Source organism: Trachypithecus francoisi, unplaced genomic scaffold, assembly GCF_009764315.1.
Source record: "Trachypithecus francoisi isolate TF-2019V2 unplaced genomic scaffold, Tfra_2.0 Lachesis_group6, whole genome shotgun sequence".
NCBI classification, from domain to species: Eukaryota; Metazoa; Chordata; class Mammalia; order Primates; family Cercopithecidae; genus Trachypithecus; species Trachypithecus francoisi.
In genome coordinates, this window is record NW_022681471.1 from 77,589,288 (window position 1) to 77,661,376 (window position 72,089).

The 72,089-nt window shown below is 41.3% G+C and overlaps 1 protein-coding gene, 1 long non-coding RNA gene and 1 pseudogene across 3 annotated transcripts; 2 read left to right on the forward strand and 1 right to left on the reverse strand.

Annotated features, from left to right (window-relative positions):
* The first annotated feature begins 1,552 nt into the window (after window positions 1-1,552).
* On the forward strand, window positions 1,553-2,572 carry LOC117077753 (annotated as a pseudogene).
* Window positions 2,573-18,456: 15,884 nt separating this feature from the next.
* VSIG4 (V-set and immunoglobulin domain containing 4) lies at window positions 18,457-36,689 on the forward strand. Of its 2 annotated transcripts, XM_033202102.1 has the most exons (8): window positions 18,457-18,638; window positions 24,579-24,935; window positions 25,662-25,943; window positions 30,325-30,387; window positions 30,906-30,983; window positions 33,300-33,404; window positions 35,564-35,585; window positions 35,926-36,689. In XM_033202102.1, the coding sequence occupies exons 1-8, from the start codon at window positions 18,569-18,571 to the stop codon at window positions 36,161-36,163; spliced, it is 1,215 nt and encodes a 404-aa protein (XP_033057993.1). In that variant the 5' UTR covers window positions 18,457-18,568; the 3' UTR covers window positions 36,164-36,689. The 2 variants fall into 2 exon arrangements, with proteins under 2 accessions (XP_033057993.1, XP_033057992.1); XM_033202101.1 differs by lacking the exon at window positions 25,662-25,943 and having other exon boundaries at window positions 18,460-18,638.
* Window positions 36,690-38,353: 1,664 nt separating this feature from the next.
* LOC117078547 lies at window positions 38,354-43,402 on the reverse strand. The gene is made up of 3 exons (XR_004435014.1): window positions 43,245-43,402; window positions 41,586-41,710; window positions 38,354-39,958 (listed from the first exon to the last, which is right to left on the reverse strand). It is a non-coding gene; the product is annotated as an uncharacterized LOC117078547 (long non-coding RNA).
* Between the last annotated feature and the right edge of the window lie 28,687 nt (window positions 43,403-72,089).

Sequence of the window (72,089 nt, forward strand, 5' to 3'; positions counted from 1 at the left end):
TAACCATTTGATATTCTTTTTTCCAGTCTTCCAATACTAATTCTTTCTTTAAATATATATACATATTTGTTCCACACTGTTGTACTGACCTGCAAAAGTGAGAACTCAAACAGAATATTGCCAGATGTTTCCTATTCCAATTTATCTTAGCCTAATAAATATATTTATTGCTTATTTTATGAGATGTATAGGTCCCAACATAGTTGCCTATAACATTAAATGTATTAAAATAAGACTTTAGGTAACTTGGTTCCCATAAAAAAATAAATAAGAGAAGGAATTCATAGGGTAGGAAACTTACCAAAGAATCAAGTAATATGATATTAACCCTTTGAATACTGGATAGTATTATGTCCAAGTAATAGGGCGTGATGACGTAGGAGGGCATTTTGTATCTGTTATCTAATTTCAGGCTCTCTCCTTACCCTTTATCCCATTTAGGCACTGTTTCAAATCATAAGAATTATTCCTATGCCTGGCAAGCCCCTGACTCTAGATTTTGATCACACACTCATCAAGGACAGTATTTAAGTTTGATTTCCCAGAATAATATTTATTATGTATGCCCATACCAAAAAGTGGAAAGGAAGAAGAAATGGTAATTTCTGCAAATGTTGCTAGTTATATCTCTTGTCACAATAACTCAAATGGCATCTAGATTTACACAGTGATTACTCTAATGTGGTGGTTCTTAACCTTGGCTGCGTATTGAAATCAGACGGTGGGGGGGGCTTGATATGGTTTGGCTCTATGTCCTCACCTAAATCTCACCTCGAATTGTAATAATCTCAGAGTGTTGTGGGAGAGACCCAGTGGGAGGTAATTGAATCATGGGACAGGTCTTTTCTGTACTGTCCTCCTGATAGTGAATAAGTCTCATGAGTTCTGATGGTTTTATAAAAGGGAATTCCCCTGCATATGCCCTCTTGCCTGCTGCTGTGTAAGACGTGCCTTTGCTTCTCCTTTGCCTTCCACCATGATCGTGAGGCCTCCCCAGCCATATGGAACTATGAGTTAATTAAACCTTTTTCCTTTATAAAATATCCAGTCTCAGGTATGTCTGTATTAGCAGCATGAGAACAGACTAATACAGAGCTCTAAGAAATACTGATGTCCGGGACCTACTCCTAAAGACTTCGATTTAATTTGTCTGAGGTAATATCTGGATATTTGAACTTTTAAAAGTTTTCCAGGTGACTCTAAAGTGTAGCCAAGATTGCGCAGAGGACAGTGCCGGGGCAGGGTAGGTGAGGAGGAGGCGGCGATTCGATAAGAAGGGAACGGAAGAGGCCATGGCCGCCCGCCCGGTGAGGCGGTGAGGCAGGAAGGAGGCCCAACCCCTGGCCGGGCCTTGGGCCCCAGGGAGAGGTGAGAATGGACCAATGGACATGGGGTTCTGGAGAAGCCACCCCCAGATAATGCGTCCCTGAGAGACTTCCTGACCACCCCTCTCTTTCTCCCCACTCCCCCATTCCTCCTTCTCCACCCCCCAACCCCCGCCCACTTGCTGTGCTATGAATAGTCAGAGCCTCCTCTCCACAAGAGTTTACAAATGAAAATGGAGGAAATGCCTTTGTCTGGCCTGAATAACAGCAAGCTAGAGGCCATAGCTAGGGAAATATAAGCGGACCTGGTCTAGAATTCTTGTTCGGGATTCTGCTTTGAGGTACATCAGGCTGCCAAGTGTGGCTACTTCTTCCTGGATGACATGGACCCTGATAGCGTGAACGATTTTGGTTTTCAACCATTGGGAGAGCAAGGAGTGTGTTTGCCCCAGTTGCAACTGTAGCATTCCTGCCTCCCGTTTTGCTCTCCATCTGGATAAGTGCCTGGGAATGGGTGGGAATAGCAGCCGAATCGCCAACCACCGAATTGCCAATAGCAACAATATGGGCAAGTCTGAGAGTGACCAAGAGGATAATGATGACATCAACGACAACGACTGGTCCTATGGCTCAGAGAATAAAGTCGAGAAGAGAAAATCAGGCAAGAACCCCGATTCCCCTCGAAGATCCGAGTCTTTAAAATGCAAAAATGGGGAACTTAGTGATTTGATTTTTTTTTTTAAGTATAACAACTCAACTGGGATCAGCTATGAAACCTGGGACCAGAGGAGTTTCATATCCTGCTAAGCATGCGATGTAGGGTGATTTCTGAAGATACCAAGAAGATGTGCACAAATTCCCTGCACTGCCCACAGCACACAGATGAGCAGAGGTGAACCTTGCAGATATATTTCTTCGGGGCCTCAGCTGTCCATCCAGAGGTGGAGAGTTCCCAGGATAATGACAGCTTTGACATGACTGACAGCCAGGCCCTGATCAGCCAGCTTCGGTGGGACTGCTTCTCTGATCTCTCACCCTCTGATTCAGGCTCCCCCAAGACAAGTGAAAATCAGGGATGGGGTCTAGGTACCAACAGCTCTGAGACACAGAAAACTAAGAAAAAGGAATCCCATCTGAGCCTGGTAGGGACTTCCTCCGACCTGGGCTCCAACAAGAAGCCAAAGTTACCAATACTCCTGATGGCCAACATCTATGATGACATCAACAGACTTCGGTGCAAAGGATAGCCTTTGGCTGAGCAGAACCCTCTCTCCTGATCCCCACCCAGGTGCCATAGCCTGGCAAATGAATGGCTGCTGGGGGTTGGGGCTTGGGAATCTCAGTGTGCCAGGCAGGCAGAGGATCTGATTATGTGCCCCTGGGGGATGTCAAGGTCCTCTACAATGGAGCACAACTCCTCGGCGTGCATGACTCAGACCTGGACGTATTATGCCTTGGACGTAAGTTTGGTGGGGAGGCTGTTTTTCTATTTATTCTGTGAGTTACTGAATGTCCAGCTAGGCCAGGGGCCTGACTGGGCACTGTGTCAGGGCACTGCCTGTCCCCCACCGTCGGAATTGGACTAAGCCCTGCTGAGGAGCAATGTAGTGGTCCAGAAGGCTGTGGGTTGGAAGCTGAGCCTGAAGGGGGCCTGCCCTTGTTGCCCTCAGCAATGTAAATGGGTCCAGTACTTAGAGCTGAGGGGCAAGGATGGGCATGTCCTGTCTGTGAGGAGAATCCTATCAAATGTCCCCAGTCCCAGGGGTAGGCAGGCACAGAGTACTCTCTGCTGAGGTGGGCATCCAGAATTGCCGCCACCTTCCCTGCCCTTCACAGGGACAGCCCTTTCTCCTTAGTCCCCAGTGGCTTCCTTGGCAGCAGGAGCTGTCCTTTTGTTGTTGGATGCCAAGAAAGGACCTCCAGCCAATACAGCTTCAAGGAATGGGAAAGAGAGGGTATGAAGAGGGAGCTGTGTCAGAATTACTCCCCATGACTCTCCCCCCTGACCCAGGGCTGGTGAGGAGTGGGGTCCCAAGGTGCGAGGGAATTATGCTGCTTTATTTGAAATGTTTTCTTACCTCATTCCCTGCCCCAGGAAGGGGCCCAGCCTCAATCTCCTGGGGTGGCCCTGTGTTCTTCCTACCCACCCTGCCCCACTGCCCTACCATGGCAGCCCAAGTTCCCAACTGCTGCTTGCCACCCCCTTTCACCTTGACTGGCTTCTCTTCCTATCTCAGAGCTCCTGCCTCCAAAGCCCCCCATTTCCCTTCATTAGTGCTTTTAAGTTATTTATTCTGTACTTGTGGTTTGGGTCTCTGAGGAAAATCTTATCTTGTGCCTCTTCCCCCTTTGCTAGGAGTTCTGTGGGAAGAAAGGGTGTCCTCTGTGTTCTGCGTTGTCAGTGGAGGGGAAGGGGTATCAATTACCCTTCTGTGGGACTGTCAAATGCCAGTGTTCCCACTTGCCTTGTCTGCATCCTAAAGAGATGTACCATCCACCCTCCATGCGGGCACCACTACTCCCAGGAGCCAAGCTGGAGGACCACAACCTGGCCTGAGAGCAGAGCTGACTGACATGGGTGGAGGTGATCCTAAGCCAAGTTCTCTGGCACTTGCTGGACAAGTCCCCTGCCCTCTTCTCAAGAGGAGCCATCCTACATTTGGGTAGTTAGTACCCAGGATTGGTTGGACTGATTGGGTTAGAGACCCTAGGGGGTTAAGGGAACAACAGAGATGGGGCTACAGCACCCTGTTTGGAACCCCACTGTCCCCCTAGGGTGATTCTGACTGTCTGATGCCTGGTTACAAATTAGTTTTTGACCCACAAATTGTGATTATTTTTTAAAAACCAGATTGTAGCAGGAGTTAGAATAAATCCTGGGGCCTTGGCTCCTCTGTTCTTGGCCCCATAGCCTTCTACCTCCCAGGGGAGGCTAAAGATAGAGGAGAATCTCACCAGGCCTCCAGCCTCCTTCCAGATGCATTCTTGGGAGTAGGCGGAAGGTGAAGGGAGGAAGGCTGTGGGCCACTGTCCCTTCTGAAAGACAGCTGCAACTCAGGCCCTAATACACCCTTTTCTCTTCTCTTTTTCTCCCCTCTGGTTAGAGGAGGGAGAAGTGAGAAGTAGTTTGGGAACCGGTTTGTCCACATAAACTTCCCTATTGTTCCTTGGCCCACCCTCAGGGCAGAGCCCCCTGCCCAGACTGGATAAGAGATGGGCTTTGCAGCACCCTGAGGGAAAAACCCTTTTCCTTCTGAAAAGAGAGTTTACCTGTACCATGTAGTTGAACAGTGGCTAGGAGCTTCCCACTCCCCTCCCTCTTACAGCAGGCTGTGTAGACTTAAATTCCTATCCTTCCCATCCCAGCTAGGTGTCATCTGCCTTTTGTCTGTATCCTATCGTGCGTCTGAGTGTGTGTGTGGAGGCAGGGGTGGTTATTCTGTACTAATTTCCATGGCCAGTGGCTTTTCCTTCCATGCATCACTCCCACCCCCACCCCCCACATACTCTGGGGCCACTCGCCTGGCATTACCACATGCTCCGGTGATTGAAGGAGTGGGGTGGAGCTCACGCTGTCCTATCATCTTGAGATTTTTATTTTTGTACATGTAATTCATTCTGTACAGGTAGCTAACTCTGTAAATGCTATGTATTCCCTCTGCCCCCATGGCTGCTTTTATAAATGAACTGCATCTCCTATTGGTAAAAAATAAAATAAAATAAAACAAAACAAAATAAAATAAAATAAAAATAAAGTGCAGCCAAGACTGAGCGACACTGTTTTACACCTTTGATTAATTTGACACTATCAGAATTGATAATGGTGACTGCTTGGATCCATAAATTTGAGAACCTACCCTGAAGTAGTAGAACCAAACCAACTCTTAAAGCTCCATCAACCAGCAACAGCATGGACATGTGCCCAACATAACATGAGTAGTACACGTTTCTTCCAAGTACTAGGAAGATATAAAATGTTTATCAGGCTTTGGAAAAATGAAATGCTCTTGAAAATGCCATATATATATATATATTTACGTATCAGTGATATATAACTCTCACTTCAAGAGATTATAGCAAAGGAAGACAGCCAGATGAAAATATTATTAACTGAATTTTTCCTTGCAATAGCTTCCAAAATGGAGATGAGCAGCAGCTGCATTTGAGTTAAGTGACTCATGTATATTGAAAAGGTAGCCTCTACTGTTTATGACACTTTGCACCTCTTCACATGGCTCAGCATCAGTACAGTTCCATTAAGACAGTTTGCCCCAGGTATCTCAGCCTTTAGATCTGCCTGCCTGTTTAGATCTGCTGGCACAACCTCAGTAGTGCCAGCCAGGAACAGCCTTACAAAGAATCATACTAAATTTAATGTCACCACTCTTCATCTAGGTGACAGTGACCAAGTCAATCAAAGATGTGCAAGTGGTGGTGACCTCTGCGACTCTGGGCATTCTGGTGACTCCTGTTAAGTCTGTCTTGTTTATTTCCACATGTCTTCTCTGTCCCACAGTTACATTGCTACACTACCCTAGTTGCTCCATGGGAGTGAAGGGCTGATTTCACTATTAGGTTATTCAGGACATTTTTCCATCTAAGTCAGCACACCCTCAGTGAGTGCTCAAATTTCCCAACTCCCCAGTCATGGGGTTGACTATCACAGCTTACTAAAATAGTTAGTACTTAGGAAGAAAACCCAGTAAGTACTCTCAAAAAGTGTTCTGGGTCATGAGACCATAACCTGTAAAAGAAGGCTAACGGAACTGTGAGTATATACTACAGAGAAGAAAAGATCTGGGGAGGGAGTACTCGGGGAAAGGGATATCTTTGCAGTTTGTAATATTGGAAGCTATGCCAAACAACACCTCATTTGGCACCTGCTAAGACTTTAATGGGCTTAGTTGCCATGGATAGATTACCTACACTGGGAGTTACTTTGTTTCTGTTTTTGTTTTTTTGAAACAGAGTCTCGCTCTGTTGCCCAGGCTGGAGTGCAGTGGCAGGATCTCGGCTCACCGAAACCTCTGCCTCCCGGGTTCAGCCTCCCGAGTAACTAGGACTACAGGCACATGCCGCCATGCCCGGCTAATTTTTTTTTTTTTTTTTTTGTATTTTAGTAGAGATGAGTTTCATCATGTTGCCCAGGCTGGTCTCAAACTCCTGAGCTCAGGCAATCAGCCTGCCTCAGCCTCCCAAATTTCTAGGATTACAGGTGTGAGCCACCGCGCCTGGTGGGATTTCTTTTCTGATTCCAGAATTGAAGGTGATCTCTCTCCTTTCTACCCCTGGACTATTTAGTATATATTACAGGGCACTTACTATGTGTGGCCTAAAATTCTAGTTAGTTGTCATGCGTCTGTGTTTCCCTCTGGATTTTGGGTTTCCTGAAAGCAGTATTGTTTTGTACTCATTTTTGTATTTCCAGTGCCAGCTCAGGGTCAGGCACAGAGTAGGCATGCAGGAACTAAATGAATAACATGAACAAAAGAATACATTCCCTAGCAGTGAGCAGTTTTATAAATTGGACAGTGCTTTCAAGAAAACTTGTAGAGTCTTATTCCTTGGAATATATGACCTCTAAACTTTACATGGCAGCTTTTATTCCTATTTGAGTACTGCAAAGGAAGAAAATTAACTACAAGATCTTAGAATGTTTATACATTCACCCATTCAATAAATATTTATTGAGCTCCCAAGGTTTCAAGCCAATTTCTAGGCACTTGTGACATACCAGTAAATGAAATACACAAAATCTCTACACAAAGTTTATACTATAGCAGATAGTAAAATTTAGAAGTAAATTATATTTACGTTTCCTACTTTTATCTGATAACTGCATACGTCCAGGTTTAAATCCTAAGATAATGAAACCAGATCATGAGGAGGAGCTGGTGAAGCATTTTGAGGACTGAGAAAAGATAATAAAAATAGACTGCTTGGGACACATTTAAACATAAATTTGAGATAGGTAGACCCATGACAAGATATTTGTAGTAGTCCAGATGTGAGCTACACAGACCCTCAATGAGAAATTTGACTATGAAGGTGAAGAGGAGATTGCACAGCTAGGCACCTGAAATATGGGGCAAAAGAGAACGGAAGAGTAGCTCCAAGATTAGCTACAAGGTAACAGAAAGTATAAGCACAGGAGCAGGAGTAAATTTAGAACATTTATATTGATTGTGTCCACAGGGCATGTATATTTGTGTCCATTTCAACATCCCTGCTCCAGCTGGGCTTTGTCAGCTTTTGCCACTTCTGCTTTGCTCCCAAACCAGTGAGATACAATAATTTAGTTTGCTCAAGGGTTCTCAACCTCTGTGGTCAGTGAAAGTCCATGACCTAGCAGGACACACAGCTACTCTTGGCTCACCCCGGAAATATCCCTGAACAGAACATAGGGGGGTTCCACTTCCACTTTCCAGTCCCTAAAGCAAAGAAACAGTCTGGGTATGTGAAAGGCAATGGCTGTGCAAGAGGCTAAGGGATGCACCAGAAAAAGTTCACTTTCCACTTGAATTAATCTGGACAGTGTTGTGCAATATGAAAGAGCATGAATTTGGAGTCACACAGAACCTGGTAAGATTCAAGGTTCCACCATGTGTGACTTTGGGGAAGTTACTTAACTTCAGAGCCTCTGCTTTATCTATAGAGTAATAATAACTGACAGATTTGGGATAATGCATGTAAAAATGCTTCAGTTTCCAATAAATTTTAAGAATAGAGATCTAAGGCTTTCCCTATCTGGGGAGCTCCTTTGTAGGTTACCAGATATTCTGCTTCTCATGGGGAAGTTTTATGCAGTTTCTGTTCATCTTACTTGATACTCTGACAAAGTCACCAAACCATTATTTGAATGTGGATTGTCAATCTTCTTCTCACCTTCTCTTCTGATTTTAAAAAAATGTGTAAAAATTGTTAAAAATTATAGTAGTATAAAGCAAAATAACTGATATTTATTGCTTACATTTTAAATAACTGATATTTATTAGTTACATTAGTTATCTTCAAGGTAACTTTATGAAATACATACAATTTTTAGCTCCATTACATACGAGAAAATGGAAACTAACTTATATAAGGCCTCATGCCTTAATAAGCAGAAAATCTAGGATTAAAACTCAGTTTTCCTCCTTTGTTGAAACTGAAAGTCCCCCATAAACCTACCCCACAGATAACAATTTGTTGTCTACCCTTCACAGAATTTTTCTATGTGTATATTAACCTATATTTTTCAACAAAAATGGACTCATACATTCTTGTTTAAATTTTACTTTCTTCATCTAGAATATGTTGTAGGCATCTTTCTGTATGTGTACATATAAAACTACCCCCATTCTTTTTAATAGCTTCGTAGTATTCTTCAGTATATTGATGAACTAAAATTTATTTAAGCAATCTCTTATTGATAGGCATTTAAGTTGCTTCTAACTTTTCCATATTACCATCAATGATGCAATAAACATCTTGTATTTCATCGTACACTTGTGTAAATGTTTCTGTTGAATAACATCCTAAAACTTCAATTGCTCAGTAAATTTTTTTTATCTTAATAGGTATTGTCAAATTACTTTCTGGAGTGGTGGCACAAGTCTACACTCCAACTATCCCTGTATGAAAGTGTCTTTTTCCCTACACCTTCAACAAAAATGGGCAGCATCAATTGCTTTTATACTTTAGCTGTTATAAGTGAGGTTTGGCATATTTCTATGTATTTACTAGCCAAACATATTACTTCTTGTGCAGATTGTCTCCTGAGTGTTCATTCTTTCATTAATTGACTTAAATTATTCTTATTTATTTGTAGATGCTATGATGTATGATGGATATTTTATGGTATTTTCAAATGCATTAGTTTTGTCTGATTATTAAAACTGTACATTTTAATTATAGAAAATCAGAAAATGGAACAAAGTAAAAAGTACAAAAGAAAAATTATTTTAGGTCTACCAATTAAAATATGTATTTGATGCATATTTGAAGAAAATTATAAAAGTAAATTATTAAAGGGAATATATGATTATTAGAAAAATTAGAAAATACAAAAAAAAGAAAAAAAATTAAACATTATCTGCAAGCTTGTCATACTTTTAACCTAGTTTGGATTATAGCTTATGTACAATTTCATATTCTGCTTTATTACTTAACATTATATTGTAAGCTTTTTCCCAAGCCATTATAACTTCTTCCAAAACTGTAATGAATTTTTCAACAGCTTCATTGAGATGTAATTTACAGAGCATAAACTTTACCCATTTAAAGTGTACAAGTCATGGTTTTTAGTATATTCACAAAACTGTGCAACCTTTGCCATAATCAATTTTAGAATATTTTCACAACTCCAGAAAGAAATCTTATACCCATTAGCAGTCACTTCCCCACTTTTTCACTGGCCTTAAGCAGCAATTTCTCCTAACCCAAGCAGCAATTAATCTGCTTTATGACTCTAGATTAATTTGCCTATTTTTTGGAGAACTTTTAATGCTGGCTTATTTGTTTCCACCTACTAATATGGGCATGGACGCATTGAAATCCTCCAGATAGTATGTGCTTAGGGAAAGCAAACATAAGGTTAATACAGCAGAAATGTTATTACATTGTTTGTATTACATGCATTTGGGTATAGCATAGGTCAAATCCTGTCCTGAAGCAAAATAGCTGCCTCACATCTGGAGTCTGCAGCCTAGCAAACTAGTCAAGGCTAGAGATACTAAAACTTAAGTTATTCAACTGTACACAAGTTGTCCTGCTTCAGCCCGAACTTCAATTTGAAACAACCTCCTTATTTACTCTTAATTCTTCCTATAAAAGACCTACCCAGGTGGTGTGCACCAATAGTCCCAGGTACTCAGGAGGCTAAGGCGGAAGGATTGCTGAGCCTAGGAGTTTGAGGCTGGAGTGAGCAGTGGTCATGACACTGCACACTCCAGCCTGGGAAAAACAGGGAGGCTCTGTCAAAAAAAAAAAAAAAAGAAAGAAAAGAAAGAAAGAAAGAAGGAAAGAAAGAGAGAGAGAGAGAGAGAGAGAGACAGAGAGAGAGAGGCCGGGCACAGTGGTTCAAGCCTGTAATCCCAGCACTTTGGGAGGCCGAGACCGGTGGATCACGAGGTCAGGAGATCCAGACCATCCTGGCCTACACGGTGAAAGTCCGTCTCTACTAAAAAATACAAAAAACTAGCCAGGCGAGATGGCGGGCGCCTGTAGTCCCAGCTACTCGGGAGGCTGAGGCAGGAGAATGGCTTAAACCCGGGAGGCGGAGCTTGCAGTGAGCCCAGATCGCGCCACTGCACTCCAGCCTGGGCGACAGAGCGAGACTCAGTCTCAAAAAAAAAGAAAGAAAGAAAAGAAAAGAAAAAAAGGAAAAGAAAGACAAAGGAAAAAGACCTACCCAATCTTCAAATATACTGCAAATGCCACCACCTCCCCCTTCAAAGCCTTTCCTGACTCTGAGGGGAATTTGGGTCTTTGTTTCCTTGTAGTTTTATAGTGGTTTAACCTCCTAGGATAGTGCTTTCTACATTCAATTTGATTATACCTAACAGACAAAACCTGACACATATGAGGCTCTTGGCCTGGCCTAGAGCTACAGAGTTAACACTCATATTACAAGAGTCAGTATTGGAGAGTGGTAGCCAGAACATGGACTGTATGTACAAACTGTATAGTTCAATCCCTAGCTCCATTTCAAATTAAATTTGGAGCCCAGGCCTTGAGCCTTATAATCTTTGTAAAATGTGAATAAATTAGTACCTTTCTCATGGAGCTACTATGAAGGAATAAAGGAGAAAATTTTTTGTAAGGGCCCAGATACAAGCCTGACACACACAGTAAGTACTCAAGTCTTTTGATAAAATTAACTGTATTTAAATTGAAAGTCCATTTAAGAGGAACCAGGAAAAAGGTTTGCAGGCCTAGCCTACCAGGGGTCTTCCTAGGTTGTTCCTTGTTCAACTCTCCAAGTCAGTAGGTAGAGTGGGTGGAAGTAGGAAAATGACAACATTTTTTCAGTTTATGTATCACATCCACCCACTCACAGCCACAACTGTCTCACTTCCTCTTTTTCTGTCACCTTAAAAACCAGAGCTCAGAAAACACTGTTTCTTATTGTTCAATCAAAAATAAAGGTGGTGGCATATAGTTTATTTTTTGTTTGTTTTCCATTCTATATACATGCATATAACCAATGGATCCCAATTTGATTTTCAAGCATACTAGTGGTTGTTTTAGTTGACTAATACTATTAGCTTTACACTTCAGAGAGAGCAACTAGGGCTCAGTAAAGACAAAGCAGCTCCACTCTGTCCAGTCTGAAAATGACCTCTCCCAAATGCACTTTTGAGGTTAATTTCTTAGAACCTGCATAATAGAGGATGTAGCAGCACGAGTGGCAGTGTGATGTAAATAAATGTAGTGTGGGTTCTAGTCCCACCTCTGCCACTGATCTTCACGGTGTATCATTAAACACATTCCATTCCATCACTAAGCTTCATTTTTTTCCCCCTGTGAAGTTGAGGTGAAGGAGGAGGACTCATTGTGGTCTCAAAGGGTCCTCTAGGCTCTGACTTTCTGTTATTTTAAGTATGGATCTAGAATTGGTGATGAAGGAGAGAGTTGGGTGCCACATAGAACTCTCAGCTCTCCATCCTTAGATACCTGCTTCTTTCTGCACTTTCCTATACTGAGGGATACGACATTCTCCCATGGCTTCACTATCACATGTCTTTAAATGATTGTCAAAGTTCTCCCTCTAGGCATGATCTCCCCTGAACTCCAGTCCTACCTTCTTCACTCTATGAGGACATCTCACTGCAGGAATTCCATCACCTCTGTTTCCACATGGCTAGTCCCAAACTGTCTTCTGCTAAAAATAACCCCTCCCCTTGAACACTTTCTGAGCTCTGTTTATGGCCTTATTGTTGCCCAGGCCAACCATATTTACAGCATGAGTAGTATCCATGCTATCCACTTAGCCATGATTCACTCTGCCACATAATCAAAACCTAGCCACTCTTCTTTCCACAGTCTCTGGCATCCACCCCCTTATACTCTGATTTCACTGTCACTGTCCTGTATTTACTATTTGTTGCAAATCCAGACTGATTTCCCTGCTTGTACCCCTCCTCATCTATGGTCTACAATAGAGAAGCAAGGACAATCCTTTTAAAACACAATTAAGATTATGTCATCCTCCTGTTCAGATCCCTCCAATTGTTCCTTATCTCAGAATAAAAGTTAAAATCATTTAAATGCCCTACAAGACCCTGCATAATACACTCTCCCTCACCCTTTTCTATTCCCATCTTATCTTCTCCTGATTTTCTCCTTTACTCCCTCTGCTCCAAACACACCTCTTTGAACATTCTAGGAATGTCTTGTCTTAAGGTCTTTGCACTTGCAGTCCTCCATGCCTGGAGTTATCTTTCCCCAGATATCTGCTAAGCCTACTCTCATATTTCATTCAGATCTGTTCAAATTTACTTCCTCTGAGAATACATGCTATCTCATTACTCTCTGTATTAGTGTTACATCACTGTCATAACAAATTAGAACAACTTACTGGCTTAAAGTAACATAAATTAGTCATCATACAGTCCTGGAGGTCAGAAGTCTGCCATGAATCGTATTGAGCTACAATGAAGATGTCGGAGGACTGCATTCCCTTCTGTAGGGTCTAGTGAAGAATCCATTTGTTTGCCTTCTCAAGCTTCTAGAGGTCACCCCTTTTCCTTGGCACATGTTTCCCTTCCTCCATTTTCAAAGTTTGCAGTGTTGCACCTATTTGTGCCTTTCTCCCATAGTCACATTTCCCCCTACCTAACTGACTCCTCTTCCTCCCTTTTCCACATTTAAGGACTCTTGTGATTACAGTGGACCCACCTGGATAATCCAAAATAATCTCCCTACGTTAAGGTTGGTTGATTTGCAACCTTAACTCTATCTGCAAATTTAATTCTCCTTTGTCATGTAACCTAACTTATTCACAGGTTCTGGGGATTAGTATGCAGACATCTTTGGGGGTTCAGTACTCTGCCTATCACACTCTCACACTCTCCATCCCATAGCCCTGCTTTATTTTACTTCATGGTACTCATCTCCATTTGACATATTATATACAATATAAATATTTGATAGACATAGTCAAGAAAATCAGATCTTTCTGTGAAGCTTGTTAAAATATTTCCCTTTGCCCAAGACAATCATTTTCAACTTTGTTAGCTATTTTTTTTTTTTTTTTGGCCAAAGGTTGACTTCATAACTCTGAAAAACATGCTCATATTGCTATTGTCATTCTTAAGAATCTAACTCTAATTCACTCCCTCACCTCTATTCACCCAAATCCTGCACACACACATATGAGTATTTTCTGTCTTCATATTCCCCAATTTATTATTAATAAATGAACTATTTATAGACAATGTTGGTGGTGAGAGCAAGATTCAGTGTTTATGTTACTGGTACATCATGTCTGAGCCACATAATATATAATTATATAATTATTGATTTTCCTTTTCATATTTGTTTGGTTGTTTCTTAAACATTTTTCTTTCTACTAAAATTTAAGTTTCATGTCTGTTTCTTTACTACTATATCCCCCAGGACCTAGAACAGTGTCAGAAACATCAAAAGTGCATAATATGCATTTATTCAATACCTATTATGTGCCTGGTCTTACATCTAGGGTCTTGTAAATATCTTCATCATGGCTTCTTTCAAACTACCTACACAATGTCACTAAAAACAGAGTTAGGAATAAATTCACAAAATCAGCTCTTAGAATTTAAGTTGGCCATTTAAGTTATTAAATAATTAAGTTGGCCATTTAAGTACTTAAATGGAATTTAAGTACACCATTGGTTGAAATTCAGTCACCTCAATTTCTCTCTGTTCCCTTCCTCTTCCCTGCTACAGAACTCCTAGGGATCCCAAGAACATAAGTTGAGAATCCACTGGTGAGTATGACACCTTTAGAGTAGAGATGGGAACACTGAGACCTAGAGAGGTGAATGAACCCAGGTCTCCTAATGCCCATTCCCATTCTCTTTCCATTGCATTATACAACCAATAGTCTAATTAGTCTCTCATTTTTCTGCTTCCAATTTCCCCATCCTATTCCATTGATATTCTGCAAACAGATTTGGTCCCAAGAAACTGCTTTCAACCGCAGCAGGCCCTTATTTCACTATAGAACCTTCTACAGCTCCCATATAAGTCTTTAAGATCAAGTCTAGGCATCTTGGTCTTATTTTCAAGACCCTCCACACCTGGTTTAGCTTTTTCTTCTCCTGCCTTTCTAAATATACACCAAGCTAGAGTCCAACTGACTCTCCCTGTTCATCAGATTCATTCTTGCCTTTGATTGCCTGTGGACTTTGACTCTTTCCATACCACTTACCTGGAATTTTTCCTCATCCTCTTTGTCTATCCAATGCTAACCAAATCTCACATCCCAGCCCACACTCCAGCTCCTCTAGAAAGCTTTTGTAACCACTGAAGTCCATAGGGATTGCTACCACCTCTGAACTCCCATTGCACAAAAGAGTTTCTGCCATTCCTTTGTCCCTTAATATGTAAGGTCTGTTATTGTTAGTTTTCTTCTAAACCCTCATGTTTATCTTTCTATGTATCTTTAGGTTGATATTTATATGTGTATTTCTCTGTATATGTATGTTACATCTGTGTTTTTATTTAAGTGTTCATATGCTTATATGCATGTTTTATCTGCCTATGTCCAGATTCAGTGTATGAATTGCTTGTTTTCTCATGTCTATGTGCAGGTCTATGTGTATTTGTGTGTTTGCCTGCATATTTTGTGTGTCTGTGTCCCATGTGCTTACATGTCTCTGTTTGTATATTTTCTGTATTGTGCATCAATGTGCTCATGTTTGTGCTTAAGGCCATATTATATACATATGTATAGCTATACACAAAAGTGTGACCATATGTATCTGTGCATTTATGTTTATATGTGGTATTTATAGGTGGGGGTGTGTGTGTGGGTGTGGGTGTGTGTGTGTCCTTGAGCAGGGCCTGTGTGGATTTCCTCTTTGTACCACTGCTTCCCTCCAGCTCAGTAAGCCCAAGGTACACATACACACAGGAGGGTCTCAGATAGTGTTTACACATTGATAAATTTCTCCAATCTGACCTTCCAACCTTTGTCTAGAAAGGTGGCCTATGGGGGTATAAATAGATATGCAGCCACAGTGACCTCTGAATACTGGACTTCAAAGGGTGTGAGTCGTTTTCTCTGCTGCTCACCCACAACCTGTGAACTCTTACCACATGCACACTATCATCTCATGAAGCACTGAGTTTAAAATAAGAAAAAGGTGGACTCCCTGAATTAAAGTCAGTACCCACCTCTCTCCTCTTCAACCACTTCATCTTTTCTGGCTCATGCCCTGGTGCATGGAGGATCAAAGATACAATTTTTTGAAACATCAACTTGGATGGTAAGTGGCACTTCTGTCATTTATCAGTTGTGTGACCATGGGCAGGTTCCACGGTACCTCCAGATCTAAGTTCTCTCAATAAGGAAAGGTTATTCATAATGCCTTCCTTGTGAGGTAAGGCCTAGGAATAATGTGCACAGCACAGAGCAGGAGTTCTACAAATGGTAGTTTTAGCATCACTTTACCTGGAAAGCCTTCCCACGCTACTATTGCCTTCATTAAATACTGCCCAAACCGCAAGTTTTACAGCTAAGTTAAGAATTCACCTTGTATTAGTGTGTTCATATGTGTTTGTTTTTCCTTTACACTAAAATCTCACTTATGCAGGGACCATATCTAACATTTTTCTCTCCCTCACAACATCCATAGAAAATCGGGAACTGTTGTAGAAGTGGTCATTAAAGGTATCAATGAAGCAGAATAGTGTGTTACTTAATAGTATCATTTCTGGAGGCATATAAATAGGAGTTTGAATCTTGTCTAGGCACCCTCTATACAAGTAAGTGATTTCACTATTCTGGGTTTTAGACACATTTGCAAAACGGAGTTATATTGAATTCATTCATTCAACAAATATTTATTGAGTGTCTTATATGTTAGGCACTGTTTTAGGCACTGGAAATATAACAATGAACAGGACATACAAAAATTCCTGCCTTCAGAAGCCTTACACTCCAGTCTTACATTCTGGAGATGGAAAACAAACAAGTAAGACAGTAAATATACAATATGTCAAGTAGTGGTGAGCTCTACAATGAAAAGGAAAAGTAGTGTAAGGGAGTTCAGTGTGGTAGAGAGAGATACAAGAGTACATACAATAATACCCACCTGAGGGGTTGTAAAGGAAATAACCCATGCAAGGTGCTTAATCCAGTGACTGGAAGAGTAAAAGATTTTAAATAGCAACTATCATTATACAGTTGTTAGTGTATGTATAGTATAGTTTGATTTTTATAAATCTGAGAAGATACAAGCATAAAGTCTAATTATGTTCATGTTACAATTAGGGAAGCTGAGGTTCAGAGAGATTTGACTTGTTCAAGGCCTCAGAATGAAGTAGACACAGAGCCAGCCTTACCCCCAGGTTTCTGACTTCTCGTCCAATTCTTTTACTAATCAAGAGGGCTACTGAGCCTACTGCAAGACTGGAAGTCTTTCCCAGTCTTGAAGTAATGTTGTGCATACTCCCCAGGACATTTCTTTATCTTCAGATCCAGGAGGTCCTAACAAAATGCAAGAGGCAGCTTAAAACATACACAATCACCTGGTCAGGCAAAAATTGACACCAGTTCTGTAGGCTTTTTAGTGGGGAAGGGGAGGGTGTGTGTGTGTTGGGGGCGGGTGGTGGTGTAGTGGCGATAGGGTGTTGTTGAAAACTATCAAAGGAAGGTTCTCCAAAGTTCAGGTTTCCTGAGTGAGAGTCCCCGTGGGAAAAAATGGCTAAAAGTTCCAGTGAGATGGAATGAGTGCAGTACTCAAAAAACAAGGAACAACCAGTCAAGGGGGATTGGGCCCTAGAGGCAGAGGTGATTGATAGAATTCCATGTAATAATGGGTCCTGAAATGCTGGAATGTCTCCTTAGCCCATGCAAGCTCCAAATCATCTGTATGCAGTCACCCCTTGGCAAGTATGTTTCTTTATATTCCCACTCCCCATCTCTGCACAAACTCCTCCCTCCCCTGACCAAGGCCTTTCCTATCCCTTCAATCAAAAAGTAAACTAAGCTTAGATGCTACTTGCTACTTACAGTGCAGTATGAATTTTTTGGATGCATTTGTGCTTTTGAAAGTGCTTATAGTTTCAAAGCTTAGTAGACAAAGGGCAGTGCCAAACCTAGTTAGACGGCTGATGAAATTACAGTCACTCTGGGGCCTGTGAAGAGGAGTAATTTCTGGAGCAGTTGAGCTTTGCTAGGAGGCATATCACTCTATTGTAGGTCAAGGGCCTGTACCAATTGGAAGTCAATGAAAAATTTGACCTAATAGAGGATACTACTAATGGGCTGCTGCACTGGAGGCTGGGCTTAACTTTCCCTTAAAAGAAGTAAATAATAAATAAATTCCTTATGAAAAAGCATGGAGAATATTAATGAAAATGAATTCTCCCTTACCACCAGAGATGTGGAGCCATTGTAGAAAGTGATTCAAAGAGCTTCCCCAATATGAGATATGAGGCATATTCACCCATACAGCTTTATCCATTGGCTTGCCAATTATTCAAGTTTTGATGTGTAGAAATCCCTTTAATACACTAAGCTGTTGTACTCTTAAGCCCAAAGGCACCCCAGACCCAACACCCTGTCCATTTGCATAGGCTGCACAGGCAAGGTTAACAGTACAACTGATGAAAATCGGATAGGCCAGCAAAGTTGTTCCCTTCTCCCTGGGCTCACCACAAAGGAAAACACTCCCATACTGGAGTGAGAAGACTCATCCCAAAGGTCACCCCCACAACTACTGAGTCTTGTGGAGGAGACTCAAAATAAATACAGCCTGGGAGATCAAAGACCAGAGAGCCCCATTGGCTCCAGGGAAAGTCAAGCCAATACCCTAGCAGGGGAGAAGAATTGCTTCACTTACCCTGGAACTTCCAACCCCAGGAAAGTGGGGGAAGGGGGGCATCCCACATGACCTGTGCTGAAATAGGGAAGGAAGGGGAGTGTGTGATGGGACTAGGAGTTTGAGTGAGAGATATAGGGAAGGAGGGGAAGTAAACACACACAAACACTGGTGGCCACCAGAAGTTTGAGCCTCTTTGGTAGCTGGAGGCTGGAAGAAAGGACAGAAATGGCTCTGGCTATGATGGGGATCTTACTGGGCCTGCTACTCCTGGGGCACCTAACAGTGGACACTTATGGTAAGGCAGAAAGTGGGGGCCTGGCTGCCATTGCTGGCTTAGGCAAAAGGCTAGGGGGTTGGTGTTTAATGTCTACTAAGGAAAGCCTATTCCTGCTGGGCAGGTGAGTATTCTCAACCAAACTCTGCAGGTTCTCTCAGCCTTGAGCAAAAGGGACAGATGTAGTTGAAGTCTGCTGAAGAAGTCAGAAGGCAAGTTTGGACAGAAATTGAAAAAGGATTTTTCTCTTGGAAAACATCTGCATGATTTTCTAGGGCTTGTATCTCAGGGGCATCAAGAAGGCTCCCAGTGACACCTGAATTTTTCCTCCATCTACTGTCTCTCATCTAAAATTCTACCATTAGACTTAACCCCTCTGCTTCCAAGCTTTGGTCTCTGTCAAAATATATAGCCCCTGAAGAAGGAGTGTTTTCTAAGAGTTGGATAGGATTGTAGAAGTAACCTATACCACCCTTCATTGTCGTGAATAAGTGCTCAAAAACATTCAGTAGTGATTGAGATTTCAGTGTTCACTACCTCCCCAGACCATCTAGTCTATCCAGGAGCAGCTCCAACTGTTAGAAAGTTATTATTTGTGTTGAACTAAATTCAGTTCCCTCTGACTTCCATACAAAAGCCCCAGCTTTGCTTCTTGGGGCTACGCAGAACATAGATGCTTCCTTGCCCTGTGATAGCCCTTCAAAGGCCTGAGGACAAGTATTATATCTCCTTGACTCTTCTCTCCTCCAAGCTGAACAGCCCCAGCTTTTTCAACTGGTCTTCATAGGACTCGGTTTCTTACACATTCCTGGGCTAACTCACTTCCCTATAGACATGGCTCAATTTGTCTGGGCTATTTATGGGTTGGATACAAATCCCAAAGGAGGATGGACTATTCCATAGTCGCATTATTTCCTTGGAGCTTGGGAAGCTCCATCCTCATTTACACTCCTGAGAAGTGAGATGGATTTTCAGGAAACTAAACCTGGGTAACAGCTAAGTGAGATCCAATATAGGGTAAAGGGGGTTTTTGCTGCTTCCCTATCATCCCTAGAGAAAAAGGCTGGATAGGTGTTAGTTTGGTGTCACTTGTGAGGTCAGAAAGAATCCAGCTTTCCATAGCTGACTCTGATTAGGTTACCCTATCCTGGGGCTCTGTGACCCATCAGACTCTGGAACCTCAGAGTTAGAAAAGACTCTGAATTAAGTCAACCAAAAGAAAAAATAATTTGCCCCCAAGCCAAAGAGCATTAGTGGCAGAGTTAATGCTCCTGAAAAAATATTTTTCTTTCTATAACTACCATATTTCCATTCTCTAGTAGGTTTTATAATGTATCTCTCTACCTTCTCCAAGTCTGTTGGTGTGAGCTAGGGCTCAAGCCTGGGGCTTCAGGGAGCATTTTAGAAATGTTAAATTTAAATACTGTGCTTGTGTGCGTGTGTGTGTGTGTGTGGGAGAGAGAGAGAGAGAGAGAGAGGAGGGCACTCTTGTTCCTTCCCCAGCCTATGAGCTTTTCTAGACCTGGAAGCAGGCCTTCCATTTGTATATAGAATCTTACACTATAGACCTGAGGCTCAGGTTATGCTGAGCTGTAAATAATACCTTCCTTCTCCCTGGACCTCATTGTTCCCAGCCCATCTGTACAGTGAGGAGGTTGATTTGACTGGCCTCAAAGGGGTTTCTCAACTGTACAGCTCTGTGGGACTGCAACTTCACTGCTAAAAAGCCTGTAGGGGCCAGAATAAGCTGCTGATCTCTTCTTGTGGGGCTAAGAGATATGTCAAGATAATCAAAATATTAAAAGTTCTAATCTTCATATTTTATACACATTTTAAACATTTCAGAAACATTTTATAAACATGTATATGTAAGTTAATCCTCTATCCAGGAGGCATTCCAGGAAAGGGAGAGAAACCAGTCATGTAGGGGAATGGGATAGAGACATGGAAAATGTCACCGTCTTTGTGATGACGGGAGGAAGGGGCTTCAGAAAGAGACCTAGAATGGTCTTATAAAGGAGCACACACCTAGTAAATTCAGCCTTTCTTTTCTTCAGTGCCATTACACAGGCGTCAGACATTTGCTTTTATAAGCTGGGACCCAGGACCACAATAAGCTCAATACTGTTCCCTCTTTCTCAAGCCAAATCCTCCCTCAACAAAGCTCCTTGAGTCAATATCCAGCCCTGGTCTTCCCCTGAAGAAGGCCAATATTTGAAGGAAAAACAAACATTTCCTGAGGGAGCAGAGCAAAGCTTGGGCATTATGGGAAAGATTTTTCAGAAAGCAGCTGGCAGATGGGGGCATATTTTTTTTCAGACAATCATGGGATAATATCTAACCCTGAGATAACATCCAGAAGCCATGTCAGGTAGACCCAGGTAAGAGGTTGCTGGTTTCTATTGTGACTGATGGTTTAATAATTTAAGAAGGTAAGAAAGCAGTTTAGCTTCTGAAAACCTGTATTCTAGGCCTCTAGGCCTAGCTTTGACCTTGCTATCCATGTGACTTTGAGTAAACATCTTCCTCTCTCTGGGTTTCAGCTTACTCATATGTACCATAAGGGAATGTAACTAAGTGATTTCTAAAAGCTCTTCCAGCTATGCCACTCCAGAAGACTCCAAATTCTATCCTCTTTTGTACCTCAACCCCTGTTATACCAAGTGACTTGCCATTTGGTGGTTTTAAGGTATCCATAATGGGCACAGTGTTCTGCCAGGAGGTGAGGGGTTTCCCGAAATGGATTTTTCATACCCAATCTTCCAGGAAAACCAGGAGTATTGTTTAATTTGGCCAACATTTTACATTGGTTGCTAAGACAGCCCTGTTATTGGAGACACAGGCTGCTGTGTCCTCTCTGCTGCCCTACAACCCACAGACAACCTAGTACCTGCCCATAACTCAGTAGATTGTATCAGACAGGAGAGAGTGGCTCCTTACCATATGATGACTTCTCCTTCATGTCAATATTAAAGCTGATGACATTCCAACCTAATTAATCTGTTTATCCAGGGAATGACATACTGAAGACTGCTATAGGATAGGAATAATTTAAGACAACTACAACAAGTTTCACCTAGGGCATGGGAAAAGACTGACATTTATCCAGCACCCACTGAATGCCAGCCACATGCTAGGTGCTTTCACATGTATGAACTCATTTAACCTTCACAATTATTCTCTATACAATCATTATTATTATTTCCACTTTACTGATAATTACCTGAAGTTCAGATAGGTTTGCTATTTTACCCAAGGTCACACAAAGCGATATGTGGTAAGGCAGACCTTGCACTTACATCAGTGGTATTCCTACTACATAATACAGTCCTTCATTACCCTCCTGCTCTCATTAGGGGCTCCTACTGGATTCTAGGAAAACTACAAGGAAAGGTAGAAGGTAAAAGTCAGTGGTATTGTGGTTTACTTCACTTTGGAGATCAAAGAACCTGAGGAATAGTAAAATGTCATTTTTCTTGTGATGCCCTGTACCTATAATCCAATTTCTATGCAACTAAGAAGCAGGAGGAGGAAGAGGAGATAAGAATAAGAAAAAGGAGAAGGAACAAAAAAGAACAGAAGCATAATGGAAGAAAAGTGGAAGAAATAAAGGAGGAAGAAGGGAGAGGAAAAGAAAAATAAGTAAAAGGGGGAAAACATGCCATTTTGGGAAGTCTAGTTACAAACTCTGTCCTATTCATTCTGGGACGGAGGAGTCAAGCCTGACCTACTTTTCAAAACTGAGAAATTGAAACTAACTAACAATTTTTTTGATAGGCCACACTGAGCTTTGTGAGAATTTCCAGCAAATTCCCAGGGAGGGAAAACACAAGCCAGGCTTTGCAGCTCCCCTAAGGTCAGAAGGAAGACATGCATATGCATAGACAAACGCATTTTCAACTGCTCCAGATGTCCTCACAGCAGAATGCTGCTTTGTTGCCCAAGAGGGGAATGTGAGAGTGCTTTTCAGAGAAGAGGAGAGACATTGGGAAAGTCCAGAGGAAGATTAATGGGGAATAGCCTATTAAACCAAGAGGCTTAGATAGTTTTCATGGGGTTTAAGGATGGTATATTTGTGCTTGCATGTGGCCAAAAATATGCATGGGCATGTGTGTCGATGATAATGAAAAGCTGCATCTGCAATCACATGGAGGTATGAACTGTCTATAGCACAATGAAACCTACTACCTGGTGAAAATTCACCGCCAGCTGGAACATATAATCATATAACTTCTATTTCTATTATAGTCTATTAGCACTGGACCACCTAAGATTAGAAGGGACCTTAAAGAGCAATGCTAAGACCCAAACAAAGCCTAGAACTTCCCCAGACAGCTTAATTCATCCATAGATAGCTCTGATTAATCACAAAGTCCATTGTAAGGCAAACCATCCCTTCTGCGATGTGGAAGGCAGAAAAGAATATCATTAAAAGAAATATAATTAGGAAAATAGGGCTAACCAAAATCTACCCCTCTTGTATTCCCATTTGTAGGTCTGAGTTCTGCTCTCTGCCAAATTTGAAGCATTCCAGGGAGTATGTAGTGGATCTAGCAACATGGACTTATGTTTATTTATTCTTTTCTACTCAAGGGTTTTTTCTTGGGTAAAATATGCTATTGATGTTCTAAGAGTCCCTAGTGAGGGCACAGGCTAGAGGCTTGACTTTAGTATCTCTATTAACAGAAGCCCTGATGCTGGACAGTACATTCTGGGAGTTAGAAAGCATACACTCAACCAATCCAAAAGATGTCATCTTCCATTTGCTTGACTGAATACTGGGAATTCTAGGCTCAATTAAAAGCATTTGAATAAATATGACTGAATAGTAATACCTCATATCTTCGAAACCACCTCTCTTAGGAGAGATATGAATATATTGCTTAAATATACCCACCCCACACTCCTGGCCCCAGTTAAATAAAACAAAAAAATCTTCAAAATAAGAGCTTATGGATGGAAAATTCTGATGGGAGGGCAATGGTTGTTTCAACATCCCCACATCCTTCCCCCACCCCCATCCCCACCCCTAAGTGTTTCCTTCTCAAGCACGCCAAGGAGCAATCTCCCATTGTTTCTGTCACCATCCCCACTACAGCCAGCTTCAGGATTTCACTCAGAACCTTTTCCTCTCTAGACCAAGAATGGATGCAATCTTTTCCCCCTCAAGATGAAATTTTCCTATATATCCTTGCTAGGAACTAAGAGAAATCAAAAGGAAAATAAACAAAAGAAATCAGGGGGAAAAAAAGTCAGGTTTACAAAGTGCAGGTTTCAAATTTAACAATAACTAATGATTTTGTTAAACAGAAATGTATATCCAGACTTCTTCCTCTCAGCTGGTTCTACCCTCAGAATTTCCTTTTTCCTGTCTTTCAGAGAACAGCTTAGGGTTGGGACCCCAGTCACTGAGTATTTCTAAGGGAACAAGAGAAAATAACAGGGCAGAGGCCCTTTCTTGCTGATCTCAAAAGCCTACACTTTTCTCCAGGTGCATATTTACAAAAATGAAATAGTCCAGACCCGAATGCTTAGCATTTTTGCTTCCACATCTCTTTTGGAAAATGTGAAAAGAAATGTTTTTCATGGATTTGCAGAATGACAGAGTTGATAGAATATCTAGGGCACCTACCATTCAAACTCCCCACATTATAGATGAAGTAAATGAATCTTCCATGGTAGGAAGGTGACTTACCTAGGATCACCTCCATAGCAACACAGTAACAAAAAAGGGCTTGAAACTCACAAATCTAAACAATGTTAAAGGCTTTCATTCTGAAGACTGATTCTGATTGACGAGAAGGCTAGCAAAGAGCAAAAGGGCACAGGTACACAAAAGTGTGATAGAAAGAAAGTTGAGTGTTTTTTCTCAGAAACCTTTTGAGGTCTGTCGTTGCCACCTTAGTTGCCAGACAGGTATGCCATCTATGTTTGCTTCTTTCCTCTGTTCTGCCTCTTCAGGACGTCCCATCCTGGAAGTGCCAGAGAGCATAACAGGACCTTGGAAAGGGGATGTGAATATTCCTTGCACCTATGGCCCCTTGCAAGGCTACACCCAAGTCTTGGTGAAGTGGTTGGTACAACGTGGCTCAGACCCTGTCACCATCTTCCTACGTGACTCTTCTGGAGACCATATCCAGCAGGCAAAGTACCAGGGCCGCCTGCATGTGAGCCAAAAGGTTCCAGGAGATGTATCCCTCCAATTGAGCACCCTGGAGATGGATGACCAGAGCTACTACACGTGTGAAGTCACCTGGCAGACTCCTGATGGCAACCAAGTAGTGAGAGATGAGATTACTGAGCTCCGTGTCCAGAAACGTGAGTCACTATGGGGGTAGAAAAGTACTGATAATCAATGAATCAATAGTGGATGTAATTCTAGAAACTCCTGAAAAACCCAGAGGCCTTTGTTTATCTATACAGAGGCTCTCCACAGGTATATGTGCTTATCAGAGAAAGTGGACAGGCAAAGAATTATTAGGGTTAGCATTCCCATGGTTAAATTTAAGAAATGCTGGGAACGGTTCCTGACCTGCAAATCTGTATCCCTTCAAGTGTCCCAGAAATGCCAGCATCCATAGCCTAGTTACCCTGCTTGGGCTCTGGGATTTACAACTCAAAATGAGTATATTTAATTTGTAGATAGATGCTGATAGAGAAGCTCTGGGGATGAGAGGCAGAGGTTAGCCAGGATAAGTTTGCTTGGTGGACAATTTTACAAAGGTCTGGCCCTGAAAATCCACAACTGCAGGTAATCCAAACTCAAAACTTGAGCCCCAGAACAAACTACATTATTTTTAAAGGTCAGTTGATTTTACTTCCAAATATTCCAAAATCCCAGGTAATACCAAAAAGTACTTACCTTCAAAGGAAGCCATTTTGTTTGTATTGCCATTTCCTTCTTATTTCCTCCAACGTCAGAAGCCCCCTTTAGTTCCAGTTGCAGATATATGCATGCTCTTATGCCCAAAAAGAGTGACTCGGTCTTGTGGTCCCATATCCTTATGACTGCCCAGAGTTTCCTGTCTTGTCTTTTCTTCACAGTCTCTGTCTCCAAGCCCACAGTGACAACTGGCAGCGGTTATGGCTTCACAGTGCCCCAGGGAATGAGGATTAGCCTTCAATGCAAGGCTCAGGGTTCTCCTCCCATCAGTTATATTTGGTATAAGGAACAGACTAATAACCAGGAACCCATCAAAGTAGCAACCTTAAGTACCTTACTTTTCAAGCCTGCAGTGGTAGCTGACTCGGGCTCGTATTTCTGTACTGCCAAGGGCCGGGTTGGCTCTGAGCAGCACAGCGACATTGTGAAGTTTGTGGTCAAAGGTGAGTGGCCCTCTCTCCTGGTGAGCAGCTTAACAGACCAGTTTGAACCAAAGACACCTCAAATGTACCCTTATGCAAAATAAGAATTGGGAGAATAGGGTCCCAAGCAGGCAATGGTTATACAATCCCAAATAAAAAAAAAAAATGGGACTGGGGACAACAGGGATAGAGACATTGCCCGTCATGCCATAGGTTAAGTAGATAAAGACAGTGAAGGAAAGAGTGAGATTTACTAGCACATTGTATTTGCCAGACACAAAGTACAAGAATTTGACACATATTTTCTCATTGAATCGCCACAACTGTCCCATGAGATAGTTATCATTACTCTTACTTTACAGAAGAGGAAATAGAGTCAGAAAGGGAATCTACTTGCCCGTGGTCTCACAGCAAGGAAGTATAAATCTGGAATTGCACTCAGATTTCATGCTCTTTCTACTATGTCTGATTGTTTCTCATGGTTGAATCTATATCAGATCCTGAGCACCCTTCGAAAGCTGTTGTTTTTTGTTTGTTTGTGTGTTCTGTTTGTTTGGTTATTGTTTTGCTTCTTTGATTAGGCTTGACCTAATATATTTACATGCTTTCTTTTAACTTCCCTCCCCCACTTCATTGTAAAGCCAATACAAGTTCTGGTTGAAGTATCCTTGAAGATGGGTTCTGGTTCATCAAGATTTGACTATTTCTTACAGCACTGTCCTGGGAGCACTACGAACTATGCATATAAACACTGTAAGCTGAGGCTTAAATGAAGAGTCCAGCAGTGATGCGTCCAGATGAGTTTTCTTAGCTTTCAAGAGATCTCCTTGGAAAGAAAGACACCCCAACAAGATCACCATTGCCCAAAACATGTTGGAAACTAACTGATTTTAGGGAATTGCCCTCAGAACCATCTGAAAATTATTGTCTTCTGAGGATAGATCTGTATAAGGAGAGGACGTAAAGCTAGCCCAAATGGCTTATTACCATTTGGGCTAGGAGACTGATGTTGGTTTGAGACTCTTGTGTTTGCCTGGAGGAATTTGTTTCCCAAATTAAGCTGTAGTGAGGATGTATGTGCTGTAGATCATGGTTTGTTAGTTTGGGAGGAACAAGAGTAGTCCGCCCTGAAACAGTTATATGAACAGTGTCCCAGTTCTCTAAGAGCTGACAGTCTGGTCAAGCAGAGAGGGCAGGGCATGACCAGAAAGCCCAAGAATGTATACTTCATAAAGAGACTAACTGAACATTCTCGCCTTTCTGTGAGTTACTTCTCAGACCATCTAGGCAAGAACTTGCTCACAGTAAACCCGTCTGCCTATTCCTTCTCACAGTCAATGCTTATCACAGTGCTGTTAAGCAGTGCTCGCCATTGCCCCCTACTGATAAGAAAACTGAGGCTCAGGGAAGTTATTCTCAGCCTTCCACTCTTCCCTGCTCTGTGAGCCAAGGTAATCTTACCTGGCTACCTCTACCTGCCTCCCTGTCCACCCAACCTTGTCCCCTGAGTCTGACTCCCGGTTTCACCTCTGCCCTATGGAACTCTCAGCCCTTCACCCTTCCACCTCACTATGCACTGTTCTTTAGTTCTAGAAGGACTCTGGAGGCCCTGCTTTTGCTCATGTTCTTGGATTGCTGAGCTTTGCTCACAAACAAAACAAAACAAAGATATGAATTGACTCCACTTTAATTCGATGCTCTGCAACATCCACTGCCTGCCCCCATACTGTGCGTCTATCTATTTGCTTATCTTTGTCTCATTCCTTGTAGCAGCTTTTCAGAACATTTCTACCTTATTTAAGGCCCCCAGCCCTACTCCTAAAAGATAGGTAACTTCCTTCCTCTGTAAGAAGGTCCAGGCCCTCTTCAGATGTGAATTTATCAACTACCCTCCTCTCTGCCTTGATATTTCCTTATCCATTTCCTCTTGGCTCAGAGTAAGGTATGCTTTGCTCCTCTCCACAACAAGCCCCTCCTCCTGAACTCAACATCAGCTACTCCAATGCCCGGCAACACCCTTTATCCTCTACCTAAGTCAAATATATATGCATGCATAATATATGTATATATGTCAGTATGCAAGCCTAATACATACATACATATATATATATATTATATTAAAAAATATTTTTCTCCATCTGCCACCTAATCTCTCCTATGGTCACTACCAACCTTCTCATGAAGGTAGCTTCCACCAGCTGAACCTCTCAATTCATTCACCACACATAACTTTGTAATTTGGGGTCATCATTAACCTCTGTATCACCAAATTCCAAGGCCTCTGCATTCATACTTTTCCTCCTCAACATCTCTGTGACAGTGGTCCCTGTTGGCCATTTATTCCTCCTCAGTATTCTTTCAGTCACTGCTATCAGTGACACCAATTTCTCTTGGTTCTTCTAAGACCTTCCTGAATGATCCTTCTGAGACACCTTTGCTGGCTCTTTTTTCATTCACTCCTTAATTGTAAATGTTCTCAAAGACTCAATTCTTATTCATCTCTGCATGTATTTCTAAATTATCAGGAGATTTTATTTACTTCTGTGGCTTCAAATATCACCTGCAGGCTGATGACTCTCAAACCATAATATTATCTGTAATTATTTTTCCTGACTGCTAGATCCCAGTGTCTAGTTACCTTCTGGACAGCTTCATTTCTAATCTCAGCTTGTTCAAAACTGAATGTACCTTTTACTCACCAAACCTGTTCCTCAAACCTGTTAGAAAACACAGCAGTATCTTTGACTCCTCCTTCTCTTTTACCTCACGTGGTCAAATAATCATCAAGATTACCAAGTGCTGTGAATTCACCTACTGAATCAGGTATCTTATTAGGCTCTTTCTTTCTCTTCCTATACCCTCATGGTCTCATATTCTCTTTTAAAAAACAATTTCAATCGTCTTCTAAATGCTCTCCCCATGTTCATACATTCTTATGAAATCATCAACTTATTCAATATTTATTGAGTATATATTTTATGTCACTAGATTATAAAATTCAAGAGTGCAGAATTCTATCTGTCTACTTCATGACTGTTCTCCAGAGCCCAGCAAAGTATTTGGCACAAAGAAGACACTAGACACTAGACGAATATTGTATTTGTTAATGAATGGGCAAAATATGCTATTGCCTCATCTTTGAAAATCCTACCACATTGTTGTCAAAATTATTTCCAGAAAAAGAGGCTGAACAATTTTTGCTTCCTTTCTCAAAAGAAAGTAAACCTTTCTCAAAAGGTGTAACCTTCTGTTACACCCCATGGATCCTTCCAACCAAAGAACAAAGCCCAAACTCTTTTAGTCTGTTTTCAGCCTACCTATCCAGCTTTATCTACTAATATGTTTCTCCACATCTAAAACGGAGCATGCTGTTTCCTCTGCTAGCAAGAGGGAGGAGCTTATGGCTTTCTCATGTCTTTCCTGAGCAGGTACATGGCCCTGTGCTTGTGTGTGGCCTTCTACTTTCCCAGAACTGTGTCAGAACTCTTCAAAATCCCTATGGAAATCTTATTCCTCAACCGTTTTTAAGGCTATTTTGGTTAGATTTTTGTTTTTTATTTTGTTTTGTTTTGTTTTTGCTTTTGTTTTTGTTTCTCTCACCTATTATCCATTGTCTCAGGCAGCTGTGTGACAAATGCTACCCCATCCCTGGGGAGAGGCTCTTAGCACTGGGTTACCAATAAAACAAGTCTTTTGAGTCAGGTCTTTCAGGGAACCACCAGACAGGCCAAATAATGGCAACTGTTCAAAAATGAAGTTTGTTGGGCCCACTCCAGCACCTGGAATGGGGTTGCATATTCAAGATTACCTCTGAGGTAGAAGGGGTAAGCAGACAAGGATAAGTTAAAACAACATAAAGCTTGCTGTTCCTACCAAAACTGGGATATTTTTCTTCCATAAATTCTCTCTAAGGTGCTGCAAACCTTTGGCTATTTTGCAAAATTCTAAAAAAAAAGTTGATTATGTCAAATTTTGCATTATTTCACTGATGTTGTTAAAAGGTAAATTTCTGGAGGTTATTATGCCACCATTTTCACTGATGTCACCCATTGCCACCTTCTTTATGATACTTGCCAAGTTTCTCTCAAGAGAATTAACTACTAGGTCTCAGTTAGAAGTTAGTAAAAAATAAAATATATTTTCCCATCCAAGTTGACTCACCCTCTGAACTCTAGATACAAGTTCCTTCCAGATCTATTAATCTTGGGTTTAAAACTCTGTCCTTGATTGATGTATGAAAAGTGAACAAGCAACACAGAACTTACCAGCATCATGACAGAAGTGTTGAGACAGGTCCAAGTATGGAACTGAATGGCCTTTACTTACTTCCTCTTTCCCTAGGGCATTAAACTATTTACCCAAGGGTACAAGATCCCTTGAATCGGTTCCCTTTTCCTTACAGACTCCCCAAAACTACTCAAGACCAAGACTGAGGCACCTACAACCATGAGACACCCCTTGAAAGGTGAGTTTTACTATTGTTTGAGGAAGTAGTAGAGGTCCAAAATGGTGTCATGGTAGCCAAGGAAGGAATCACAATGCCATTGAATGGCTAATAAACAGTCAATTGGTTCCTCAGCGAACACATAGCAGTAAAGGAATGGAAACAAAAGAAAGGCAACAATGATGAATATATACTTTTCTTTGTGAAAACTTCTGAGGCAAAAGGAAAGAGAGAGTTAGAATACTCCCATTGGAAATACAAAAAAAAGAGAACACCAATTCCGTTCTGCTCCTAGTTTGACTTGCTGTGTGACTTTGGGTGTATTACCTCCCCTCTATGGGACTTCTTCTCACTACCCACACCTAAAGTAAGAAACGAGGATGCCTCATCTCATGGTACTAGTGGTTGATAACATGGCCAGGGACTCTGGTAAGTACAGCACAAATGGCCAGAGAAGGACTCCAACCTTTGCAACCATCTCCTACCTCTCAGCTTTTTGATAGAAGAGAGATCTCCCACCCTATTCTCTATATTCATAGCAACATCTACAGTGAAGCAATCCTGGGACTGGACCACTGACGTGGATGGCTACCTTGGAGCAACCAGTGCTGGGCCAGGTAAAAATATTCTCAGGATTTCTATCTTTTCTTCTTGACTCTAAGCTTTGTGACCAAAACTTTCCATTATGCACACTGATGTACAGCATTGAACTCTGCAAGTCATTACCTGCTATGTGCCAAGCAATGATCAAGGACACTGAGGATGGGTAAGGTGGGTGGGATGTAGAGAGAGAGAGATACAGATCCAGGGATGAGCGAAGTCAGAGTGAGGTTAAGGGGAGTGATAAATGTGTCCTTTATTTAGTTATCTGTTGCCATAGTAATATACTTTCCAAACATTCTGAGCAAGAAATAGGGATAGAGACATTATGACATTATGACCTCAGCCAGGTAAAGATAATGGCAGAGCGTCATCGCTTGAGCTCTTAACCAGGGCTCTTCAAGTCACTTGAAGCTGATTTCTGATTCCTCCAAGGCCTTGAAGATTCCCAAGTCAGGGTCTCAGAGATTCAAATCCCAGATAAATCTTTTGTGTTTCACCTGCATCTGATAGTCAGTTGGTGTGCATTGACATGACCACATTGACTATTGAAATAATAGAACACTCTCACACCAGTTGATAATTAGCTGCTCCCCTAACCCCTGAACCCTCCATTATTACCTGGGGCCGCCTTGTCCCATTCCTCAGAACTCTCTAGACCACCCCCATGGTCATGCAACAAAAGGTATACCAAAGAATCTCTAAGACTCCAAGTCTACAGTAGGTATCTGTTGTGATTGGTTGGAATTAAATAGTTTGATAACTATCACTCCTGGTACTCATTCTCTGCCTGTGTATAATTGAGAGTGGACTTCCAAATGCTCTTTGTACCTCTCCTTTCCTGATTGTAGAGCTTTTTGGCTATCTCTGGGCAGCACTCAAGCCTGTTTTATGTGCCACATTTGCATTGCCATCTTTGGCTTCAAGACTTCCATAGTTCCATTCCTGTCCCAGAAGAACATCTATTGGGAGAAGAGAAGTTAGAAAATGCCTCATAGGGAGTTGGTTTGGAAAAATGAGAAAACAACCTTGGGCAAAGTCTAAGTTCTTAGATATTAAGTCTGCGACCTATTTTCTCTACCAAGTTTTTAGTACTTGACTCTCTTCAAAAGAGAATATTTCTTCGATTTGTACCAGCTTATAACTTGAGTTCTCTCAGTTCCAACAAGACACTCTGAGGACCACAAATACTGGATTCCTAGGACACGATATCTTAGAGTCTCATGAAAACAAGCCAGTTGCAGCAACAAATCCTAAGTGCACTGAGGTTCCTTTCCTTACACCTCTCTATCACCTGACTTAGCTTCTTAGATTCAGAATATTATAGCTAAAAGTGCAGTAGATATCATTCAATCTTTTCATTGAACTTATGGGGCAACTAAGGCCTAGTGACAAAACTAAGTTTTGTCTAAGGTCACTGTATTCATTTTTCCATGGCTGCTGTAAAAACTTACCCAAACCTAATATCTTAAAACAGTATAAATATATTATCTTCCACTTCTGGAAATAAGTCTGACACAATTATCATTGAGCTAAAATCAAAATGTCAGTCAGCAAGACTGTGTTCCTTTTGGAGAGTTTGGAGAAGAATTAATTTCCTTGTCTTTTCTGGCTTATAGAAGCTACCCACATTCCTTGGGTTATGGCCCCCTTCCTCCATTTTCAAAACTAACAATGTAGCATTCTCAAATCTCTGTTCCTTTTTACTATGTAAACTTACATATGGACAGGTTCCAGGAATGTAGATGTGAATATCTTTAGAGGACCATTATTCTGCCTACCATAGTCATATAGCAAGTAAATAAGAGATCTAGGACTGGAAGCCCAGTTCAGTTGATTCTTTCAGCTTTTAAGCATAATGGGAATATGTGTCTCAAGTGGCTCAGTGGAAATATGTTTTGATAAAGAAGGAAGCTGGGGACTTGACCAGAGAGTGTGATGGGAAGAATCTTTGTGGCTAGAAGTAACTGATCAGAATCTTAATAGGTATGTAGCATTTTTGGTGAAGCTGGAAAGTCAGAATATTATTTTCTTTTTTCTAAGGGAAGGTGAAAACCTTCTGTCTTGGTCCTATAGAAAGCATGAACAACTAGCTCAAATGCCCAGGCCAATCAGCCCACCATTGAGTCTGTAAGAACCTATTTACACATGGCATCCTTTCTCAAGTTTTTCTCATGTGCCTGGAGTTTTTTCTCTCTGGCTAGCTAAGAAGGTTAACAGAATATGGAAAATGAAAAAGAAAAAGGCTTGGCCTAGTCTGGGTTATTCCTTAGAGTTTTTGTTTCTGGCCTTATTTTCAACCAAATACCACTTGATCTTGTTTTATCGTCTAGGAAAGAGCCTGCCTATCTTTGCCATCATCCTCATCATCTCTTTGTGCTGTATGGTGGTTTTTACCATGGCCTATATCATGCTCTGTCGGAAGACATCCCAACAAGGTTAGTCATGAATATGAGAAGGTGGCTTTGGCTCATTTATTCTTTCTGTCAGTATACTTGAGCCTAAATTCTGTATCAGGCATTGTGTTAGGCACTTCAAGAAGCTCCCAGCCTAGTTTGGGAGTGAAGGTTGGGGTGCAGGGAGACAGATGTTCAAGCAAACAATGGCATAAGACTTATGGAACTAAAAGCACTAGGCTTTGGTACTCAGTCAAGTACAGCCATCTTTCTAATGAGTCACCTTGTAATGATACAAGAGAAGGAGAAGTCACAATCCCTGCCCTCGAGTTGCTTACAATTTATTTAGGAGATTCAAGGTAGAAACATGGAATTTATCAATAACAATATATAGCAATAGAGGCTATAAGCTCAAAAACTAGAGAAGACAATCAATGCTAAAGGGATCCAGAGGAAAAGAGAGCCATTTAAGGCTTGAGTAATTAGCAAGGGATTTCAGAAGGAATAATATCTTAGACCACATTTTGGAGGATGAAAACAATTTGTAAGGAAACAATATTTCAAGAAGAGAGAACTACATCAGCAAAGTTGTAAGGGCCTAAAAGACAACTAAGAGTGGGGTCATCAATAAAGAAAACTTCTGTAGATGGGCAACAGAGAAGTGCAATGGGAAAGGAAAGCTTATTCCTGATTATAGAAGGCCTTAAACGCCAGGTTAACTAATTTGGACTTTCTTCACCAGGCCTTGCAAGTGTACTAAAAATTACCAATTTTTTCAAGCATGGAAGTGGCATAATGACAGCACAGTTGTCAGAGCCATTTAAAAACTATGAACCAACCAAGGAGGAAAAAAAACTTGGGATGCTTGTTTCTAAAAGGAAAAAAAAAAAAAAAAAAATACTAGCTATCTCTCAATGCCCAGTGCACTAGTCATTTTGCCTAACGTCAGTTTGTCTTATTCTCTGTACTATCTCTTACTCCAAAATAGCCTGGTTACTACCATGGGTCCTTGAATATCTCCTCCCAGGTTTCAATTATAAGCTCTGGCTTTTGCCAGTTAGCATGGCTATCACCATGAGGCTGAACTTGATAGCAGATACCTCACATGACCACAAATCCCAGGGGCACTAAAATGAAAGTATTCTCGTATAGTCTTGATGAGGCTAGGCATAAACGCTAACCACATTAAATTGTTTCTCTCTCAAAAACCTTCCATGGTTGCTTATGGCCCAGGGGATATAGGTCAAAATGCAGCATTCTATTCAAGGCTCTCTGTGATGTGGCTCTAGCCAATTTTCTCAACCCCCACCACTTCCTTACACCTAGTCTCATTTCCAAAAATTCCTCTTTCCTATCTTTCTATAAGGGAGACGGCCTCAGGGCATCGATTTAATTTAACATAATTACTGAGCACCTATTGTGTGACAGGTGCTGGGCATATTAAGATGAAAAAGACATGACCCTTGCAGTACAGGTGCTCATAGGCCAATGGGGGAGGCAAGACACAGAAATGCAGGGCTCTACCATAAGGCAGAATTCCTGTGGTTTCTCTTGTTTACTTTTTTGTTGTTTAATGCTTGAATTTCCAGTTGCATCCCCGAAAAATTATAAGCACCTAGAGGGCAGTACCAAGAAACATCTGTCTTTGCACCAACCTAAGCCTTTGAACCTGTATGGAATATAGGACATTCCTCCTCCACAGACTCTAGGGGGCAATAGTGACCAATACCATGGTTTTTCCTGGGTATATGGTGGGAGTGAGTGCATTTGGGAGTGGCTTGGGTCATGGTCATCGGCATCAGACTAATCTAGCCCCTTCTTCCTGGTATCCGGCCTTACAGTCAAGTTTCCCACAAGGACTCTCTGGGGATCCTTGGGGGAGATTCCTGGGTAAAGAGCAGGTCCAGTTCCAGTGCCCTCCCTGCACCCATACCCAGAAACTGCTCCAGCCCAATATCCTGAGTCCAAGATGACAAAAGGGATAGTGACCATGTGTGCTTCCCCTTCCTTTACCTGATAAATTTGCATCTCTGTGTTTCAATTCACCTCCCCAATACCTACGAGGTGTTGGAAAGCTGAGACATATTAAAATTCCCTCCTCTGTACCCTTCCCTCATCTTTTGACTGGTACCCGGGATCCATGCTTGACCTTTGTCCACTTGCCATGAAAACTTTTGACATGATTCCTCCTTCTTTTCTAGAGCATGTCTATGAAGCGGCCAGGTAAGAAAGCCTCTCCTCTTCCATTTTTACCCCGTCCCTGCCCTCAATTTTGATTACTGGCAGGAAACATGGAGGAAGGGGGGGTGTGGCACAGACCCAGTCCTAAGGCCAGAGGCCTTCAGAGTCAGGACATAGCTGTCTTCCCTCTCTCAGGCACCTCCTGAGGTTGTTGTGGCCCCCTGAACACAAAGGATAATTTAGATCCATCTGCCTTCTGCTTCCAGAATCCCTGGGTGGCAGGATCCTGCTAATTAATTGGCAAGAATTCAGGCAGAAGGGTGGGAAACCAGGACATCAGCCCCAAGCCCCTTCTTATGGGTGGTGGGTTCTTGGGCCATAGGGTGCATGCCAGAGAGGCCAACGACTCTGGAGATACCATGAGGGTGGCCATCTTCGCAAGTGGCTGCCCCAGTGATGAACCAGCTTCTCAGAATCTGGGCAACAACTACTCTGATGAGCCCTGCATAGGACAAGAGTACCAGATCATCGCCCAGATCAATGGTGACTACGCCCACCTACTGGATACAGTTCCTCTGGATTATGAGTTTCTGGCCACTGAGGGCAAGACTGCCTGTTAAAAATGCCCACTAGGCCAGGATCTGCTGACATAATTGCCTATTCAGTCCTTGCCTTCTGCATGGCCTTCTTCCCTGCTACATCTCTTCCTGGATAGCCCAAAGTGTCTGCCCTGCCAACACTGGGGCCCCTGGGAGTCACTGGCTTTGCCTTAGAATTTGCCAGATGCATCTCAAGTAAGCCAGCTGCTGGATTTGGCCTTGTGCCCTTCTAGTATCTCTGCTGGGGGCTTCTGGTACTCCTCTCTAAATACTAGAGGGAAGATGCCCATAGCACTGGGACTTGGTCATCATGCCTACAGACACTATTCAACTTTGGCATCTTGCCACCAGAAGACCAGAGGGAGGCTCAGTTCTGCCAGCTCAGAGGACCAGTTGTATCCAGGATCATTTCTCTTTCTTCAGGGCCAGAGAGTTTTTAATTGAAATTGTCATTTCACAGACCAGGGTTCAGTTCTGCTCCTACACTGTAAGTCTAATGTTCTGACTTTCTTCTGGTGCTCAATAAATAATCACAACAGCAACTTCAGTCATGTTGGTCTTCTCTCACAGTATGGTAGGAACTACTAAAAGTAATTAAAGTGAGACTAGTTAAGAAGGCTGGGGCCCCTGAGAGTATGGATGTCACTTTTGCTTTTTTGGTCTTTTCCCTTCCCACACATGCCACTCCTACTTCACTCCACTGGTAAGCCCAGCTGGAGCACAGTGAATACCTGATTAAACAGTACTCCCCTGGCTTCCCTTACCCAGCATGTCATCCTGCCAGGTCCACCTGGATGATTCTTCCCACATCAACTGGAAGCCTGAGAAAGAAAAAGTCCTGGGCTGGGCGCGGTGGCTCACACCTGCAATCCCAGCACTTTGGGAGACCGAGGAGGGCAGATCACGAAGTCAGGAGATCCAGACCATCCTGGCTAACACGGTGAAATCCCGTCTCTACTAAAAATACAAAAAAATCAGCCGGGCGTGGTGGCGGGCGCCTGTAGTCCCAGCTACCTGGGACACTGAGGCAGGAGAATGGCTTGAACCCGGGAGGCGGAGCTTGCAGTGAACCGAGATCGCGCCACTGCACTCCAGCCTGGGCGACAGAGCGAGACTCCGCCTCAAAAAAAAAGAAGAAAGAAAAAGGAAAAAAAAAGAAAAGAAAAGTCCTTCTGTCTCAGGGGACTATGAATGCAGAGATGAAGGGATTTCCTTCTTTCCAAAGTATGGATGCACCACTTCCACTTCTTTGAAGCTTAAAATCTTGGGGGTAGTTGCATTTTTCACAGGTTATCTGCTTTAGCTCCTGGCCCCTTCTTACAATGTGAGGTGGGGATAAGAGCAAGAAACCCTTTCTCTTCAAGAAGAATAAGGCTAGGAGTGTGTGTGTATGTGTGTGTGTGTGTGTGTGTGTGTGTGTGTGTGTGTGAGAGAGAGAGAGAGAGAGAGAGAGAGAGAGAGAGAGAGAGTTTGTATGTGTACATAAGTTCCTACTCCTACACCTTTAAATCAGGCTCCCCTGTGAGGCGGACCTGTTCTGACCCAGGTCGACATAGCTTTGTTTTCTCCATGTGATTAATGTCAAATCAACTTCTGCACTCTTCAAGGAAGTGCCATGTTGCTACTTCTGGTTCCCACGCAGCCCCTAGGTCAGTTCATGTTTCACAAGGAGTTGCTCCCCTTTTGCGATGATTACAGAAGTCAAAATAGTACACAAAAGTAACAAAAAGGAGTCCTCCACTTCACCACCCAACATGCCAAATCCATGGTAAAAATCAACATTTTCTTCATTCCAGACACTAGCTTCTCCTAGTTGGTGAAAGGAACAACTCTTTCTTCCCTGTCGTGCTTACAAGTCTCTGAAATAGGGCCTCCACCCAGTGGAAACCTCAACTTCCTTCATGAAACAACTTTGTCCAGACCCAACAGCCTTTGAAAATAACCATTATCTTTCCCTACTACCCATAGAAAAATGAGTTCCAGGTGTTGGAAAGAGAATCCCGGTTGCATTTTCACCGGTAAAAGGAGCCACACATCCAGGGATGCTTCTCCATAAGAGCTAAGGACTCCCAGGGATATCTCAGTCATTCATCTTAAAGAGCCTAGAGATTACTGATTCTAATACTCCCATATTAAAGATGAGAAAATGAAGCTCAGAGAGGAACAAAAACACAGTTAGTGGTAGAAAGGAGACCAACGGTCAGGCCTGTGAACTCCTCAGTGCATGTATTTATCGCAGCATCTGGATCACCTTTGCTTCAAAACTGAGAATTTTTTTAAATACAGGACAAGCTAGTAAAGAAGTCCTATGTGATAGAGATAGTCCACAGCTGCAGGATAGGCTAAACAAAAATGAGGTGGGGACCTTTCTTAGGCAGATGGCTGGTTGGGGAACGTAGATGAGTGAAAAGAGGAAAAGATCTCCAGAAGATAAGGAAGGTATAAAGTTTCTCTACGACAGTTTCCCAAATCATGCTTCACTGGACATTGACACAGGAGAAGGCCTGTGGGGGAAAAGAAATTCGTGATCAGATAGGTATGGCAAAGGCCTCATTCTATGGTTTCCTCTTTGAGTTTCTCAATGCAACGTTAGAGCCTATTAAAGGCTCTGAAAAATCCTACAAGAAAGCGCCTGTATAACTTTGTGTAATCAAGTAATACCAAAATTTATTTTCCCTCTGAGTCTGCTATTTTGCCTTCTTCCTCCAGCCCTTGACACTGTTTCTCAGGAATAAAAAAATCCTTCATGCTGGCTACTACCTCATATGCTCTATAACATTGTGGTGTTCACAGTTTGATTTTTTTTCAAAATCCAGAGTACAATTTGGCCCCAAAGCCTAAACCCAAAGCTAGTGAACTAGAGGAAAGTCAGTCAATCAGTAAACGTTTATTATTTTCTGTAACTAAAGTACTGGGTTTTGGTAGGGGAGACAGCAATCAAAGACATAGCCTTGTCTTCTAGAAGCTCACAATCTAGTTGGGAATTCAAGAAAACCCCCTAGAAAAGTTCATTGACAATTCAAGAGGTACTATTAGACAGTAGGAGAGAAGGGGCACATGCCAGGGCCCAGGCAAGAAGTGCTTTGTGAATGAAGAAGGAAAAAGTATAAGTTGACTTTCAAAAGTCTCTGGAAACACTGGACTTTAGCTGATACAGGAAATATAGGAAGAACTGTATAGGCAGAAATAAACGGAGAAAGTATTCTTAGAGGAAAAGACACGTGGAAAAGGGAAGAGGTAGGCAAGATCAAGGAGTGTTTAGAAGGCAAGACTGAGTGTCAAGAAAGTGAATTTCTAACCCCTGCTTACTCACATAAGCCGCGATGCTTGTGTGAGAATTCTGATGTCCTACATGGGAGACTCTGGGAGGGGAATGTGAAGGAAGAAAATAATAAAGAATCAAAGAGCACTTCCATTCTTGAACCCATTATACATTTTCAAGTCTATTGCACCACCATCAGCACTCTCATGGTGTGTGTAGACTCAGCCCAGGGCTGTATTTCCCAGAGATGCTACACTTTTCCTCTGGTGTCCTCAGAAAAAAATGCCTCAGTTCCTGCAGAGTCACATGAAATAACTTGTGAGAACTTGGTGCTTGGTGAGCATCCTTGAATCCAGCTGGCAGTCCATTCGTCATATGCCATCTGCCCTGGCCTGGAGCTGGTAAGCATATGCCGCACTTGGGGTATTTGACAAACTGACACTCTACCACACGGAGTGTCCAACTCAGCTTGTCAAATACACGGAGCGTGGCACTGCAGGAGGCCAAGCCAGGCGATTCTTTGGGGAAGTGAGATCTTCCTGGGAGATATGACCCTAGAGGGAAAGAGAGAGAAAGGAGTGATGAAGTCACACCCTTAGCCCCAGGGAGCTTGCTGAAAGAACCAGACAAAGCACCAGAATACGAAAGTGATCAAAACAGGCATAAGGTTCCTAACCAGAAGAGAGATCCTGAGGATAAGCAGATAAAGCCCAAGTGACACCCAGTGCTCAGCTGGAAGCTCATCAGGCCTGAATCCTGTAGCTATGGCATTTCTAGGGGTCCCAAACTTCAATGGGTTCCTCTATGCAGCAAAGAGGGGAAAATTTGGTCATCATCCTGCCTCCCTGACTTGAGGAAAGTACCAGACCCCAGAGACAGCATCCTTGCTCCTTCTTCTCAATTCTCCCAAGCTGTATTTTCACAGTGTTGTGGTTGTGCACATAGGCTTTGAGGTTAAACATGAGCTTAAATCCTAGTTCTTCCATTAGCTAGCTAGGCAACCTTCGATCAATCATTTCGCTTCTGTGAGTTCAAGTTTGCTACACCCACAAAATGTATTAAGTATAGTACCTACCTCATAAGATTATTGTGAGAATGACAGGAGATAATGCATGTAAAGCCTTTGGTTCAGTATTCAATACATAACAAATGCTCAAAAAGCAGTGGTTGTACCACTAAAATGAAAGAAAGAGTTATTGGCAATTGATTTAGCAGGATCTGGACAGGTGTGACATTGATTTCTTGTGGTCTCAGCCTTGCCTAACATGATCCTCTTGTCCCATAGGGACTCAAGAATGGCAGCTATTAAAGTGCCCTTAAAGATCATCTAGTCTCACTCACTTAGGTTATAAATGAGAGAACAAAGGCTCATGTTGGGGAAGAGACTTGTAAAGTTTACGCCATAAGTTTTTTACAGTTCAGCAGTATGCCTTATACAGCTTTCCTCATTGGTTATTTTGCCTCCCTTCTCTGTATATCCCTCTGGGAAAGGGGAGGCACATCAACAAAGAAGGCAAAAACAGGCAATAGCTTTGCAATGCAGCATTTGGGATCAGTGAACCCACAAGCCACCAGGGCAATAAGGAAGCTGCCAGGAGCAGGGTCAGGTCTGAGACTTCTGGGAGAATTCCCTTGGCAACAACCAGATCCTGTTGCTAAAAATGCCAGGCTGCTGGTATCAAATTACTGCCCTTACCAGCTGTGGCAGTTGATCTGTGAGCAGGTAGCTGGTCTACATTAAATATTGTCAAGAAAAGTTGCAAACTTCCCAAGGTTACCAGAAATGGTAAACTGTCCCCATGAGGCCAGAGAGCCCTGTCCCAGCCAAAGCAAGACAGAGGGATTCAGCCTTGTCTTTCAGCAAGAAAACACTCTGTGTTTTTTCTTGCTCATTTCTTTTAATTGAATGTAAGGGGGTAACATACCCCTTCAATTTAAGTTCTGGCAGTGATCTCAAAACTAAAGCTCTTTCACCCCCTCACTTCCTTTTCTACCTACCCAATTCAGCCTAAGCCACCCAGCAGCAAAAGCAACAGTCATGGTCACCAGATATGCCATTAAAGAATCAGACAAACTTGTGTTCTAATGCTGTCTTGGCCATCAACTAGCCAATCATGGCTTGGGCAAGTCTTTCTTTGGGCTTCAGTTGTCTTCTCTGGAAATGGAGACAAGAAGACTTACCTGGCAAAGTTGTTGGAAAGTGTTGCTAAGCTTTCCAGAGCCTCCACATAGGAGCTCAAAAGGACCCTTGTCTCAGCTCCTGGACCTGTGGTTGGAGGCCAGCCAGGCATGCTGATTAACAGAGTCTGAGTTGGGGATGGCAGGGAAGAAAGAAATGGATTGTTACCTTTTTTGTATCATTACCCTCATTGGCTGCCAGCTCCAGTAAGAAGAGCTATATAAGGTGGAGGTGTTCACAGCCTTTTGAATGCCCTTTCTGACTTTATTCACCTCCAGAAACCCTGGAAAGGAGGCATGAAAGGGGCAAAAAATTATTAGTACTTTGAAATTTGGAAAGCCTTATAGACAACATTGCTCCAGTATTAATGGAAGGAGTTAGTGACTGAGCTGAAACTAAACTGATTTCATTTCCACTCTTGCTGTTCTAGTCCATGCTTCTCCAATGGAGTGTGTGTAAGAAAATCAGATTCAGTTGAGAAATGTTCACCAGACCCATAGAAAGAAGAGATAAATGTCTATGTGGGATGATATTAAGGGAATTTGAAAGCTCTTCTATTGGGCAGATATTACTTAGAATAACATCATTTTTCCCCATATGAAATGCAAAATCCTCTATTGAAGAGCTTCACCAAGCCTCTATTGTTGACACAAAGGGTGGGTCAGTTTTTGTGGAAGGAATTGGAGGGAATAGATCAGAAGAACGAGGGGTAAGTAGGTGTCTAGGAATCTCTGAACACTCAGAGAGAATCAAGTACCTGAAAGAAAAATAGAAGAAAAGAAGTCTTCAGGACTATGCCTAAAACTTCCAGACTGCCTCTAGTACGAGGAGGCCCAACTGGGTCAGTTACAGGACAGGTCCTGCTGCTTGATGTCTCAGTCCTCCTAGGATAGAGCAGAAAGAGGACTGATCTGGGAGCCACCCAGCTCTGCTACAGATTCTCTGTATGACTTTGGGCAAGTCCCTTTCTTTCTCTTTCTGGACCTCAGCTTTTTCCATAAGTACCTATTCCCTAAGAGCCTTTCAATTTTGAACTTTTAGGAGTCAAAGATTGGACTAGAGAAGAGGCTTTCATCTTAGAGTCATGCCTCTCAGAGAGTGCTATATGGATTACCACCAGCACTCGCCTCTTGGATGTGTTCAGTCCCCCCGCCCCACAGTTACATATGCAAAGATTACACTCATCTTCTTTCTTGACAGAGGGCTGACAATCATGAATATAAGGAATCTAATAACTATGAGTCTCTAGACAACATTTATCTAATCTTTCTTTTCCTCTTTTTAATTTTTTATTTTGCAAAAGGGGTGAAAAAAACTGTGTCCTAGATTGGAGAAAGGACTTAAACAAAGATACACATTGGGTAAATGGTAAAATCAGGACTGCTACTCAGATTTCCTGACTCCTGGGTCCAAAGAATATTCCATTTCCATGTGACTGTCTCCTAAACATCCTATTGTATAGAAAATATCCTATCCCCTTTTCCCCTCCACTAGAAGCTCTAGAATAAAAGGCCAGTGGAAACCTTCTTCCGCCCACCTTTGACCTTGATTCCTGAGGAGGGTCTGAAGAGAATGGGATGGGCAGATCCAAGCCACCCTTGGCTGCCATGGACACTGCCCCAGCTTGGGAATCCAAGAAGAGAGGGCAAATGATACCATACCTGTCAGTGGAGTGGTGCCTTGGTCATGGAGGGGACACTGATTCCCCAGTGCTGAACCAACCTGCAGGGGCCAGAGGGAATTGGGCTTTATGCCGTGAGCAAGAAGCCTGTGTGTTTTGAAGGGCCCTTGGTGTCTTCAACAGGAAACAGAAATGAGGAAGATAAGACTGAGGTTAGCCAACGGAAATCTGGGTGCAAAATGACAAAACAATGCTGTTGTGAAAGGGTCTGCTACTGCAGCAATAGTTGCAGGCCACTGCCCTGCCTCCACCAACTCCCAGCTGACCTTCAACAGACAATAACTTTCCAAGCTGCAGAGAGAGACAGTAGAAAGCACCTGACTGCCCTAGGCTCTGCCTGTGGATCAAGGAGGTTTTCCAGAATAATTAAGGGAAACCTGGAATGCCAGAACTGAGACATTATCTAATGAAAAACCCGTAGTCAAAATTGAGAAATGGAGCCCCTAAGGGATAAAAGGAAATGCCCAGTATCACAAAGCAAATTAGTGGCAAAGCTGAAATTTAAACCTATCCATATGGACTCCAAATCACTGTTCTTTCACTCTGCCAGAATACCTCCTGGTCCTGGAATACCATTTTATTTCCAACATCTCTTCTGGCATACAGAACCAGCTACATAGTTTGCAAGGTGCAGTAAAAAATGAAAATGATAGGGTCCTTATTTAAAAATTAAGAATATCAAGATGATGACAGCAGAACATTAACTAAGTGTGGGGTCCTTCTAAGCATGGAGCCCTGTGAAGCTGTACAGGTCATATGCCTATGAAGCTGGCCCTGGGGCACAGCTATGACCACAAGCCACATTCTGTCATCTTGGGGCTTGCAGAAGGAAATAAATAAGGAAATTCACATTTATTAGAGTACTTATGATATTCTTTTACATGTATTATCTAATTTATTCAACAACTTTCTGGTATGGTATTCTTCTTCTTATTATTTATAGGTGAGGAACTGAGGCACACAGAAATAAAGTGACTTGTCTAAGGAAACAAAACTAGAAAATAATAGAGAAGGCAGATTTTTCACTCAGGTCTAACTCCAAATGTTGAGGTCTTCTTCTACTTTCCCACACTGGCTACAAGGAAGGGAGGAGGAATAGTTGACTTTGAGAAAGAAAAGATAGTGCCAGATCCGTAAGTTCAACTGTGACCTTCAGGTTAATGAGGGACATGAAAAGTGTGAAAAGAGGGTGAGTGGTTTCCTAGTGCCTCATGTTTGCAGTCTCCAGGAAGTCCCTATTAACAGCCAGGAAGATGACAAATTCCCATCATGCAGTGCCCTCCACCATGAATCTTGATGGCATGAAGGATGGGAGGGGCAATGTTTTCAGGGTATACTTTGACAGCTTTCAATGACTGCAGTGCCCTGCACAGTCCTCTGTCTACACTAGTGGAAGTATGGCCCTGAGTGGTACTCAAGCTGTGGTAAATAATCTTTCCAACCTACATACATTCTTATAAATTCAGGTTCAAAGAAAGACCACATCCTGTGAGCCAAGAGCCCTGGGCCCCAGTCCCTACTCTACTACCTTGGGCATTAGTTTCTCCTTTAACCAACAGAGGTTGGACTAAATGGTCTTGGAGATCACTCCAACTCAAACATTCCCTGGTTCCTTTGTGGCTCTTTGTTACTCACTGTGGGCTTCTCCGTGGTTGCAGGACCTGAGGCTCTGTGGAAACCTGAGATAGGGATTCACTTGCACTAACATCACTCTGTAGAAAGCTTCCTTCTATCAGAATAATTTATTGGCTCAGGCCTCAAGACCCCAGATCTAGCTTCTAGAAAGATTCAGTTCTTGTTTCTTTTTGGTTTCTGACTAAAGCTTGGAGCAGAAGTAGGGTGGTCCTGTGGGCACTTTGCTAAAAAGGGACCCCCTTCTTCCTACGCACACCATGGAGATTAAGTTTATCTACACATGTTTTTTTCTCCCTTATCAATCAGAGTACTCTACAGGCCTTTTAACAGGGGTTTCTGGAGACAATGTGTTTACCTAAAGTAGTAATTAATGGTATCCATTTTGAGCCCAACAACAGGGCAATAAAAGAGAGCATTAGGAACCAGAAGACTCTGAAAATCATACCACCTATGCATAGGGCCTGAATGAGAGAAAAGGGAACTGGGCTCAGAGTTCCTCTTTAGCCCACAAACACAAACTATGCTGGGAAGGGCCAAATTTCCAATAACAGCACAAAGGGGCTTCTTCTTTTTGATCTGTTGTCCAGGCTTCTGTGGAGAGTAACCAAAAGTCACAAAGTATTCCCATTTTGTATGATTTCTGCCTTGCCTGTGCCTGTGGAGGGAGATGAGAAAGAAGGGAAAATAGTCGACAAGGGGAGCAAGCAGGCAGTGCTGGGGTCCCACACTGCAGACACACTCATTTGTTTCCTCAGTACTGGAATGGAAAGAACACTGAATCAGAGTCCTTGCATCTTAGACCCTAGGTTATAGACCAAGCTCTGTAACTCATTAATTACGTGACCTTAAACAAACATACACAGCCTGTCTGAGTCTTAGTCCCCACATCAGATTGAAGGATTCTCAGGCTAAAGGGATATGAAAGACAGGTGTGCACCCCAAGTGCTATGCTACCCTACAGAATATGATAAGTAATTTGACAAAGGCATGAAGTGCCATCAGATATGTATATAAGATTCTCCCAGGGCAGAAGATGAGGAGGTGATGGTAACTGGAAAGGTTCTCAGAAGAATAGGATTTGGGCTACATCTTAAAGGATAGAGAGACAGAAAATGATGTGCACTGTCTCTGGAAAGCCTTCTCTGACAACCACCTGCAAAATTAGTTGCTTCCCACCTTGCCCTCCCCTACTCTTGAAAAACATTCACACTGCACTTAGGTGTCAGTCTCTCCAAGAAGACCAAGCACTCCCCAAAGTAGGAACTATGCTTGATCTTTACTGTCTTCTTAGGCCTAGGAATAAACTACTTATCCCAGAACTGTGAAGTGAATAAGTGAATGAGTTAATGCATAAGCAAAAGAAAGAGACCTCATAGCCCAATGTCCCCACATTGCTTAGCTTACCCTACTTTCATGAAGGAGCTGAGAAGCCCCTACCCTTCACTTTGAGTTTATCTTTCCCCCCACCTCCTTTCAGAAGACTTTCAAGAAGAGGCCCTAGGGAAAATTGCAAAGCTAAGGCCACTTCCTGTGCAAGTGGCTGGTGTCCACACACTCTACCTCAACCCTGGTGATTGCTATGCATAGGATTGCATCGGGGTTTTCTCTGAAAGGAAATACAAAGGCTGATGCAATGTGTAGGGCACCCACAGGCCAGGACTAAAGAACTTTTTGTACACCTGGGCCTGGGGACAGAGGTTTCACTGTGAGGCTCCCACAAAACGGTAACATTGACAAGATAAATGGCAGCAATTAACCCAATAACTACAGCTTAACTATATCAGCAAGGGTGTGTTGAGCACCTACTGGCTACAAAGCTCTATGCTTGGCAAAAGGGGAAAAAAAATAAACATACAACAGAACAGAAATATACAACAATCTAACATAAATGTAATGTGAGGCACAATTATTATAATAATCACATTAAAAATTTTTAATAAGCAAAACTAATTTTAATAACATATTTTATTTAGCTCAATACATCCACAATGTTATTTCAACCTGTAAACAATGTATTTATTAATAAGATATTTTACATTATTTGAAATGTAGTATGTATTTTATACAAACAGTACATCTCAATTTGAACTTACCATGTTTCTAGTGTTAAATTGTCATATGTGGCTAGTGGCTACCGTATTGACCAAAACAGGTATAAGACATGGTCTCTACCCTCTAGGAATTCAGTCTAGTCCAGAAACCAGAATGCTACATAAGTATGTTCAAAAAATGAGTACAATAGTGGAGGTGCATATCTGGAAAAGAGAACTGCACTAAGAGTCAGGAGATCTGGGCTACATTCTTTTCTCTGCCACTAATTCTCTGTGTGACCTTGAGCAAATCCCTCTCCCTTTCTGGGCCTCCATATTTCCATCTCTACAATAAGTCTGATTAAATTTATTCATGAAACAAATATATGTTGAATGTTTTCTTAGTGTCAGGCATGGTGCAATGTACTCAAGATGCAGAAGTAAACAAGACATATAAAACACCTGCCTTCTTGACATACACAGTATGGTGGAAAATAGCCATTCAACAAATTTTTTAAACATGTCAAGAAAGAGGGACGATCAGAGAGCAGGGAGAACACATAACAGGATAGCAGAATCCACCAGACTTGGATAGGTCAAGAAAACTTCTCAAAGGAAGTAACTTTTAAAGTGAGACTGAAAAATAAAAAGTAGTGAGCCAAGTGGATAATAGGTACAAGGCAGTTCCAAGCAGAAGAAGCAACATGTATAAAAATTCTGAGATGGAGAATAATGTGGCATATTCCAAGAAGATAAAAGACTGGTATGGCTTGAAAAAGAGTGAACAAAAGGAAAAAAAATAGCATAAAGCAAGTAGAAGAGATAAGCAGGGGGGAAAACTAAGAAAGGCCTTGTATGCTACGTTGGGCATTTGATACATGAGAAGCCAGAAAGTGTATATAGGTGATGCAGTGCCTTTCTATATTCAGGCCTAGGAATTTAGGGGTCCAGACTATGGCAACAAAGATGAAAAAAATGTTAATTCCAACTGGTTGGATTAAATACTTCACAGAAGAGGCCGAATTTTAAAAGAGCCTTTAAGGATAACAGGATCAATAATCAGAGAAAGGCATTTCAGGCAGAGGAAAGGACCCAAGTAAAGGTGCAGAGATAGGAAAGAATATGGTGAGCTTGTGTGAATAGGAGACTACCAATGCAAAATGGCAAATATAAGGCTAGGAGTATTTTTAGTATTTTTGAGTATCTATAGACATAGTAGAATAATAGTAGCCCAAAGGCCTATCCAACACACCAAATGTGCTCTGGAGGAAACATGGCAAAGACCTTGGACCTATCAAGAGATCCATTTTGTACTGGAATAACAATAATTAACAAGTTTTGTAAGCTTACTAAGTGCTAGGCACTGTTTGAAGCCCTTACATATATTAGCTTATGTAATCCTAACAACAACCTTATGAGGGAGATACTATAATTAGTAAATGGCAGATGTAGGATTTAAATATCATGCAACAATTTATGAATGGTAGAAATTTTGGAGCAATCTACAAAAAATATATAATATGTCTCTGGCTAGGAAATGTCAAATTCAAGTCAGTTATCATCTCAGTCTTTAAGGACAGTTTTTTCCAGGAAAACCTCATTAATTTCCAATTTATGATCATTAGATAAGTCTGAGCTGAAGTTGACTTTTGTTTAGCTTCTTAGAAAGACAAAATAAGTGAAGTAAATAAAATGGAGTTCCAGGGAGTTGTTTAAAGACAGAAAATCAAACTGGTTCTACTTACTCTCCATACCTTACTCCTGGTCAGAGTCCTTCATAAGCTTCCATCTATGGCAGAAATAACTGAAGTGACCCTAACCAACCATTTTAATCAATTTCCTATAATGGCCCACCTAAACGTTTTTACTAAGCAGCAGTTGTTTTTTTCTTTTTTTTTTTTTTTTTTTTTTTTTTTTTTTTTTGAGGCGGAGTCTCGCTCTGTCACCGGACTGGAGTGCAGTGGCCGGATCTCAGCTCACTGCAAGCTCCGCCTCCCGGGTTTACGCCATTCTCCTGCCTCAGCCTCCCGAGGAGCTGGGACTACAGGCGCCCGCCACCTCGCCCGGCTAGTTTTTGTATTTTTGGTAGAGACGAGGTTTCACCGTGTTAGCCAGGATGGTCTCGATCTCCTGACCTCGTGATCCGCCCGTCTCGGCCTCCCCGTTTTTTTCTTAAAATGAGTAAAGAGTTTATTTGGGCCAAGCTTGAGAGCTGCAACTCGGGAGCACAGATTCCAGTTGCCCTAAATATACATACCCTTGGGAACAGTTTTTAAGGAACAACGAAGAAAGGAATGAGGAATGCACTTTCAATAACCTATTGTAAATAGTGTATTTGGAAGGAACAAACATGCATTTATTTAAAATATATATTCTCACTCCAGTCTGTCCCTCACTCCCACTATTCACATCACACCTGTAGTCCCAGCTACTGGGGAGGCTGAGGCAGGAGGATCACTTGAGCCCAGGAGTTCAAGGCTGTAGTGCACTATGATCACCTGTGAATAGCCACTGCACTCCAGCCTAGGCAACATAATAAATAAATAAATAAATAAGAGGAAATCCTGTCATTTTCAACAACATAAATGGAATTGGAGATTACGTGAAGTGAAAGAAGCCAGGCACAGAAAGACAAATGCCACATAATCTCACCTACATATGGATTCTAAGATAATGAAAGTTACAGAAGCAGAGAATAGAACAGCAGTTACAGAGGCTTGGGGGTGGGTGGAATGGGGAGATAATTTTGAAAGGGTACAAAGTTTCAGACAGAAGGAGTAGGGTTTTTTTGAGATCTATTGCACAGCATGGTGAATACAATTAATAATAGTATATTGCATGTTTCAGAATTGCTAAGAGAGTATATTTCAAAGTATTCAAAAAATTATAAGTATTTGAGGCAATGGATATATTAATGAAATTTAATTACTCCACATTGTATTCATAAATCATAACATCATTTTGTATCCCACAAATACAACTATATAAACTATAGTTGTATAAACTATATAAACTATATAAACAATAAAAAATTAAACAAATATATCTATATCTATATCTGTATCTATCTATATATCAGTATAGAGATATTTCCTAATTCATACTGGGGTGGTTGCCCTGATATCACTGACTTGGCACACGCAGACTATTTTCATCTTCTCAGTTTGTCTTCTGAGTAAAGGAAGGGCAAGAATTTCACCTTTTGGGAAACAAAAAGAAAATTTAGACCAGACGCTTGAGCTTTCACCACAGCTAAACATTTGCTAGAACTAGATTTGGCACTGATTCAGGAATCAGTCAATCCCTAAAAATGTGATACCTCATGGGCTTTCAAAGTGGGATCCTGAGAGCTCCTGTAAAGGCCAGATAATGCAAGGTAAGAAGCAGAAAATCTTCATATTGGCATCAGAAGGGACACTGCCCTCTATTCTCAGTTCTAGGTAGAATAAGGAGTGGCAACTGGAAGAAAAACACTTTTCTGAGTGCTTAGTATGTGCCACCTATTCTCACTCTCTACTGTATCACTTACTACTCTCAATAATGTTATAAAATAAGAATAATTTCTATTTCACAAATGGAGGCATTGAAGCATGAAGAAATTAAGCAACTTTCTTCAACGTCACATATTTAGTAAGTGGCAGAGATGAGATTTATAATTTTGTTAGAATTTAGAATTCCAAATTCTAAAATTTAGAATTTTATCCCTAAGATGGCATAAGAGAGGCTACTCAATGACTCACCATATCCTTTGGCCCCCTCAAACCCTGCAGCCTAGCTGTTTCCCCCAGCCTTAAAGAAAAAAGGGGGTTATTTCACTCAATTGCAAACTCCATGAGAGCAGGAACCATGTCTGTCATACCCAGTTTTCTATTGATCTGCTGATTTCTTTTTCTTAATTGATTTTGGGAATACTTTGTATGTTAGAGAGATTTGCCTTTGTATGTAATGAGAATTGTAATTATTTCCACTAGTTTGTCATTTGCCTTTTGTCTTTGTCTCTAGCATGTTGTAGTTTTGTTTATTGTTTATGTCCCCTACTAGAGTGTAAGCTCCATGAGGGTAGTTGTTTTATTTTATTTTTAACTATATCCCTAATGCCTAGAGCTGCCTTGCTTATATAGTAGTTGCTCAGTAAATATTTGTTGATGAAAAAAATCTTCCTGTTCTGCAAGGCCAGAAAATGAGGTGATACCTGAATACTGAAAGCTTTGACCTTCCTTGGACTCTGGTTCCTGATGACCTGGTTCCTGGAAGCCATCAGGTTTGAAGGCTCATTGAGAATAGCTCTAGACAGAGTGTCAGGAGACCTGAGTTCCAGGTCCAGCTTATAACATGTCATGGCTTATAACATGACCTTGGGAAGTTTCCTTTTTGCTCTGGGTATTGGTCTCCCTGTATCAGTTCATTCTCATATTGCTGTAAAGAAATACCTGAGACTGGGCAATTTATATATTTTTTTAAAAAGTTTAATTGACACATGGTTCTGCAGTCTATACAGGAAGCATAGCAGCATCTGCTCCTGGGGAGGCCTCAGGAAGCTTCCCATGGTGGAAGACAAAAGGGTGCAGGCACATCACATGGTGAGAGAGATGAAGGAGAAAGGACGGAGGTGTTACACACTTTTAAACAACCAGATCTCATGAGAACTCAATCACTATTGCAACAACAGTACCAAGGGGGATGGAGATAAACCTTTCATTAGAAACCACCCCCATAATCCAATTACCTCCTACCAGGCCTTACCTCCAACATTGGGGATTACATTTCAACATGAGATTTGGGTGGGGACACATATCCAAACTATATCACTCCCTTACCCCCTACTTATAAATAGGGTGAACTGTATGGTCTTTAAAGGGCCCTTCTCTCTCCCATTCACAGATTGGTCAAGTGGTCTAGTAACAAGGGTGCCAAAGATAGCAAGACTGACCAAGGCCCTGCCATCCTGGAACTCACATTAAAATGAGGGACACAGGCACTTGCTAAAGTATCTCGGAATACAAATATAAGTGTTATACAGGATAAATATAGGGTATCATAAGAGCAAATAATAGTAAACCTAATCTGGTATGAGAGTTTAGGAAAGGGTTTCTTCAAAAAATATTTAAGACCTAAAGAATGATCCAGACTAAGTAAAATTCTCGGGCCTTGTATATATGTGTACATATATAATATTAACATTAATTATACTATATTTATATTACTAGTTACTTGTTAATTTCTCATTATTGTAATGAATATGATTATTTGTTGTAGATAATTTATGATACTATATACTATACCTATATACTATATATAATATATATCACTATAAACTATAACTTATAGTGATACTATAAACAATATTTATATTATATTAAATATATACATATATGTGTATATATATGTGTGTGTATGTGTATATATATATAAATACTCACCTAACATGTGAAAAAAAGCTTTCTAAACTGCAAAGTGATAATACAACTGTGAGGGATGAATTTTCTCATTTGTCTGGGGATTTCTCCTGACCTGTTTTGGACCTCCATGGGTGGCCCTCAGTGAAGGTGTCTTTGAGACAGGTCCTGAACCTAAATCTGAGTCCCCTTGGGATTTGTAGGGTGACCAGCTGGTGCACTTATTAGTACAAAGTAGACATCATCTATCTCTGACAAGGAAAGATATATTTTGGAGCCTGGAACTACCTCTAACTATATATTAGGCTCATTTGCCTGAGCCACTGGTGATACAAGACATCTTAGAAGCTGCCTGACTTATCTGCAAGTGTTGGCAATGGAGGCAGACAGAAAAGGAGAAGAAGCTCCGTGGGTCTCTCTAGCAACCTTGACTATCCAGGAGATGATCAGTTCTTGGACATTGTGGCATAAATTCCCAGCATACACAGGTTTCCCACCTTCTCATTATCTCTCTCTCTCTCTCTTTTTTTTTTTTTTTTTTTTAGACGGAGTCTTGCTCTATTGACAGGCTGGAGTGCAGTGGCGCCATGTCGGCTCACTGCAATCTCCGCCTCCCGGATTCAAGCAATTCTCCTGCCTCAGCCTCCCAAGTAGCTGGGACTACAGGTGCGTGCCACCAGGCCCAGCTAATTTTTGTATTTTCAGTAGAGATGAGGTTTCACCATGTTGGCCAGGATGGTCTCCATCTCTTGACCGCGTGATCCGCCCCCCTCGGCCTCCCAAAGTGCTGGGATTACAGGGGTGAGCCACTGTCTCTGGCCCTCATTATCTCATTATCTCCAACAGGACTGGAGACTCCAGCACACTGTGTTGATAGGGCTAGGGAACCAGAGGAAGTGGGGGAAGAGAGACAACAGTTGAAGAAGGACTACTCTGTCCCAAGCTAGATGCTTTATGCACATCCTCTTATGTAATCTTCATAACAACTCTATAAAGTGAGAGTTGTCATATCTTTCACTGATAAGGAAATTGAACCCCAGAGTGCTCAAATTACTTACTTCAAGTAATTAATTAATCCACTAAACTGGAGTTCAAACCAATTTTTCTACTGTCTTCCATACCACATGCCACTTGGAAGGTCCATTTTAATGTCTTTTGCTGCCTTCAGGCTAGAGCATATCAATTTTTACTCCAAAGCAGGATAATTATATCTAAGTTTTGGGGGATCACAAATAAGAAATTCTCTCACTTCTCTTCACATGAACTGGTGCTCCTCTGGCAGGAAGTTGAACCTCCCATCTAATCTGAACAAGGCCTATTGTGGTTTAAGTCAACTTCCTCTTCCTTTATCCTACTTTTCTTCTGAACATTCTTCTCTGAGCTGCAAGCTGCAGCCTGAAACCTCTCAGGAACCTCTCATTTTACTCCTAAGCAAAGGGGTTTTAGAACTGGAGTCTACTACTCCCACTTCACTTGCTTCTTACTACTCCATTGGCTCTGTTCTCGCAAAGGTCATCAACCAAATAGCCTGTTCTCAGACATTGTCTTATTTTGTCCCTCATCTGTTGATCTCTGAGCCTGTACATGTAATCACATCACAACCAACTTTTAAAAAAATCTCTTTCTAGTGACCACCACATCATTCTTCAGATCACTCTAAAAAGTAGTTTCCATAGATTACCTCACTGTTTAACCTCCTAATCTGCCATAATTTAGCTTTTTGTCCTTTATTCACATTTCTGCACTAACCTTGGCAACTGTTGTCATGAAATTACCATGAACTCCTAATCAACAAAGCCAAAAGCCTCTCTACTAGCCCTCACCCCCTTCAATGTCTCTGCAACAGATGACTGGCAGCCATTTCTTCTTTCCTAAAACCTGTCATCAGATGGCTTAGAGAATACCCTCCCTCTCCATGCTGAATTTGATCACCAGAACCACAGAAGTATGGTTCAGATGAGATGTAAAGATTAAATTCATGCCAGAGGATCCTAGCCAATTGCAGAGACTGTCTTCTCTATTTGTGTCCCTGATACCTAGCAGAGCACCTGATTCCAAATAGTGCTCAGTGAGAATTGTTGAATTTACCTATACTCCTCTGATTCACCTATCTTTCTAACCATTCTCTTTGGTTCTCTTAATGACATCTCTTTCTTTCCCGTTCTTTATTAAATGTGTTTCCAAATATTCTGTACTTTGGTCTTTTTATTGTGTCTCTGCATGCTTGTTTACTCTCTTTCTATCTTCTCCACCTCCAGATCTGTAGATTCAATCTAATATTGAACATATCTCCCTGAATGCCTAAGTCCTTATGCCCTAGACCCTACACCTAAAACAAACTTGGTTATAATACTGTGTTTCTTATCTCCATGGAGAAAATCCAAGCTAGAAATATCAGTCATCATTGATTACCATTATATATTTTTACTAATACTCTGATTATAACATAACCTTATAGTGTGATATTTTTGTCCATGCCTTTTTCTCATGAGTAGCCTGTAGTTCCCTCAAGAAAAGGTATCTCTGTTTAGATTTATTTCTGTATCACCAGTGTTTGGCACATAGTAAGGGGCCTTAGTGTTAGCAATTGTTAGCTACATTAATAAAGGGTGATGAAGTCAGCTCCCAGGGTACCTGTATTTGAGGAAGAGAATAATGTTGTTCCCAATGATGAAGAAGAGTATAGAAAAAAAAGATGAAAATGATGCTCATTTTCATCCAGGAATCTTTTTATCCTTAAAGTTTGATATTTATTGCCTGGATGATCTTTTAACAACACAACTCTAGTGGTGTTATTGCACTGCTCATAAAAGATGAGTGGCTCTTTATTGCTTTAAGCTTAAAGTTCAAAATCTGTCAGCTAGGTGATCAGGATCTTTCACAATCTACACAACCTGTGTCTTCACTGTTCTCTTCCCATCCTATATTCTGACTACTACATGCCCTATATTCTAGTCTGCCTCCAGCCTTTACACCTACCTTTCTGTGGACCTGGAAAACTTCCTGGTCCTTTCACATCTATTCTGTCAGGAGATCTTGTGTTTCTTCCTCAGACTCAGCTCAATTATCATCTCTTCTGGGAAACCTCTTTTAACTGTCCTAGACACATTCTTCTGTACTTTGTATGTATCTAAATTACAGCCTGATTACATTGCATTTAGATTACCTGTTTACATGGTTACTAAGTGTAAGTGTGCTCTACCAGTCACTGGCTTTAACTTAATAATTTTTGGATTCCCAGAGCCTAGGTTAAGTTCTACCACAAAGCAGATTTTCTGTAAATGTTGGTTTAATCTGACTAAAATGCCTACTGAAATAAATATTAATATTTGTGTTATATAGTCTGACTCCATCTTGGCTTATGGATACTTTCCACACATGTTTAGTCCACAACTCCAATTCTGCCTGAGTTAAAATATCTTCAGATGGCAGGGGTGAGTCATTTCTTAGGCTCCATACCTAGAACACAGTAGACTTTTAGTGAACAATTTGGAATCACGATGTGTCTGGAGGTGAATATGGGCCAGCACAGCAATTGGGTTGATGAGTAATGTCTTTTTTTTTTTTTTCTTTTTGAGATGGAGTCTTGCTCTGTTGCCCAGACTGGAGTGTAATGGCGCAATCTTGGCCAACTGTGACCTCTGCCTCCTGGGTTGGTTCAAGCAATTCTCCTGCCTCAGCCTCCCCAGTAGCTGGGATTACAGTGTGTGCCACCATGCTGGCTAATTTTTGTATTTTTAGTAAAGACAGGGTTTCACCATGTTGGCCATGCTGGTCTCGAACTCCTGACCTCATGATCTGCCTGCCTCGGCCTCCCAAAGGGCTGGGATTACAGGTGTTAGCCACCTTGCCTAGCCAGTAATGTCTTCTAAACCTCAGTTTTCTTCCTATGGACATAATGAGACAAAATTTGAATAGAGAAAAACACAATTGCAACCAGGGTTACATTCCTGTCACCTAAGGTAAGGAAGAAGAGGAAATGAAAATCAGAGAGAGGCTACAAAGCTGTGTGGGCTGAAGGGAGGAAATCTGTTGTAAATGTCAAAAGGCAAAGCTGAAAATAAACCTCAGTCCTTTGGAGAATTACTAGTGAAGTTAAGTTTGATTGATTTAAAGATTGCTTTTCAGAGAGTTCGTAAAACTCATGATCCTGAATTGAGGGTTGTTTGGGAAAAACCCCAAACCATTTTTTTCCTCTGCTTTCACATCAACACAACAATCAATGTGGAAGATTACTGTGGCCAAATGTGTGGGATTGTTTCCCCCACGCACAAAGCAGCAGACACCAGCTGAGTGTCCTCTAATTCAATTCCAACACCATCTACCTAAAGATAGCCTCAGGTCTCAGAAGTTGAGGGCTTATTTCCCAAGACTTCCCTTCACCAAAGACACCAGTCCCAAGTCCAGGCCTCCAGAACTTCTGACTGGGCAGTGTCAAGTTGGGGTTCTCACTACCTTCTTTCTGAGTTCAATTAATTAGATAGAGTGGCTCACAGAACTCAGGGAAACACATTTGCAGTTTTAACTACAGAGAATATTACAAAGGGTACAGATAATGAGATGCATATGGTGGGGTATGGAGGAAGTTGTGTGGAGCTTCCATAATCTCCCAGGGCACACCACTCTCCAGGAACCTTCACGTGTTCAGCTAGCCAGAAGCTCTCCAAACTCTGTCCTTTTGGGTTTTTATGGAGGCTTCATTACATAAGCATGATTGACACTCATGTATAAATGTGGTTGGATATAAAGGGTATTATATCATACTAACAGACTGGGTTGGGGAAGCCAGCAAGGTTTATCTATTCAGATTCTTCTTGGCCTCTCTACACAGCATTCTTTCCTCCTGGGTATGAGTCAGGACCCTCTCTGGAATGAGGGTCTTAGGATCCACAATCAAATTAGAATGCTGCCTTGGACAAGTGAAAGGAGAGCAGGAGAATATCAGAGAGAGAGAGAGAGATTCTGTTTCCTGAGGCCTGCTTCTGAGGCCTAAAGGAACTGTGGATGAAAACCTATGTGTGTGTGTGTGTATGTGTGTGTGTGTATGTATATATTATATATATATACGATATATATTATATATATATATATGATATATATATCACAGTGGCCAATAAAGAGACTACAAAATCTAGACATAGAATGCTGTAGGACAAGAGCCTGTGTAGAACAAGATTATGACTTACACTTAGCTCCTGGCTTTACCACTGATCCACTGTGGAAAATTAGACAAGTTTCTTCCCTTCTCTGGGCTTCAGTGTTCCCATGTGCAAAATAAAGGACTAAGCTTCTTTACATAACAAAAAGAGTGAGATAGAAATGCCCTTCAAGGATGTGGCTTACTTGTCAAGCAGAGACCTCTTACTATGGACCACACAGTTTAGTTTTACAGAATCCGTACAGTTCAGTTTTGAGAAGACACCTGGAGTTGACCTGATCATACTCCATGAACTGACCCACGCAATTCAAACTCACAGAAAGTTGATATAACACAGAGGAGCTTTTTTGTTTGGTTTTGTTTTAATTCCAGAGATAATATAACCCAAAAACAGCTGGAAATGCTCATGTTGGCTGAACAGCAATCTCTGTCTTGCTTGGAAAAATATATTCTGAAAGCCAAATTAATCAGAAAGTTGCTTGATGAAAACATGGACAAGACAAAACAGATTAAATGAGCTTAACAAACTCTTCTTCTCCCCAAACCTCATCAACTAAGATAGGATGAAAGGAGGGGTCAGGGGCACCTCTTTCTTTTATCTATCCTTTAGACACACCATGAACACAATGACCACTTTCAGTTCTTAGCACTTTTTTTCCAGTCTTCATGCAAAATCCCCACCTGCCTTCTGCATTGTTTCTGCAGCTGAGTTAATCCTTTTGATGAGGCTTCTACAACTTATTTAACATTCAGTCAGACCTCTTGAGATTCCACCTAATTAGATTTCCGATTTCTTCAAAGCCCTGTTATTTCCTACTTTGATTAGTGAGAGCTCTTGTTCCATTAAGAACATCTCCAGATGTCTCATATATTATATGGTGATTTTATTGTTTGAAATCTCAGGAGAAACTTTTGTTCTGCGTTGTGCGGAAAGGAGGAGGAGAATCTTACTTTGCTCCTACCCCTATATACAAAGAGCTCTGCTTTCTCCCCTGGTAGAAATAACACTGGGCTTGGGGGACTCTGGAAGTTTCAGAGGATTTGCAGATACACTTTCTTCCTTTTGAGGGAATCAATTTAAGGAGCTTGGTAACCAATGTGCTAGGTTCTTATCAAGATAAAATACTATTTCATGGGAAAAGCCTTGGGTTCTACTGAAATCCCTTCCATGATAAAGAAGAGTTGGTGAGCCTACTAGTCAAAGAGGGCAGGTTATCTTCTTTCCTTGCTTTTCCTTTTCTCTCCTTTCCTTCTTCTACTTGTCCCTCTCCTACTTTATCTTCCTTCTTTCTTCTCTGTTTTTTTCTCCCCTTCCCTTCTTCACTTTCTCCTACCTTCTCCAGCAATCTGGAATAGATATTAGAACCAGTACTAGGATGAGCTGAGCATGGAACTGGGTTTATAACTGTATCTAGCCACCATGTGCATTCTAAGTTGCAAAAGCCAGAAGAAAAAGAGAAGGAAGAAGGAAAAAAAAGGACAAGAAAGAGGAGGAGGAGGAGGAGGAGGAGGAGGAGGAGGAGGAGGAGGAACAGAACAAACATCATCCTCGTCATCACCATCAGCAGCAGCAGCAGCAAAAAGGGCTATTGGAAACAAATGAAAATGTATTTGATCTCTCTCCAGTTCCTGCTGCACTAAAAAATAATTCTAAAAATGGATTTAAAACATCAGATCCCCTCCCAGGAAAGCCTATAGATTTTGGACTCACCCCCTTCCAGGGCCTGTCTCCCCATCAGGCTAAGCCTTATCTACCCAAAACACTGTGCTGCAATTTCTGCTCTTCCTGAAAATATCTGCAGCCAGGAGAAGCTTTGCTCATTTTCAAAGCCACAACCACACCATAAAAGAGCTCCCAGATAACTTGTATCCTCTGCATTCAAGAAAGAGTAGTCCTCACATCCATATCTTCTTCCTGGGCAGTGCCAAGGGTCTGGCTTGCCCACTTGGGTTATAGTTTAGATGAGACTCTTTCAGCTTTACCTTGGTCAATCAGGCATAGAGTTAAAAAGGAATGTACTTATCCATTGGGCAACTGAGGCAAAAGCACTTCATCTTCCAGGACCTCAGCCTCCTAACTGGAGGATGGGATCATAGATTAGATCAACTAATCTCTCCAAGTTATAAAAGCTCTTAGAGGCCAAAAAGTTTCACTTCCTTGTTACAACTATGAGAATGCTGAGGTTCAGGGAAATTAAAAAAAAAAAAAAATCCATGTGAGAAAGGGACTAGTTTGCGCCTGGTTTAGCATGATACATAGTAGGCTAGGTACAGTGGTTGTAATCCCAGTACTTCAGGAGCCTGAAGTGGGAGGATTACTTGAGCCAAGGAGTTCAAGACTAGCCTGGGCAACATGGTAAAATCCTGTCTCTCCAAAAAAATACAAAAATTAGCCTGGCATGGTAGTGTCCACCTGTAGTCCCAGCTGCTCAGGAGGCTGAGGTAATAGAATCTCTTGAGCATGGGTGGTCGAGGCTGCAGTGAGCTGTGACAATGCCACTGCACTCCAGCCTAGACAATAGAGTGAGAATTTGCCAAAAAAAAAAGAAAAGAAAAAAAAGACATGCAGTGCATGCCAGTTCCCTTCTGACCTCTTAGCAGGGATGGGTCAAAAAAACAAGGGGTTTCCTAAGGTTGCATCCAGTGCCTTTCACCTTTCCTGTATATCACACTGCTTTAAGATGGCTATGAATCCTAGTTGGCTTGACTATGTGCACCATTGGCACTTTCTTATCTCAAGGTCTTTGAAATTACCTTCAACCCATGGTTGACTTCTTCTCATTCTTCAGATCTTAACTTAAAATACTCTCTCTATGGAATAGCCTCCCTGCCAAACCAAGATAAAATAGCTCTTCTTACCCCTTTTCACTCATATGCTTGGAACCCTACTGATTTTCTTAATAGCGCACCCTACCATTTGGAATAATTGATTTTTTGATCAATTTATATGTTTACTGCTGATCACTTCCCTGACTCTAAACACTGCATTCTTGTGACTGGTAGCTCTGTGACATAAACAGAGACTGTTTTATTCACTGCTATATTGGATATTGCTTAGCTTAGTAGTTGGCACGTGGTAGGAGGTATTAAATAATATTCAGTGAGTAAATGGTGCCTCTGACACAACATAAGTTAGGATGGGAGGAGTTGACATCACTAGGTCAATGTTATGATTGAGTTGAAATTAAGAAGTTGAAGGCATGGAAAGACTGGGGAACTGTTAAGTTGAATGAATATGAGACTCTAGTCAGGGCAAGGCTCACACTCTATACATGGAGGGGTCACGAGGTAAGGGCAACTGAGCAGTTGAGTTTGGAAAGAGACTGCCTCCTGGCTCACTTTCCTGGAACTTGACATACTCGAGTATAAAACAGAGGTAATAATCTTTGCCCTGCCTATATCATGGGGCTATTGTCAGATCTGATGTAAGAAATATGTGAAAAAGGAAATTAGGATGGGGAGGGAACTCATGGGTGGGTGGCTTATCTGCCACCACCTCTACCCAAGGCTTGGCCTGAAGTGGCCTCTGTAACTGCCTCCCCAGCTTCTGGACTGCAGAGTCATTGTGGAAGGGAAGTCCCAGCAGCAACAGTCTGGACTTCTAGCCCATACCTCCTCAGTTGCTCAAGAATGACGGTTGGGTTTTTGCATCAGCCTCTCTGTACCATTCTGTCCCCTACCCCATTCCCATACTGCCTCCCCAAAGTCTATGTGTGGCAATTTCCATGCTGACATTTCTCCATCAATGTGGCAATGTTCTGGTCTCCCATAGTTTGCTCAGGGACCCTAGGGTGGCGATAGGAGTGGGAGGAACCAGGTTCTCTGGGCCCCTCAACATGATAACTGGTCTGCCAGGAACATGTCTGTCAGGTCATCTTGCCCTCCCACAACTACTTATACCTTTGAGGGTTTAGGTTAATCTGACGAGTGGGATTAGTCCTTTTGGGGCCCAGCACTGGAAATTTGGTTTAGATCAGATCAGGTCCCATAACCGATAAACAAAGTAGAAGACTAGTCTGAGCTATATAAACCAGATGCTAGCCCTACCTCACTCCCATCTCATCCTCTTAATCATAAGAAATTCCACCCTGGGCAACATGGTGAAACCCCATCTCTATGAAAATACAAAAATTAGCCAGACATAGTGGTGCATGTCTGTAGTCCCAGCTACTTGGGAGGCTGAGGTAGGAGGATCGCTTGAGCCTGGAAGGTCAAGGCTGCAGTGAGTGGAGGTCACACAACTGCACTTTGGCCTGGGCAACAGAATGAAATACTGCCTCAAAAATAATGAAGAAAGGAATTGCATTAATTAAGTTGGAAGATGGAGAGATGCAGATGCTCATCCTTGGTAATGCCCTTTTCTTATTAGTTCTTTCATTCATTTAATAAACACATGGGTACTTATTGTAAGTCAGACTGTAAGTCAGGTCCCTGTCTACTGGGAAAGATAGCCAAATAAAATGGTGTTCCAGTTAGCCCACTGTGTTCATCATTATAACAGGTTCAAGTATAATATATAATATAGTATGTATAAGCTACAGTGGCAAAACAGAAAGAGTGATTGACTTTCTAGGGGTGTCAGGAACAGTTTCACAGAGGAGATTTGAACTGAAACTTGAAGGATTAACAGAATAGCAGGCAGTTTACAGGTGACAGTGGGTGGAGCATCATAGGTATTCTAGAAGAGTGTCCTAACACACCATGTGCAAAAGCATGAATATATAAAATGGACAGGCAAGTTTGGTGACTAAAATTCTGTATGGTTTGAGTACATGACTTATCTTGAATAGTGGTAGGAGATGAAGCTGGCTAGATGTGGAAGTCTGCATTAATGAGGACTTTTAAATCTGTGGTGAGTTTAGAATTTGTCTCCAAAACAATGTAAAGTAATTGATGGGGAATATTTAAACCCATTCAGCACATTCCAGAGTGTATTTTCTGGGCCCACATTAGAACAACCAGTCTAATAAATGTGCATGTGGTTACAGAAGCAATAAGACCAAATATCTGAACCTGGACTCTGCTGGAAAATCTGATATCTATGTTCACCATATTTATTACCGCCGCTGCTTAAAGACAAAACTTGTCCATTTTTGGATCGAAGGTCTGTAGATATAGTCAGAATTCTCATTTTTCATACTTGTCTCTAGAATGTCAAGAGCCCAAATTTTTCTAAAGAGAACAGATATTAGCCAAGAAGAAGGAAAGTGCTAGTTTAGCAGAAAACCAAAGATTCTGCTAGCAAGCAGACCATGGGTGTTTACCAAGAAACTGTGAAACTCTAGAACTGCCAGGGATGAGGGAGATGACACAGCATGGGGTGTGGATCGAGAAGAGATGCAAGTACTAGATGGTAATTAATATTATACTCAATCATCTCAAAAGTATCTTATTTATTTGTCTCTTTATCCAGCTGTTCTCTATTTATTTAAGCCTAAAAGATTAACTAGTTTCAGTCCATGTGCTAAGAAACAAAGGACAATGTTCCCCTGCCCAAATTCATATGTTGAAACCCTAACCCCCAGTACATCAGAATGTAACTGTATTTGGAGACAGGGCCTTTAAAGAGGTTATTAAGTTAAAATGAGGTTGTTAGGGTAGTCCCTAATGCAATCTAACTGTTATCTTTATAACAAGAAAAAATTGGGGCACAAAAATAAGCCAAGGATGCACAGGAACAGAGCAGACCATTTGAGAATACAATGAGAAGGTGGCCATCTGCAAGCCAATGAGAGAGGTCTCAGAAAAAAAACAAACTTGTTGACACCTACTCTTGGACTTCTGGCCTCCAGAACTGTGAGAAAATACATTTCTATTGTTTAAGCCACCCAGTGTGTGGCATTTTATTATTGTAGCCCTAGCAAAGTAATACACACAAAGACCATTTTTTAAGTTTGCTGTCCACTGATGCCCCTCTTAGACCATCATGGGTTCCTGGCAAAGGGAGGTCTTCTGAGTGTCTAGTATGGTCTCTGTCCTCTTTAACCACTATGATCAGGTCACTTCATGGGCACCAGAACTTAAGCAGTGAAGCCAGCTTCCCATATCTTCTACTTTATGTCTGGGAAAGGTGGCAAGTGATTTTGTCATTGGCAGGTTTATCCCTTCTGTGAGTTCCCCAGAAATGGTCAGAAACAGGAAAGCCCTGGCAGGAGTAGCATTGATGGGAGTTCCTACACATTTTTAGGTAAAGACACAGGAAAAAGCAGAAAAGTTCTGGATTTTTAATCAAGAGACTTGGATTCAGCTCTGCTCATAATTAGTCACGTAACTCTTAAAGAAGGTCCTTTCTCTCTCTGAATATTGGTTTTATTATTCATGAACAGGGTGACAATATATATCTCACTGATATCTTATGGTGACTACATTAAATGATATGTAAGAGCTGATTATTATCAGTTCTGACTTGAGCCTTGGATAGTTATTGTGATAATGTGCCAAATCCCACAAGAGGCACACCCTCCACCCAATCCCAGCTCCTCTACTTGCTCATGGAGAGGTCAAGTTAGACCAAACAGCTCTTGGAAACAGATGAAAACAAAATCAACAAGGAACCTATGAGCTCAGCCCTTTGCAGAAAGAGTTGAGCCTGAGAAAGAATTTGGACACATATTACTAACGTGATGGGAACTGGATGTGTCTCAAGTCTCCATCAAGGGACCATGTTGTGTCCCAAGTCCAATCTTTAGTAAGACATGGGAGGAATGGAATTTGGTGTACAGAAAACAGCAACCTACTCAATTATGTTGTGACTTGGCTGAGGTTACTGTTGTGTAGTCATAACAGAGGAGTGGTTGGCTGGCTGGTGGGTGGAGGTGTCTCCATGGAGTTTAGAGAAAGAGGAGACAAAAACAAAAGAATGTGTTAATGTTCCTCTGACACTATCCAAGAGAGGGGCCACTGAGTCTATGGATCAACCTGCTCCACAGAGACAGAAGTCTCCTAAAAGCTAATTCATCCAGCTACCCCAGCTTTAAGAAAATGTTCCAGAATGTCATCCAAGCCATTTTGCCTTACTCTTCCATTCATTAAACACCCCTGTGCTCTCAAGTCTGACATCTGAGTATACTCACCCTAGGACAGGGCAGCATGGATGAATGGCAGGTGTGGGTTATTCAACTTTGTTTCTGGAGAATGGAAATCAGTTTCCCTGTGCCTGACCAACTCAGATGAGGTGATAATTAAGTTTCTGGTCTCGCCAAGTTGAATTCAGACCTTGAAGTTATGGTGATCTCCCTCTGAGGCCTACTCCCTGCCTGTAGTCATCTCTTGGTAAAAACACTTGACTAATTTGTTGGAACCCCTCTGGATCAGAAGTTCTTACTCAGTTCTGAATTCTTCCTGGTTCTCTCCTTCTTTATTCCCCAAACTTGCTATACACACACAAACACACACACAGACACACACAGACACACACACACACACACACACACTCACACATACACACACACACACACACACACACACACCCAGGATGGAGAAGATGTGGCTTAAAAGCAGCAAGTGTTGTACAGTCTAGGGATTTGGGAGGACAGTGAGCTCAATATGTGTCAGTTAGGAGGTAGGGTGGCGAAAACCTAATGCTATCTTTATAGTAATCATAAAAATGCAGTGTTCACAACCAGGGAGGTGACAATCCTGCTCTACTTAGCATTGGTCAGATCACAAATAGAATGCTTTCCCTTCTAGGAAACACACTCTGAGAAGAACACTAACACAGTGAGACAGCCCCAGACCCCACATTTCCCTAGAGATGGCTGTGTGTTCAAACTTCCCTCTGGAGCAGCCCTAGCCTCCAGAGTCATAACAGCCCAACCCTGTTTGTCACCCAGTCTTGAGCCCTATCAGAAGCCGTGAGTTCTAAATAACTGAGGATCTTATGTTCTCATGCCTCTCTAGCTTTGGGAGCTTAAAATAACTAATCAATTCAAGTGAAGACCATTCTGTTTTGTTGTAAAGCATTATAAGTAGCACCCGCAGTCCAAACCCTTTTTGGCCTTAGAAAGGCTTTCCTAGGTTCCAAGCCTAGGCTAGGTTCCAAGCCTAGGATCTCATAGTCAATCATTAAAAGGGTGGAAATGTTGGGGTGCAAAATAGAGTAACTGGACCACTTCCCCAAATTCTGTGGATCTGTCCTTATATTATTATTTGAAGCAGTTCTTGCTCAGTATTGTGATATTTTTCACGGTGAATGATGTCTCTCCAGTGGATCAATTGCAATGTGATAGATCACACTCTGAGACTACACTTTATTCTCCATTCTATTAATATATCTCTTGAGGTTGAAGGTGGTTCCTGGAGAATTCTGAGGTGGTGAGCTTTCTTGAGCATGGTGTTACTGTCTTCTTGAAACAGTAGGTACAAAAAGTCTGAGGTGTTGTCTGTATCATTCTCTCTTCTGACACTGCCTGTTGATGTGGCTGATAATATTTCCACTCTTATTTATGTTGTTGCTTTTGTTCTTCTGGACTTTGATATTCTTGCCATTGCTCTGGTTTTTATGTTGCTAATGGTGCTTTTGCTGCTCTTGCTGGAGTTGATAGTGATCTAATGGAGTGCACAGTCCACTGGATTTCCCCAAGTCATAGCATTCCATGTTTCTTTAGAAGACACTTGGCCTATCCATCACATTTCTTATGGCTTTCCTAGAGAAATTCTGGCACTGGGCTTACAGTCATTGGGGATACAGAGGATAGTCTCTACCTCTGCATTTTTGGCCAGAGATTAATATTGAAGTGTTTGGCCAGTGTTTTTATAACTTATTTCATTTCATAAAATATTATCTTTCAAGCAGATTGTGATCCCAAAGCTAATATGCCTTAGGGAAGGAGTATTAGAGATGAGACCCTTTCTTATTAGCTATGGCCCTTTGAATAAGAGCATCTGCTTCCCACCCTTTCTCTATTCCAGTATGCCCAATGATCCAGCATCCTGGCTACCTCAAGCTTTTTGATCAAGGTACTTTTCTTTTACAACACTTATAACTATTTGTAATTATGTATTTATATGTGTGATTGTTTAATCAATGTTCATCTTGCCGACTTGACTGATTATCAGTTTCAAAGGAACAGGAACTCTCTTTTGATCAACATTGTATCCTCAGGAGTTTGGCAGGTACCAGGTATCAACAAATATGTGAATAAAATGGATGCCAAGTAAAGCCTACTCTCCTAATAACATTCAGAATGTTAACACACGCTAACACTGCATATTTACTTAGTGGTATTTCATTTATAAACATTTAATGTGATTAAAAAAACAACAAGGTAAGGCCGGGCGCGGTGGCTCAAGCCTGTAATCCCAGCACTTTGGGAGGCCGAGACGGGCGGATCACGAGGTCAGGAGATCGAGACCATCCTGGCTAACACGGTGAAACCTCGTCTCTACTAAAAACTACAAAAAAGCAGCCGGGCGATGTGGCAGCGCCTGTAGTCCCAGCTAACCGGGAGGCTGAGGAAGGAGAATGGTGTGAACCCGGGAGGCGGAGCTTGCAGTGAGCTGAGATCCAGCCACAGCACTCAGCCTGGGTGACAGAGCGAGACTCCGTCTCAAAAAAAAAAAAAAAAAAAAAAACAAGGTAGAAAAAATGGGCGAAAAGGATAACCAAAGTGGAAAAACGGGCAAAGGATTTGAACAGGCAGTTTGCAGAAGGAGAAATACAAATAGTTGTAAGGATATGAAAAGATGCCCAATTTCACTAGTAGTCAGAGAAATGCAAATTGAAAAAATAAAATGCTCTTTCTGATTAGCAAAAAATTTAAAGTTTGATGGTTTTAAGTTTGGCAAAGGTGTGGAAAATAGGTAATCTGAAACACTGCTGGTGAAAGTATAAATTGGCATAATCATTTTGGAGACACTTTTTCAGGATATGCTAAATTTTAAAATGTGGATCCAAATAATATGACTTGCTTCAGGGTAATCCAATGTGATCTGGGGCAAGTGTAAATGAAGCATAAATGAAACAAGATTAGCCATGTATTGATAATTGTAGAATCTGATTTTTAGTACACATGTGGGTTCATTATAAAATTTGTACTTTTAAAACATGTATTTGAAAATTTCCACATTTATTACCAAAAAATGTATTTCATTTTTTATATTATCAATTGAAACAGTATTCTGAATATGTTGGCTTAAATCAAATACCTCATTAAAGATTTTTAAAGCAATGCAATAAAAAACATACATTCTATGACCTACTAATTTTTCTCCTTGCTATCTATACTAAAGGAACATTCCCACACATATGCACAAGGAGTCATGACAAAAAAAATTTTTCCAATGCTATTTGTAACAGTGAAAAATTGGATATGACTTAAATATACATCAATAGTGACATGATTGAATAAACAATGATATATCTGTACTACACTATACTATTCATTTGTTAAATAGAATGAGATATATCTAGATATTTATGTTACTGAATAAAAAAGCAAGTTTCAGATTAATATGTACAGTATGATACCATTTGTATAGAAAATAAACACCATACCTACCACTCAAAATAATGTCATACATCTCCTATGAATACATATATGTGTATGGAAATCTTTAGAGAACCACATATAAGAATATATGACAGATGACAATAGTGGTTATTTCTCAGAAGTGGGGAGGGGACCAGGATTGAGGTAGGGGTATGACAGGTGATCAAAAATGACATTAATCTTATCTGTAAGTTTTGTAGATTTCAAATTTCAAGGATAATGTATTATTTGAGTACATAAAAGTGACTTTCAAAAGATCCAAAAATAAAAATATTAAATAACCTGGAAAGATGTTTATATTAAATTGCTAAGTGAAAAAAATTGGTTACAAAACAGCATGGTCATATTACAAGAATAAATATACACATTTCAAGAGCAAAAAACTTCTTGGTAGAAAAATTTTCTAAAAAAGAATAAATATACACACAGAAAAATGTCTGAAGGAATGCACACCAAAATGTTTACAGGGTTATCTTTGGGTCATGATGGTGGTAGAATTGTAGATAATTTTATTTTTTTAAATTTGCTTACCTGCATTTTTCTACCATAAATATGTAATATCTTTATAATAAAAATAATAACGAGTTTAAAAAATATGATAGTCCCTGAGTATGCCTAAATAAGGAAATAGCACCCTCCCCAACCCCTGCACACAGACACAAAGTGAAGCAGAGGAAAATCCTAGATGGCTAGATGGAAATCTCTGGGTAGAAGGGCCTTTGTCTCTGTGTTACTCAAAGTTCTGGTGGGCAAACACTGAACAGCTTATTCTGTCAGGTCCTGTACAGAGCATGGGGATTGGAGTGGGAGTGGCAGGACTACATCCAAATCTCTACCCTAAAGTTGAACTTGTGCTTGAGGCTCCTTCAGTGTATTTCCCACTGCAATCACCTTAACCAGACACCCATTCCCTCTCTCCTCAACCCCCACTGTTAACAGAACATACAAACACAGAAAAATAATTTCCAATACATCCATTACAGGTTCTACATTCCTTCTGAAAAGCAACAAAGAAGCTCTGAGTCTTCTAAATAGCTACTTCTAGCTTTCAGTGAGCTACTCTAACCTATTCCCTCCCTTCCACCTCCCTTCCTAGCCCCAGGAACAATCTTATTTTCTTTATTCACCATTGGTATTTTTCTACCCTTACTCCCAGGCAAACGTACACGCACAAACCTTTCTTTTTTAAAAAAATACCTATCTTTTCCCTTGCTTTTACAGAATTAAAACTTGCTGGGAGCAGAAAACTTTGAAAGGATAGGGAGCAAAATATATATAAGAAAAACAATCCATCATAATTCTATAACCCAGTGGCAATCACAGTTAATATTTTTGGTGCTTTTCTTTCTAGACCTTTTTCTGAGTGTGTGTGTGTGTGTGTATTTTGTTTCATTCTAATTGAGATCATACTTTTCATACTACTTTGAGTTCTCCTTTATTCACTTAACACCATAAAACTGACATTTCCCCATGTTGCTAAATATTCTTTGAAACCATGGTTTTTAATGGCTGGATAATATCTCTTATAGTTATACCACACTTATTTAGCCACTCCTCAGAACATTTTAATGTGATCCATTAAAATATCTATCTATCATCTATCTATCATTTATCTGTCTAGATAATAATCTTAAATAATTCCTTTATAAAGAGTCTTTAAATAAGTTAAATTACACCTTCCTATCTATCTTTCTCTTTATCTCTCTCTCTAAAGCACCTAATAAAAGTAAAAAATAAAAAAAATCAACCTCAGGCCTTTTGCTAGTTTAATGATTCCACTAAAAGTCCTCTTCCAACCTTAGTCCTAATTTATAATAAAGCACCAGCTTAGTCTGCAACTGCTTAGAAGGAGATGAGCTTAGAACTCTTGCCCTTCCATACTAAGAGGATTCAACTCTTCTGCTTTGGAGAATTCCTATTAAAGACTGACCTTAGTGAGACCGTTCCCATGAAAAGTGTCTTGACATGTAACAGTGCTTTTGCATGCAAGTCATAAAAATTATCTAGTTCTGTAAGTGGGAATTCATTCTCAGGGATAATATGAGGGTTTTATAAAAAATATTTTTAATATTGCTCAGTGCAGTGCTTGGCATGTAGTAGGCACTTAATATTGTAGTTTAATCTGCTGATAACATTCTGGTAAGCTTGAGATGATTAACTGGTAAGGCAAATAATTATGTAATTGAGCCAGTGTTTGTTACACAAGCCAAAGTCTACCCTGTGGACTGGGACCATTTATTCCAGATTCAGATAATCTGACCCATTGTCAAACCCGTATTTACTTACATTTGGAAAATAGATTCATTCGAGATATGTGCCTAGGTATTGCACTAAAGGTAAGTGAGTGCCACCAAAGAAGTGTCTCTGCTCTTGAAACAGTGAAAATGGAATTGAAAAGATATTTATCCCTGAATAACAAGAGACAATGAAAAGGTATTCGAATATTCCATGTTAACCATGATCAAAATGTCAGGTGTTCTGGAGTATTAAGAAAAGGCTTTGCATAGAACTTTGAATTAAACCTCCAAATATCTGCACAGGTGCAGAGAAGTAGAAAGAGAATGAGGGTGGGGTGGGGGTTGCAGCTTAAGCAAAGATATAAGGAATGGAATAAACCTAGCTCCCTAGGGTAACTGACTGGGGCAAGATGTAGGGAGTGAAAGGCCCTGAATGCTGAAATTAAAAGCAAGACAAAATGAATGGCAATTTAGCATACTGGCTCTAAGATCAGACTGTCTGGATTCAGATATGCTACTTACAAACCATATGACCCTGTGCAAGTAATTTAACCTTTTTGGGCCTCAGTTTCCTCATCTGCTAAAAAGGATAATAATGCTACACACCAAACTCATAGTGTTTTGTGAGAATTTAAAAGAAAATTATATGTAATTGAGGCTCATTCCCTGACAGCAGACAAAGAGAAAGTCAGTTATCAAAGAAAAGCAGCTAAAGGCAGAAGAAGCTACAAGGGTTGTTTTATCTGGTAAGAAAAACTACATTAATTATTTGGTATATTTCCAGTTCCTGAATCCGTAAGCATAAATGTTGTTCAACTTGCCATGCATTTCCAAGGGTTCTCTCTATTCCCAAAGAACCTATTTTGTAGGGTAAGAATGACCTTTGACTGGGTACAGTGGCTTATGCCTGTAATCCCAGTACTTTGGGAAGCTGAGGCAGGAGGATCATTTGAGGTCAGGAGTTCAAGATCCGCCTGGCTAACATGGTGAAACCCTGTCTCTACTAAAAATGCAAAAATTAGCCAGGCATGGTGGTGCATGCCTGTAATCCCAGCTACTTGGGAGCCAGAGGCAGGAGAATTGCTTGAACCCAGGAGGCAGAGGTTGCAATGAGCCCAGATCACACCACTGCACTTCAACCTAGGTGAGGGAATGAGACGCTGTCTGGAAAAAAAAAAAAAAAAAGAAGAAGAAGGACCTTTATTAAAAATTTGGCTCAGAATGGAAACATGTCACGCTGACCAGAGCAATGGCTCAGTGTGACTCCTCTAGGTCTCAGGATCCTGAGTCTGGAGAAATTGTGTAGGAAATGGAAATTAACCATGAGGTATGTTAAAGAAAGTGTTGTTAATGAGGCTTCACTAAGTTTGTGGCTTTAGTGCTTCTTTAAGCACACTTCCTAACAGGAACTGGAGGGGTAGCAAAAGCACTGAACTTGGAATCCTGCTCTGCCTCCTTCCCCTAGTTGGGGACAAGTTCATCTCTAAACCTTTGTTTCTTCTTCTGAAAAATGAGGAACTGAATTCACCTCTTTACTTCTCTCCTAGGGTTGCTGAAGAACCCAATGCTTGTGAGAAGGCTTTGTCCACGGGAAGCCTTATACATGTGAGGAAGTAATTTGGGAGGCTGATAATTATTAATACATGCACCCAAATAAGATGTGGGGAAAGAAGAAGCACTATTTGTAAGTATTATGAGAATAACTGTGTGGTTTGAGGTCAATGTATTGTGACCTGCATGTTTTTCACGGAACAGCAACCATCCCTGAAAATATTCTGAGGTCACTGGATAAATATACTTTGATAAACAAACATTTGCTTCCCACCCAATCTCTAGGCCTGTAAGTTAAGAGAAAGCCAGAGCAAACAGGATGTAGTCT

Coding starts and splice junctions, on each gene's coding strand:
- VSIG4 (XM_033202102.1), top strand. CDS start 18,569: ATGGCTCTGGCTATGATGGGGATCTTACTGGGCCTGCTACTCCTGGGG. Junction 24,936..25,661: donor TGAGCTCCGTGTCCAGAAAC/GTGAGTCACTAT, acceptor TTTTCTTCACAG/TCTCTGTCTCCAAGCCCACA. Junction 30,984..33,299: donor AGCAACCAGTGCTGGGCCAG/GTAAAAATATTC, acceptor TTTATCGTCTAG/GAAAGAGCCTGCCTATCTTT.